This window comes from Homo sapiens, chromosome 12 (assembly GCF_000001405.40).
Source record: "Homo sapiens chromosome 12, GRCh38.p14 Primary Assembly".
Classification (NCBI taxonomy): Eukaryota; Metazoa; Chordata; class Mammalia; order Primates; family Hominidae; genus Homo; species Homo sapiens.
In genome coordinates this window covers 37,566,560-37,638,409 of record NC_000012.12, presented here as the reverse complement: position 1 = coordinate 37,638,409, position 71,850 = coordinate 37,566,560, and the positions used below count along the sequence as shown (strand labels likewise).

Genomic DNA, 71,850 nt, shown 5'->3' with positions numbered 1-71,850 from the left:
ATGTGTGCATTCAACTCACAGAGATGAACTGTTCTTTTGATAGAGCAGTTTTGAAACAGTGTTTTTGTAGGGTCTGCAAGTGCATATTTAGAGCGCTTTGAGGCCTACTGTGGAAAAGGAAATACCTTCAACAAAAAAACAGAAACATTCTCTGAAACTTCTTTGTGATGTGAGCATTCATCTCACAGTGTTGAAACTTTCTTTTGATTGAGCAATTTTGAAACACTCTTTTTGTAGAATCTGTAACTGGATATTTGGAGGGCTTTGAGATCTATGGTGGAAAAAGAAAGATCTTCAGATAAAAACCAGACAAAAGAATTCTCAGAAACTTCTTTGTGATGTGTGAATTCAACTCACAGAGTTGAACCTTTTTTTTGAAAGAGCAGTTTTGAAGCACACTTTTTGTGTAATCTGGAATCTTATCTTTGGAGCGCTTTGAGGCCTACTGTGGAAAAAGAAATATCTTCACATAAAAACTAGACAGAAGCATTCTCAGAAAGTTCTTTTTGATTTGCACATTCAACTCACACTGTGGAAGCTCTCTTTTGATTGAGCAGTTTTGAAAGACGCTTTTTGTAGAAACTACAAGTGGATAATCACACCTCTTTGAGGCCTATGGTGGAAAAGGAAATATCTTCACATAAAAACTAGACAGAAGCATTCTCAGAAACTACTTAGTGATGTGTCCATTCAACTGAGAGATTTGAACCTTTCTTTTGATAGAACAGTTTTAAAATACACTATTTGTAGAATCTGCAAGTGCATAGTTTTAACGGTTTGAGTCCAATGGTGGAAAAGGAAATACCTTCAAATAAAAACCTGCCAGAAGCATTCTCAGCAACTTTGTGATGTGTGAATTCAACTCACAGAGTTGAACCTATCTTTTGATGGAGCAGTTTAAAAACACTCTTTTTGTAGAATTTGCAAGTGGTTATTTGGAGCACTTTGAGTCCTATGGTGGAAAAGGATACATCTGCACATAAAAACTAGACAGAAACAATCTCAGAAACTTCTTTGTGATGTGTGCATTCAACTCACAGAGTTGAACCTTTCCTTTGATAGAGTGGTTTTGAAACAATCTTTTTATAGAATCCACAAGTGGATATTTGTAGCACTTTGGTGCCAATGGTGGAAAAGGAAATGTCTTCACCTAAAAACTAGAAAGAAGCATTCTCAGAAACGGCTTTGTGATGTGTGCATTCAACTCACAGAGTTGAACCTTTCTTTTGATAGAGCAGTTATGAATGACTCTTTTTGTGGAATCTGCAAGTGGATATTTGGAGAGCTTTCAGGCCTATGGTGGAAAAGGAAATATCTTCACATAAAAACTAGACAGAAGCATTGTCAGAAACTACTTTGTGATGTGTGCATTCAAATCACAGAGCTGGAACTTTCCTTTGATTTAGCAGTTTTGAAACACTCTTTTTGTAGGATCTGCAAGTGGATAATTGAAGCACTTTGAGGCCTATGGTGGAAAAGGAAATATCTTCACATAAAAACTAAACAGAAACATTCTCAGAAACTACTTTGTGATGGGTGCATTCAAGTGACAGAGTTGAACTTTCCTTTTGATAGAGCAGATTTAAAACACTCTATTTGTAGAATCTGCAAATGGATAGTTTTAGCGCTTAGAGTCCAATGGTGAAAAAGGAAATATCTTCACATAAAAACTAGACAGAATCATTCTCGGCAACTTCTTTGTGATGTGTGAATTCAACTCATAGATTTGAACCGTTCTTTTGATGGAGCAGTTTAGGAACTCTCTTTTTGTAGAATCTGCAAGTGGATATTTGGAGTGCTTTGAGTCCTACGGTGGAAAAGGAAATATCTTCACATAAAAACTAGACAGAAACAAACTAATAAACTTCTTTGTGATGTGTACATTCAACTCACAGAGTTGAACCTTTCTTTTGATAGAGCAGTTTTGAAACACCTTTTTTGTAGAATCTGCAATTGGATATTTTTTACACATTGGGGCCAATGGTGGAAAAGGAACTGTCTTCACATAAAAACTAGACAGAAGCATTCTCAGAAACTTCTTTGTGATGTGTGCATTCAACTCACGGATTTAAACCATTGTTTTCATTGAGGAGTTTGAAACACTCTTTTTGTAGAATATGCAAGTGGATATTTGGAGTGCTTTGAGGCCTATGGTATATAACGAAATATCTTCACATAAAAACCAGACAGAAACATTCTCAGAAACTTCTTTGTGATGTGTGCATTCAACACACAGAGTTGAAACGTTATTTTGATAGAGCAGTTTAGAAAACCTGTTTTGGTAGAATCTGCAAGTGGATATTTTGAGCACTTTGAAGCCTATGGTGGAAAAGGAAATATCTTCACATAAAAACTAGGCAGAAGCATTCTCAGAAACACCTTTGAGATTTGCTTATTTAACTCACAGAGCTAAACCTTTGTTTTGATAGAGCAGTTTTCACACACTCTCTTTGTAGAAACTGCCAGTGGATATTTTGAGTGCTTTGAGGCATATGGTAGAAAGGAATTATCTTCACATAAAAAGTAGACAGAGGTGTTCTCAGAAACTCTTTGGGATGTGTGCATTGAACTCGCAGAGCTGAAATTTTCTTTGGATAGAGCAGTTATGAAACATTCTTTTTGTAGAGTCTGAAATTGGATATTTGGAGTGCTCTGAGGCCTATGTTGTAAAATGAAATATCTTCAAATAAAAAGTGGACAGAAGCATTCTCAGATACTTCTTTGTGATGTGTGCTTTCAACTCACAGAGTCGAACCTTTCATTGGATAAAGCAGTTTTTAAGCACTCTTAGCAATATCTGCAAGTGGCTATTTGGAGTACGTTGAGGCCTATGGTGGAAGAGGGAATATCTTCACAAGAAAAGTAGACGAATCATTCTAAGAAACTTGTTTGTGACGTGTGCATTCAACACAAATAGTTGAACCTTTCTTTTAATGGAGCAGTTTAGAAACACTCTTTTTGTAGAATCTGCAAGTGGATATTTAGAGTGCTTTGAGTCCAATGGTGGAAAAGGAAATATCTTCACATAAAAACTAGACGGAAGCATTCTCAGAAACTTCCTCATGAGGTGTGTATTCAACTAACAGAGTTGAACCTTTCTTTTGATACAGCAGTTTTGAAACACTCTTTTTCTAGACTCTGCAAGTGGATATTTTGAGTGCTTTGAGGCCTACGGTAGAAAAGGAAATATCTTCCCAAAAAAACTAGACAGAAGCATTCTCAGAAACTTCATTGTGATGTGTGCATTCAACACACAGCGCTTAACCTTCCTTTTGACAGAGCAGTTTTGAAACAGTCTTTTTGTAGAATCTGCAGGTGGATATTTGGAGCACTTTGAGGCCTTCCATGGATAAGGAAATATCTTCACAAAAACTAGACAGAAGCAATTTATGAAACTTCTTTGTGATGTGTGCATTAAATCACAGTGTTGAATATTTCTTTTGTTAGAGCAGTTTCAAACAACGTTTTTGTAGAATCTGCTTGTGGATATTTGGAGCGCTATGAGGCTTACAGTGGAAAAGAAAATGTCTTCACATAAAGGCCAGACAGAAGTATTCTCAGAAACAGTTTTTGTGTGTGCATTCAACTCACAGAGCTGAACATTTCTTTTGATAGAGCAGTTTTGAAACACTCTTTTGTTAGTAATTGCAAGTGGATATTTGGAGCGCTTTGAGGCCAGTGGTGGAAAAAAAAATATCTTCACATAAAAACTACACAGAAGCATTCTGGGAAACTTCTTTGTGATGTGGGCATTTCAGTCACAGAGTTGAACCTTTCTTTTGATGGAGCAGTTTGAAACACTCTTTTTGTAGTATCTGCAAGTGTATATTTGGAGTACCTAGAGGCCTATGGTTGAAGAGGAAATATCTTCACATAAAAACTATGCAGACCCATTCTCAGTAAGTTCTTTGGGATGTGTGCATTAAACTCACAGAGTTGAACCTTTCTTTTGATAGAGCAGGTTTAAAACACTCTTTTTGTAGGATCTGCAAGTGGATATTTGGAGTGCTTTGAGGCCTATGCTGCAAAAGCAAATATCTTCACATAAAAATAAGACAGAAGCATTTTCAGAAGCTACTTTGTGATGTATGAATTCAACTCACAAAGTTGAACCTTTCCTTTGATAGAGCAGTTTTGAAACACTCTGTTTGTAGAATCTGCAAATGGATATTTGGAGGGCTTTAAGGCCAGTAGTGGAAAAGGAAATAGCTTTGCATAAAAACTAGACAGAAGCAGTCTCAGAAACTTCTTTGTGATGTGTGCATTCAGCTCACAGAGTTTTATTTTTCTTTTGATAGATCAGTTTTGGAACACACTTCTTGTAGAATCTGCAAGTGGATATTGGGAGCGCTTTGAGGACTATGGTGGAAAAGGAAATATCTTAAGCTAAAAACAAGAAAGAAGCATTCTCAGAAGTTACTTTGTGATATGGGCGTTCAACTCCCAGAGTTTAAACTTTCTTTTGATTGAGCAGATTTGAAACTTTCCTTTTGTGGAATCTGCAAGTGGATATTTGGAGTACTTTCAGGTCTATGGTGAAAAACGAAATATCTTCACATAAATACTAGATAGAAGCATTCTCAGAAAGTTCTTACTGATGTGTGCATTCAGCTCACAGAGTTGATCCTTTCCTTTGATTGAGCAGTTTTGAAAAACTCTTTATGTAGAATCTGCAAGTGGATATTTGGAGCAACTTGAGGCATAAGGTGGAAAAGGAAATATCTTCATATAAAAACTAGACAGAAGTATTCTCAGAAACTTCTTTGTGATGTGTGCATTCAACTCACTGAGTTGAACCTTTCTTTTGATTGAGCAGTTTGAAATACTCTTTTTGTAGAAACTGTAAGTGGATATTTGGAGTGCTTTGAGGTCTATAGTTGAAGTGGAAACATCTTCACACAAAAACTAGACAGAAGCAGTCTCATAAACTTCTTTGTGATGTCTACATTCAACTCACAGAGCTGAACCTTTCTTTTGATTGAGCAGTTTTGAAAAGCACTTTCTGTAGTGTCTGGAAGTGTATATTTGGAGCACTCTGAGGCCTAGGGTGGAAAAGGAAACATCTTCACATAAAAACTAGAAAGAACCATTCTCAGAATCTTCTTTGTAATGTGTGCATTCAACTCACAGAGTTTAACCTTTCTTTTGAAAGAGCAGTTTTCAAACGCTCTTTTTGTAGAGTCTGCAAGTGGATATTTTTAGCATTTTGTGGCCAATGGTGGAAAAAGAAATATCTTTGCATAAAAACTAGCCAGAAGCATTCTAAGAAACATTTTTGTGATGTTTGCATTGAACTCACAGAGTTAAGTGGCTCTTTTGATTGAGGAATTCTGAAACATTCTTTTTGTAGAATCTGCTAGTGGATATTTGGAGTGCTTTGAGGCCTATGGTGGAAAAAGAAATACCTTCTTATAAAAACTAGACAGAAGCATTCTCAGAAACTTCTTTGTGACGTGCGCATTCAACTCACAGAGTTTAATCCTTCTTTTGATTGAACAGTTTTGAAACACTTTTTGTAGAATCTGCAAGTGGATATTTGGAGCGCTTTGAGGCCTATGGTTTAAAAGAAAGAAGTATCTTCACATAAAAACGCCCAGAAGCATTTTCAGAAACTTCTTTGTGATTTGTGCATTCAACTCACAGTGTTGAACCTTTCTTTTGATAGAGCATTTTGAAACTCTCTTTTTATAGAATCTGCAAGTCGATATTTTTAGCGCTTTGAGGCCTATGTTGGAGAAGGAAATATCTTCACATTTAAACTGGACAGAAGAATTCTCAGAAACATCTTTGTGATGTGTGCATTCAACTCACAGATGTGAACTTTTCTTTAGATTGAGCAGTTTTGAAACGCACTTTCTGTAGAGTCTGCAAGTCGATATTTGGATCTTTTTGAGGCCTAGGGTGGAAAAGGAAATGTCTTCACATAAAACTAGACAGAAGCATTCCCAGAAAGTAGTTTGTAATGTGTGCATTCAACTCACAGAGTTGAACCTTTCTTTTGATTGAGCAGTTTTGAAGCACTCTTTTTATATTATCTGCAAGTGGATATGGGAAGGGCTTTGAGGCCTTTTGTGGAAAAGGATATATCTTAAAATTAAAACTACACATCAGCATTCTCAGAAACTTATTTGTGATGTATGCATTCATCTCACAGAGTTGAACCTTTCTTTGATTGAGCTGTTTGGAAACACTCTTTTTGTAGAATTTTCAATAGGATATTTGGAGTGCTATGAGGCCTACGTTGGAAAAGCAAATATCTTCTCATGAAAACTACACAGAAGAATTCTGATAAACTTATTTTTGATGTGTGCATTCAACTCACAGAATTGAACCTATCTTTTGATTGAGCAGTTTTGAATCTCTCTTTTGGTAGAATCTGCAAGTGGATATTTGAAGCCCTTTGTGTCATTTTTTGGAAAGGGAAATACCTTCACATAAAAACCACACAGAAGCATTCAGAGATCCTTCTTTGTGATGTGTGCATTCATCTCACAGAGTTGAACCTTCCTTTTGATTGAGCAGTTTTGAAACACTAGTTTTATAGAATCTGCAATTGGATATTTGAAGCGCTTTGAGGCCTATTGTGGAAAAGGAAACATCTTCACATGAAAGCAACAGAAGCATTCTCAGAAACTTACTTGTTATGTGTGCATTCATCTCAGAGAGTTGAACCTTTCTTTTGCTTGAGCAGTTTGGAAACACACTTTTTTTAGAATCTGCAAGTAGATATTTGGACCGCTTTGAGGCCTATCATGGAAAAGAAAATATCTTCACATAACAACTACACAAAAGCATTCTGAGAAACTTCTTTGTGATGTGTGCATTCATTTTACAGAGTTCAAACTTTCTTTTGACTGAGCAATTTATAAACCCTCTTTTTATAGAATCTGCAAGTGGATATTTGGAGCCCTTTGAGGTCAATTGTGGAAAAGGAAATGTCTTCACATAAAAACTACATAGAAGCATTCTGAGAAACATCTTTGTGATGTGTGCATTCAACTCACAGATCGTAACCTTTCTTTTGATTGAGCAGTTTTGATACACTCTTTTATAGAATCTGCAAGTGGATTTGTGAAGCACTTTGAGGCAATTTGTGGAAAAGGAAATATCTTCACATTAAAACTGCAGAGAAGCATTCTCAGAAGCTTCTTTGTGATGTGTGCATTCATCTCACAGAGTTAAAACCGTCTTTCGATTGGGCAGCTTGGAAACACTCTTTCTATAGAATCTGCAACAGGATATTTGAAGCCCTTTGAGGCCTATGGTGGAAAAGGAAATATCGTCACATAAAAACTTCACAGAAGCATTTTGAGAAACTTCTTTGTGATGTATGCATTCATCTAACAGAGTTAAAGCTTTCTTTTGATTGAGCAGTTTTGAAACACTCTTTTTATAAAATCTGTAAGTGGATATTGGGAGGGTTTTGAGGTCTATATTGGAAAAGGAAATATCTTCACATAGAAACTACACACAAGCATTCTCAGAAACTTCTTTGTGATGTGTCCATTCATCTCACAGAGTCTGATTTTTCTTTTGATTGAGCAGTTTTGAAACACTCTTTTTGTAGATCTGCAAGTCGATATTTGGAGCACTTTGAGGCCTTTCATGGAAAAGGAAATATCTTCACATAAAAACTACACGGAAGTGCTCTGAGGAACTTCTTCATGATGTTTGCATTCAACTCACAGAGTTGAACCTTTCTTTTGATTGAGCAGTTTTGAAACACTCTTTTTATAGACTCTGCAAGTGGATATTTGAAGCCTTTTGAGGCCTATTGTGGAAAGGGAAATATCTTCACCTAAAAACTACACAGATGCATTCTCAGAAACTTTTTAGTGATGTGTGCCTTCATCTCACAGAGTTGAATATTTCCTTTGATTGAGCAGTTTTGAAACACTCTTTTTTAGAATCTGCAAGTGGATATTTGTAGTGCTTTTAGGCCAATTGTTGAAAAGAAAATATCTTCCCATAAAAACTACACAGAAGCATTCTGAGAAACTACTTTCTGATGTGTGCATTCATCTCATGGAGTTGTACCTTCCTTTTGATTGAGCAGTTTGGAAACTCTCTTTTTGCAGAATCTGCAAGTGGATATTTCGAGTGCTTTGAGGCCTATTGTGGTAGAGGAAATATCTTCACATAAAAACTATGCAGAAGCATTCTGAGAAACTTCTTTGTGATGTGTACTTTAAACTCACAGAGTTGTACCTATCTTTTGATTGAGCTTTTTTGAATGTCTCTTTTTGTAGAATCTGCAAGTGGCTCTTTGGAACCCTTTGTGAACTATTTTGGAATGGGATTTATCTTCACATGAAAACTACACAGAATCATTCTGAGAAACTTGTTTGTGATGTGTGCATTCATGTCACAGAATTGAACCTTTCTTTTGATTGAGCAGTTTTGAAACGCTCTTTTTATAGAATCTGCAAGTGGATATTTGAAGAGCTTTGATGCCTATTGTGGAAAAGGAAATATCTTCCCATAAAAACTACACGAAAGCATTCTCAGAAACTTATTTGTGATGTGTGTATTCATCTCACAGAGTTAAAACTTCCTTTTGATTGAGCGGTTTGGAAACACTGTTTTTGAAGAATCTGCAAGTGGATATGTGGAGCGCTTTGTAGCCTATTGTGGAAAAGGAAATGTATTCACATGAAAACTACACAGAAGCATTCTGAGAAACTTCTCTCTGATGTGTGCATTCATCTCACAGAGTTGAACCTTCCTTTTGATTGGGCAGTTTGGAAACACTCTTATTCTAGAATCTGCAAGTGAATATTTCCAGCACTTTGTGGCCTAATGTGGAAAGGGAAATATCTTCACATAAAAACTACATAGAAGCATTCTGAGAAACTTCTTTGTGATATGTGCATTCAACTCACTGATTTGAACCTTTCCTTTGATTGAGCAGTTTATAAAAACTTTTTTTGTAGAATCCGCAAGTGGATATATGAAGCGCTTTGAGGCCAATGGTGGAAAAGGAAATATCTTGATGTAAAAACTACACAGAAGCATTCTGAGAAACTTCTTTGTGATGTGTGCATTCATCTCACAGAGTTGAACCTTTCTTTTGATTGAGCAGTTTGGAAACACACACATCACAAAGAAGTTTCTCAGATTGTTTCTGTCTAGATTTTATGTGAAGATATTTCCTTTTCTACCATAGACCGCAAACCGTTCTAAATGTCCACTTGCAGATTCTACAAAAAGAGTGTTTCCAAACTGTTCAATCATAAGAAAGGTTCAACTCTGTGAGATGAACGCCCACATCACAAAGAAGTTTCTCAGAATTCTTCTGTCTTTTTTTACGTGAAGATACTTCCTTTTCCACCATAGGCCACAAAGCGATCAAAATGTCCACTTGCAGATTCTGCAAAAACAGAGTGTCCAAAGTGCTCAATCAAAAGAAAGGTTTAACTCTGTGAGATGAATGCACACATCTCAAAGGAGTTTCTCAGATTGCTTCTGTCTAGATTTTATGTGAAGACAAATCCTTTTCAACCATAGGCCTCAAAGTGCTACAAATGTCCCTTGCAGATATTACAAAAAGAGATTTTAAAAACTGCTCATTCAAAGAAAGGTTTAACTCTGTGAGATGAATGCATACATCACAAAGAAGTTTGTCAGATTGCTTCTGTCTAGATTTTATGTGAAGATATTTCCTTTTCTACCATAGGCCACAAAGCTCCCCAAATGTCCACTTGCATATTCTACAAAAACAGTGTTCCCAAACTGCTCAATAAAAAGAAAAGTTCAACTCTGTAAAATGAATGCACACATCACAGAGAAGTTTCTGAGAATTCCTCTGTTTAGTTTTTATGTGAAGATATTTTCTTTTCCACCACAGTCTTCAAAGCTCCCCAAATATCCACTTGCAGATTCTACAAAAAGAGAGATTACAAACTGCCCAATCAAAGGAAATATTCAACTCTGTGAGATGAAGGCACACATCACTAAAAAGTTTCTGAGAATGCATCCGTGTAGTTTTTAGGTGAAGATATTTCCCTTTCTACTACAAGCCATAAAGCCTTCCAAATAGCCACTTGCAGAATCTAGAAAAAGAGTATTTCCAAACTGCTCAATGAAAAGAACGTACAACAATTTGAGATGAACGCACATATCACAAATAAGTTTCTCAGAATTCTTCTCTCTAGTTTTTATGTGAAAATATTTCCTTTTGCACCATAGGCCTCAAAGCGCTCCAAATGTACACTTGTGGAATCTACAAAAAGAGAGTTTCAAAACTGCTCAATCAAAAGAAAGGTTTAACTCTGTGAGATCAATGCACCCATCAAAAAGAAGTTTCTCCAAATTCTTCTGTGTAGATTTTATGTGAAGATATTTCCTTTTCCACCATAGGCCTCAAAGCGCACCAAATGTCCACTTGCAGATTCTACAAAAAGGGAGTTTCAAAACTGCTCAATCAAAGCAAAGCTTCAACTTTGGGAGATGAAGGCACACATGACAAAGAAGTTTTTCAGAATTCTTTGGTCTACTTTTTATGTGAAGTATTTCCTTTTCCACCATAGGCCTCAAAACATTCCAAAAGTCCACTTGCAGGTTCTACAAAAAGAGAGTTTCAAAACTGCTCAATCAAAAGAAACGTTCAACTCTTTGACATGAATGCACTCATCACAAAGATGTTTCTCAGAATTCTTCTGTCTAGTTTTTATGTGAAGATATTTTCTTTTCCAACATAAGCCTCAAAGCACTCCAAATGTTCAGTTGCAGATTCTACAAAAAGAGATATTCAAAACTGCTCAATCAAAAGAGAGGCTTAACTTTTTGACATGAAAGCACACATCACAATGAAGTTTCTCAGATTGCTTCTGTCTAAATTTTATGTGAAGATATTTCATTTTCTACTGTAGGCCGGAAAGTGCTCCAAATGTCCACTTGCAGATTCTACAAAGAGAGTGTTTCCAAACTGCTCAATCAAAAGAAAGTTTCAACCCTGTGAGATGAACGCACACATCAGAAAGAAGTTTCACAGAATTCTTATGTCCGGTTCTTATGTGAAGATATTTCCTTTTGCACCACAGGCCTCAAAGCGCTCAAAATGTCCACTTGCAGATTCTACAAAAACAAATTTTCAAAACTGCTCCATTAATAGAAAGATTTAGCTATGTGAGATGAATGCACACATTACAAACAAGTTTCTCAGATTGCTTCTGTCTAGATTTTATGTGAAGATATTTGCTTTTCTACCGCAGGCCACAAAACTCTCCAAATGTCCAATTGCAGATTCTCCAAACAGAGTGTTTAAAAACTGCTCAATCTAAAGAAAGTTTCAACTCTGTGAGATGAACGCACATATCACAAAGAAGTTTCTCAGATTGCCTCTGTCTAGTTTATGTGAAGATAATTCCTTTTCCACCATAGGCTGCAAAGCTCTCCAAATGTTCACTTGCAGATTCTACAAATGAGAGTTTGAAAACTGCTCAATCAAAGGAAAAGTTTAACTCTGTGAGATGAATGCACATATCACAAAGAAGTTTCTCAGATTGCTTCTGTCTAGATTTTATATGAAGATATTTTCTTTTCTACCATAGGATGCACTCCAAATGTCCACTTGCAAATTCTACAAAAAGAGGGTTTCCAAACTGCACAATCAAAAGAAAGGTTCTACTCTGTGAGATGAACACACAAATCAAAAAGTAGTTTCTCAGAATTCTTCTATCTGGTTTTTCTGTGAAGATATTTCCTTTTCCACCATAGGCCTCAAAGTGATCAAAATGTCCAATTGCAGATTCTGCAAAAAGAGAGTTTCCAAAGTGCTCAATCAAAAGAAAGGTTAAACTCCGTGAGATGAATGTACAGATCTCAAAGAATTTTCTGAGAATGCTTCTGTCTAGATTTTATGTGAAGATATTTCCTCTTTTACCACAGGCCACAAAGCGCTCCAAATGTCCAATTGAGGATTCTACAAAAAGAGAGTTTGAAAACTACTCAATCAAAAGAAAGGTTTAACTCTGTGAGATGAATGCACACATCACAAAGAAGTTTCTCAGATTGCTTCTGTCTACATTTTATGTGAAGATATTTCCTCTTCTACCATAGGCTTCAAAGCGCTCCAAATGTCCTCTTGCAGATTCCACAAAAAGAGATTTTCAAAACTGCTCAATCAAAGGAAAGGTTTAACTCTGTGAGTTGAATGCACACTGCACAAAGAGGTTTCTCAGATTGCTTCTGTCTAGATTTTATGTGAAGATATTTCCTTTTCTACCATAGGCCGCAAAGCGCTCCAAATGTCCAGTTGCAAATTCTCCCAAAAGGGTGTTTCCAAACTGCTCTATCAAAAGAAACGTTCAACTCTGTGAGATGAAAGCACACATCACAAAGAAGTTTCTCAGAATTCTTCTGTCTAGTTTTTATGTGAAGATATTTCCTTTTCCACCATAGTCTCAAAGCACCCCAAACGTCCACTTGCAGATTGTACAAAAAGAGTTTCAAAACTGCTCAATCAGAAGAAAGGTTTAACTCTGTGAGATGAACGCACACTTCACAAAAAAGTTCCTCAGTTTGCTTCTGTCTAGATTTTATGTGAAGATAGCTCCTTTTCCACTGTAGGCCGCAACGTGCTAAAAATGTCCACTTTCAGATTCTACAAAAAGAGAGTTTGAAAACTGCTGAATCAAAAGAAAATTTTAACTATGTGAGATGAATGCACACATCACGAAGAGATTTCTCAGATTGCTTCTGTCTAGATTTTATGTGAAGATATTTTCTTTTCTACCAGGCTGCAAAGTGCTCCAAATGTCCACATGAAGATTCTACAGAAAGAGAGTTTGAAAACTTCTCAATCAAAAGAAAGGTACAACTCTGTGAGATGAACCCACACATCAAAAAGGAGTTCTTCAGAATTCTTCTGTCTATTTTTTATGTGAAGATATTTCCTTCTCCATGGAAGGCCTCAAGGCGCTTGAAATGTCCACTTGCAGATTCTACAAAAAGAGTATTTCAAAACTGGTCATTCAAAAGAATGGTTCAACTCTGTGAGATGAATGCACACATCCAAAGAAGTTTCTCAGAATTCTTCTGTCTAGTTTTCATGTGAAGATATTTCCTTTTCCAACATAGTCCTCAAAGTGCTACAAATGTCCGCTTGCAGATTCTACAAAAAGAGTTTAAAAAGTGCCCAATCAAAAGAGAGATTTAACTCTGTGAGGTGAATGCATACTTCACAAAGAAGTTTCTCAGCTTGCTTCTGTCTGTCTACTTTTCTACCATAGGCTGCAAAGCGCTCCAAGTGTCCAAAGGCAGATTCTGCAAAAAGAGTGCTTGCAAACTACTCAATCAAAAAAGAGATTCAACTCAGTGAGATGAATGCACACATCACAAAGAAGTTTCTCAGAATTCTTCTGTCTAGTTTTTTGGTGACAATATTTCCTTTTCCAGGATAGGCCTCAAAGCACTCCAAACATCCAATTGCAGATTCTGGAAAAAGATTGTTTCAAAACTGCTCTATCAAAAGAATGGTTCAGCTCTGTGAGTTGAAATGACACATCGCAAAGAAGTTTCTAAGAAAGCTTCAGTCTAGTTTTTTTGTGAAGATATTTCGTTTTCAACCATATGCCTCAAAGACCTCCAAATATCCACTGGCAGATTCTACAAAAAGAGTGTTTCAAAACTGCTCTATCAAAGGAAAGGTTCAACTCTGTGAGTTGAATGCACACATCACAAAGATGTTTCTGAGAATGCTTATGTCTACTTTTTCTGTGAAGATATTTCCTTTTGAAGCATAAGACACAAAGCACTCCAAATATCTACTTGCAGATTCTACAAAAAGAGTGTTTTAAAACTGCTGTATCAAAAGAAAGGTTCAACTTTGTGAGTTGAATGCACACATCACAAAAAAGTTTCTGAGAGTGCTTCTGTTTAGTTTCTCTGTGAAGATATTTCCTTTTCCACCATAGGCCTCAAAGCGCTCCAAATATCCACCTGCAGATTCTACAGAAAGAGTGTTTCAAAACTGCCCTCTATCAAAAGAAAGTTTCCCCTCTGTGAGTTGAATGCACACATCACAAAGTGCTTTCTGAGAATGCATCTGTCTAGTTTTTATGAGAAAATATATCCTTTTCCACGAAAGGCCTCAAAGCATTCCAAATATCCACTTACAGATTCTACAAAATGAGTGTTTCAAAACAGCTCTATCAAAAGAAAGGTTCAACTCTGTGAGTTGAACGCACACATCATAAAGAAGTTTCTGAGAATGCTTCTGTCTAGTTTTTATGTGAAGATATTTCCTTTTCCACCGTAGTCCTCAAAGCCCTCAAAATATCCAATTGCAGATTCAACAAAAAGAGTGTTTCAAAACTGCTCTATCAAAAGAAAGGTTCAACTCTGTGGGTTGAATGCACACATCACAAAGTACTTTCTGAGATTGCATCTGTCTAGTATTTATGTGAAGATATTTCCTTTTCCACCATGTGCCTCAAACCTATCCAAATATCCAATTGCAGATTCTACAAAAAGAGTGTTTCAATACTGCTCTATCAAAAGAAAGATTCAGTTCTGTGAGCTGAATGCACACATCACAATGATGTCTCTGAGAATGCTTCCGTTTAGTTTTTGTGTGAAGTTATTTCCTTTTCCACCATAGGCTTCAAATCACTCCAAATGTCTAGGTGGAGATGCTACAAAAAGAGAGTTTCAAAACTGCTCTATCAAAAGAAAGGTTTAACTCTGTGAGGTGTATGCACAAATCACAAAGAAGTTTCTGAGAATGCTTCTCTCAAGCGTTTATGTAAAGATATTCCCGTTTCCAACAAAGGACACAAAGCACTCCAAATATCCAGTTGCAGTTTCTACCAAAAGAGTGTTTAAAAACTGCTCTATGAACAGGTATGTTCAACTCTGTGAGTTGAATGCTTACATCACATCGAAGTTTCTGAGAATGCTTCTGTCTAGTTTTTATGTGAAGATATGTCCTTTTCCACCATAGGCCTCAAATCGTTCGAAATATCCACTTCTGATTCTACAAAAAGACTGTTTCAAAACTGCTCTATCAATAGAAAGGTTCAACTCTCTGAGTTGAGGGCAAACATCACAAAGAAGTTTCTGAGAATGCTTCTGTCTAGTTTTTTTGTGAAGATACTTCCTTTTCCACTATAGGCCTCAAAGCACTCCAAATATACACTTGAGGATTCTACAAAAAGAGTGTTTCACAACTGCTCTATCAAAAGAAATGTTCAACTCTGTGAGTTAAATGCACACATCACAAAGATGGTTCTGAGCATGCTACTGTCTCATTTTCATGTGGAGATATTTTCTCTTCCACCAATGGCCTCAAAGCGCTCCAAAGATCTACCTGCAGATTCTACAAAAAGAATGTTTCAAAACTGCTCTATCAAAAGAAAGGTTCAATTCTATGAGTTGAAGGCACACATCACAAAGGTGTTTCTGAGAATGCTTCTGTCTACTTTTTCTTTGAAGATATTTCCTTTTAGATCATAAGCCCCAAAGCCCTCCAAATATCTACTTGCAGATTCTACAAAAAGAGTGTTTTAAAACTGCTGTATCAAAAGAAAGGTTCAACCTTGTGAGTTGAATGCACAAATCATGAAGAAGTTTCTGAGAATGCTTCTGTTTATTTTTTCTGTGGAGATATTTTCTTTTCCACCATAGGCCCCAAAGCGCTCCAAATATCCACTTGCAGATACTACAAAAACACTGTTTCAAAACTACTCTCTCAAAACTACTCTCTCAACTCACAGATTTGAATGCACACATCACAAAGCAGTTTCTGAGAATGCTTCTAGTTTGTATGTGAAGATATCCCATTTACAACGAATTCCTCAAAGAGCTCCAAATATCCACAAGCAGATTCTACAAAAGGTGTCTTTCAAAACTGCTCTATCAAAAGAAATGTTCAACTCTGTGGTTGAATGTACACATCACAAAGAAATTTCTGAGAATGCTTCTGTCTAGTTTTTATGTGAAGATGTTTCCTTTTCCACCGTAGGCCTCAAACCTTTCCAAACATCCACTTGCAGATTCTACAAAAATAGTGTTTCAAAGCTGCTCAATCAAAAGAAATTTTCAACCCTGTGAGTTGAATGCACACATCACAAAGTAGTTTTTGAGAATGCTTCTGTCTAGTTTTTGTGGGAATATATTTCCTTTTCCTCCATAGGCCTCAAAGCGCTCCAAATATCCACTTGCAGATTCTACTAAAACAGTGTTTCAAAACTCCTCTATCAAAAGAAAGGTTCTACTCTGTGAGTTGAATGCACACCTCACAGAGAAGTTTCTGAGAATTCTTCTGTCTAGTTTTTATGTGAAGGTATTCCCATTTCCACCATAGGCCTCATAGCACTCCAAATATCCACGGGCAAATTCTACAAAAAGAGTGTTTCAAACTGCTCTATCAAAAGGAAGCTTCAACCATGTGAGTTGAATGCAGACTTCACAAAGAAGTTTCTGAGAATGCTTCTGTCTTTTTTTTTTTATGTGATGATATTTCCTTTTCCATGGTAGGCCTCAAAGAGTTCCAAATATCCATTTATAGATTCTACAAAAAGAGTGTTTCAAAACTGCTCTATCAAAAGGAAGGTTCAACACTGTGAGTTGAATGCACACATTACAAAGAAGTTTCTGAGAATGCTTCTTTCTAGTTTTTATGTGAAGATATTACCTTTTCCAGCATAGGTATCAAAGTGCTCCAAACATCCACTTGCAGATTCTACAAAAAGACTGTTTTAAAACTGCTGTATGAATACGAATGTTCAACTCTCTGAGTTGAATGCACACATCACAAAGAAATTTCTGAGAATGCTTCTGTCTAGTTTTTATGTGAAGATATTTACTTTTCCACCATTGGACTCTAAGCGTTCACAATATCCACTTGCAGATTCTACAAAAAGAGTGTTTCACAACTGCTCCATCAAAAGGAAGGTTCAACTCTGTGAGTCGAATGCACACCTCACAATTCACTTTCTGAGAATGCTTCTGTGTAGTTTTTATATGAAGTTATTTCCTTTTCTACCATAGGCCTCAAAGCGCTCCAAATGTTCACTTGCAGATTCTACAAAAAGAATGTTTCAAAGCTGCTCTATCAAAAGGAAGTTTCATCACTCTGAGTTCAATGCACACATCACAAAGTAGTTTCTGAGAATTCTTCTGTCTAGTTTTTATATGAAGATATTTAGTTTTCCATTGTATGCCTCAAAGCGCTCCAAATATCCCCTTGCAGATTCTACAGAAAGAGTGTTTCAAAACTGCTCAATCAAAAGGAGAGTTCAACTCTCTGATTTGAATGCAAACGTCACGAAGAAGTTTCTGAGAATGCTTCTGTCTAGCTTTTATTTGAAGATATTTCCTTTTCCACCATAGGCTTGAGGGCACTCTAAATATCCACTTGCAGATTCTTCAAAATGAGTGTTTCCATACTGCTCTATCAAAAGGAAGGTTCAAATCTCTGAGTTGAATGCACACATCACAAAGAAGTTTCTGAGAATGCTTCTGTCTAGTTTTTATGTGAAGATGTTTCTTTTTCCACTGTAGGCCTCAAACCGTTCCAAACATCCACTTGCAGATTCTACAAAAATAGTGTTTCAAAGCTGCTCAATCAAAAGAAAGTTGCAACTCTGTGAGTTGAATGCACACATCACAAAGTAGTTTTTGAGAATGCTTCTGTCTAGTTTTTGTGGGAATATATTTCCTTTTCCTCCATAGGCCTCAAAGCGCTCCAAATATCCACTTGCAGATTCTACTAAAGGAGTGTTTCAAAACTGCTCTATCAAAACAAAGGTTCAACTCTGTGAGTTGAATCCACACATCACAAAGAAGTTTCTGAGGATTCTTTTGTCTAGTTTTTACATGAAGATATTTCCGTTTCCACTGAAGGCCTCAAAGTGCTCCAAATATTCACTTGCAGATACTACAAAAAGTGTGTTTCAAAACTGCTTTATCTATAGGAAGTTTCAACTCTGTGAGTTGAATGCACACCTCACAAATAAATTTCTGAGTATTCTTCTGTCTAGTTTTTATGTGAAGATATTCCCGTTTCCACCGTAGGCCTCATAGCACTCCAAATATCCACTGGCAGAGTCTACAAAAAAAGTGTTTCAAACTGCTCTATCAAAAGGAAGCTTCAACCATGTGAGTTGAATGCACACCTCACAAAGAAGATTCTGAGCATGCTTCTGTCTTTTTTTTTTTATGTGAAGATATTTCCTTTTCTATGGGAGGCCTCAAAGAACTCCAAATATCCATTTATAGATTCTACAAAAAGAGTGTTTCAAAACTCCTCTACCAAAAGGAAGGTTCAACTCTGTGAGTTGGATGCACACAGCACAAAGAAGTTTCTGAGAATGCTTCTGTCTAATTTTTATGTGAAGATATTTCCTTTTCCACCATAGGCCTGAAGTTGCTCCACATATCCACTTGTAGATACTACAAAAAGTGTGTTTCAAAACTGCTCTGTCAAATGAAATGTTCAACTCTGTGAGTTGAGTGCACACATCACAAAGAAGTTTCTGAGAATGCTTTTGTCTAGTTTTAAGTGAAGATATTTTCTTTTCCACCATAGGTCTCAAAGCGTTCCAAATATCCACTTGCAGATTCTATGAAAAGAGTGTTTGAAAACTGCTCAATGCAAAGAAAGGTTCAACCGTGTGAGATGAATGCCTACATCACAATGAAGTTCCCCAGAATGCCTCTGTGTAGTTTTTATGAGAAGATATTTACTTTTCCACCATAGGCCGCAAAGCGCTGCAAATTTACACTTGCAGATTCAAAACTGCTCGATCGAAAGAAAAGTTCAACTCTGTGAGATGAAAGCACACATCAGAAAGAAGTTTCTCAGAATGCTTCTGTTTTGTTTTTAGGTGAAGATATTTCCTTTTCCAACATGGGCCTCAAAGCTCTCCATATATCCACTTGCAGATTCTACGAAAGGAGTGTTTCAAAACTGCTCAATCAAAAGAAAGTTTCAACTCTGTGAGATGAATGCCCATTTCATAACGAAGTTTCTCAGAATGCTTCTGTGTAGTTTTTATGTGAAGATATTTCCTTTTCCACAATAGGCCCCAAAGCGTTCCAAATATCCGCATGCAGATTCTACAAAAAGATTGTTTACAAAGTGCTCAATCAAAAGAGAGGTTCAACTCTGTGAGATGAATGCGCACATCACAAAGAAGTTTCTCAGAATGTTTCAGTGTACTTTTTATGGAAAGTTCTTTCCTTTTCCACAACAGGCCACAAAGGGCTCCAAATATCCACTTGCAGATTCAACAAAAAGAGAGTTTCAAAAGTGCTCTATCAAAAAATAGGTTCAACACTGTGAGTTGAATATGCACATAACAAAGAACTTTCTTAGAATGCTCCTGTGTAGTTTTTATGTGAAGACATTTCCTTTACCACCATAGGCCACAAAGCGCTCCAGAAATCCACTTGCAGATTCTACAACAAGATTCCTTCAAAACTGCTCAATCAATAGATAGTTTAAACTCTGTGAGATGAATGCACATATCACAAAGAAGTTTCTCAAAATGCTTCTGTGTAGTTGTTATGTGAAGATATTTCCTTTTCCACAATAGGCCTCAAAGCGCTCCAAATATCCACTTGCAGATTCCAAAAAAAGACTGTAGAAGTTTCTCAGAATGCTTCTGTCTAGTTGTTATGTGAAGACATTTCCTTTTGCACTATACGCCGCAAAGCGCTCCTAATATCCACATGCAGGTTCTACAAAAAGAGTGTTTCAAATCTGCTCAATCAAAAGAAACGTTCAACTCTGTGAGTAGAAAGCACACATCACAAAGAAGTTTATCAGAATGCTTCTGTGTAGTATTTATGTGAAGTTATTCCCTTTTCCACCATAGGCTGCAAAGGGCTCCAAATATCCACTTGCAGATTCTACAAAAAGAATGTTTCTAAAACTGCTGAATCAAAAGAAAAGTTCAACTTTCTGAGTTGAATGCAAACATCACAAATAAGTTTCTCAGAATGTTTCTGTGTAGTTTTTATGTGAAGATATTTCCTTTTCCATCATAGGCCTCAAAGCCTGCCAAATATTCAATTCCAGATTCTATAAAAATAGTGTTTCCAAATTGCTCAATCAAAAGAAACGTTCAACTCTGTGAGATGAATGCACACATCACAAAGAAGTTTCTCAGAATGCTTTTGTCTATTATTTATGTGAAGATATTTCCTTTTCCACCATATGCCTCAAAGCACTATAAATATACACTTGCAGATTCTAAAAAAAGAGATTTTCAAAACTGCTCAATGAAACGAAAGGTTCAAAAGTGTGAGATGAATGTACACAGCTGAAAGAAGTTTCTCAGAATGCTTCTGTCTAGTTTTTATGTGAAACATTTCTTGTCAACAATAGGCCTAAAAGCGCTCCAAATATCCATTTGCAGATACTACAAAAAGAGGCTTTCCAAAATGCTCAATAAAAGAAAGGTTCAACTCTGTGAGTTGAATGTACACATCACAAACAAGTTTCTGAGAATGCTTCTTTCTAGTTTTTATGTGGAGACATTTTCTTTTCCATGATAGGCATCAAAGCGCTCCAAATATCCACTAACAGATTCTGCAAAATAGTGTTTCCAAACTGTTCAATCAAAAGAAACATTCAACCCTGTGAGATGAATGCACACATCACAAAAAAGTTTCTCAGAAGGCTTCTGCCTAGTTTTGATGTGAAGATATATCCTTTTCAACCATAGACCACAAAGCACACCAAATATACATTTGCAGATACTACAAAAAGAATGTTTTCAAACTCTTCAATCAAAGCGAAGGTTCAACTCCATGAGTTCAAAGCACATCATAAAAGAGAATTCTCTGAGAATGCTTCTGTCTAGTTTTTATGTGGAGATATTTCCTTTTCAACTATAGGCCACAAAGCACTCCAAATCTCCATTTGCAGATACAAGAAAAAGACTGTTTCCAAGCTGCTCAGTCAAAAGAAAGTTTCAACTCTGTGAGATGAATGCACACATCACAAAGAAGTTACTGAGAAAGCTTCTGTCAAGTTATTATGTGAAGATATTACCTTTTCCACCATAAGCCTCAAAGCACTCCACACATCCACTTGCAGATTCTACAAAAAGAGTGTTTCAAAACTGCTCTATCAAAAGAAAGGTTCAACTCTGTGAGTTGAACGCACACATCACAAAGTTTCTGAGAACGTTTGTGTCTAGTTTTTATGTGCAGATATTTCCTTTTAAACCACAGGCCTCAAAGCAGTCCAAATATCCACTTGCAGATTCTATGAAAAGAGTGTTTCAAAACTGCTCTATCAACAGAAAGGTACAAATCAGTGAGATGAATGCACACATCACAAAGAAGTTTCTCAGAATGCTTCTGTCACTGTTTTTATGTGGAGATGTTTCCTTTTCAAACATAGGCCTCAAAGCGCTCCAAATATCCATTTTCAGATACTTCAGAAATAGTTCTTCAAACTACTCCATCAAAACAAAGGTTCAACTCTGTGAGTTGAATGTACACATCACAAAGAAGTTTTTGAGAATGTTTCTGTCTAGTTTTTGAGTGAAGATATTTCCTTTTCCATCATATGCTTCAAAACGCTCCTAATATCCACTTGCAGATTCTACAAAAAAGTGCTTCAAAACTGCTCAATTAAAAGAAAGTTTCACCTCTGTGACATGAATGCACACATCACAAAGAAGTTTCTCAGAATGATTCTGCCTAATTTTTATGTGAAGATATTTCCTTTACAACTATAGGCAACAAAGCGATCAAAGTATCCATTTGTAGATACCACAAAAAGATTGTTTCAAAACTGGTCTATCAAATGAAAGGGTCAACTCTCTGACTTGAATGTAAACATCACAACGAAGATTCAGAGAATGCTACTGTCTAGTTTTTATGGGAAGATATTTCCTTTTCACCATCACCCACAAAGCACTCCAAATATCCACTTGCAGATTGTACACAAAGAGTGCCTCAAAGCTGCTCTATCAAAAGAAAGGGTCAATTCTGTGAGTTGAATGCACACATCACAAAGTTGTTTCTGAGAATGCTTCCGTCTAGTTTTTATTTGAAGATATTTCTTTTTACACGGTAGGCCTCAAAGCACTCCAAATATCCACTTGCAGATTCTATAAAAAGAGTGTTTCAAAACTGCTCTATCAAAAGAAAGGTTCAACAGCGAGAGTTGAATGCACACATCACAAAGAGGTTTCTGAGAATGATTCTGTATAGTTTTTATGTGAAGATATTTCCTTTTCCACCATAGGGGACAAAGCAATCCAAATGAGCACTTGCAGATTCTACAAAAAGAGAGTTTCAAAACTGCTCTATCAAAAGAAATGTTCAACTCTGTGAGTTGAGTGCAGACCTCAGAAAGAACTTTCTGAGAATGCTTCTGTCTAGTTTTTATGTGAAGATATTCCCATTTCAAACCAAGGCCTCACAAGTCTCCAAGTATCCACTAGCAGATCCTACAAAAGGAGTGTTTCAAAACTGCTCTATCAAAAAACAGGTTCAACCCTGTGAGTTGAATGCACACATCAGAAAGAAGTTTCTGAGAATGCTTCTGTCTAGTTTTTATGTGAAGATATTTCCTTTTCCACCATAGGCCTCAAATCCCTGCAAATATCCACTTGCAGATTTACAAAAGGACGGTTTCAAAAGTGCTCTACCAAAAGGAAGGTTCAACTCTGAGAGTTGAATGCACACATCACAAAGAAGTTTCTGGAGAATGCTTTTGTCTAGTTTTTATGTGAAGATATTTCCTTTCCCACCATTGGCCTCAAAGCGCTCCAAATGAACACCTGCAGATTCTACAAAAGGGGTGTTTCAAAACTGCTCTATCCAAAGAACGGTTCAGCCCTGTGAGTTGAATGCACACATCACAAAGCAGTTTCTGAGAATGCTTCTCTCTAGTTTCTATGTGAAGATATTCTGGATTACAACGAAGGCCTCAAAGAGCTCCAAATATCCACTAGCAGATTCTACAAAAAGAGTGTTTCAAAACTGCTCTATGAAAAGAAAAGTTCAACTCTGTTAGTTGAATGCACACGTCACAAAGCAGTTTCTGAGAATGCTTCTGTTTAGTTTTTATGTGAAGATATTCCGGTTTACAACGAAGGCCTCAAAGAGCTCCAAATATCCACTAGCAGATTCTACAAAAGGAGTGTTTCAAAACTGCTCTAAGAAAAGAAAGGTTCAACTCTGTTAGTTGAATGCACACATCACAAAGCAGTTTCTGAGAATGCTTCTGTCTAGTTTTTATGTGACGACATTTTCTTTTACACCATTAACCTCAAAGTGCTCCAAGTGAAGAATTGCAGATTCTACAAAAAGAGTGTTTCAAAACTGATCTATCCAAATAAAAGTTCAACTCTGTGAGCTGAATGCACACATCAAAAAGCAGTTTCTGAGAATCCTTCTGTCTAGTTTTTATGTGAAGATATTTCCTTTTCCACCATTGGCCTCAAAGCACTCCAAGTGAACACTTGCAGATTCTACAAAAAGAGTGTTTCAAAACTGCTCTATAAAAAGAAAAGTTCAACTCTGTGACTTGAATGCTTACATCACAAAGAAGTTTCTGAGAATGCTTCTGTCTAGTTTTTATGTGAAGATATTTCTTTTTCCACCATAGGCAACAAAGCGCCCCAAATGAACACTTGCAGATTCTACAAAAAGACTGTTTCAAAACTGCTCTATCAAAAGAAAGGTTCAAATCTGTGAGTTGAATGCCCAAATTACATAGTATTTTCTGGGAATGTTTCTGTCCAGTTTTTGTGGGAAGATATCCATGTTTCCAACAAAGGCCTCAAAACTCTCCAAATATCCACTAGCAGATTCTACAAAGCGAGTGTTTCAAAACTGCTCTATGAAAAGAAAGGTTCATCTCTGTTAGTTGAATGCGCACATCAAAAAGAAGTTTCTGAGAATGCTTCTATCTAGTTTTTATGTGAAGATATTCCTGTTTCCAACGAAGCCTCAAAAATCTCCAAATAGCCACTAGCAGATTCTACAAAAGGAGTGTTTCAAACCTGTGCTATCAGAAGAAAGGTTCAAATCTGTTAGTTGAATGCACATATCACAAAGAAGTTCCTGAGAATACTTCTGTCTTGTTATTATGTGAAGATATTTCCTTTTCCACCGTAGGCCTCAAATCGCTCCAAATATCCAATTGCAGATTCTACAAAAAGACTCTTTCAAAACTGATCTCTCAAAAGGAAGGTTCAACTCGATGAGTTAAATGTACACATAACAAGTTAGTTTCTGAGAATGCTTCTGTCTAGTTTTTATGTGAAGATATTTCCTTTTCCACCATAGGCCTCAAAGCACTCCAAATGAACACTTGCAGATTCCACAAAAAAAGTGTTTCAAAACTAATCTATCAAATGAAAGGTTCAACATTGTGAGTTGCATGCACACATCACAAAGCAGTTTCTGAGAATGCTTCTGTCTAGTTTTTATGTGAAGATATTCCCTTTTCCACCATAGGCCTCAAATCCCTGCAATTATCCACTTGCAGATTTTACAAAAAGACTTTTTTAAAAGTGCTCTATCAAAAGGAAGGTTCAACTCTGCGAGTTGAATGCACACATCATAAGGAAGTTTCTGAGAATGCTTCTGTCTAGTTTTTATGTGAAGATATTTCCTTTCCCACCATTGGCCTCAAAGCACTCCAAATGAACACTTGCAGATTCTACAAAAGGAGTGTTTCAAAACTGCTCTATCCAAAGAACAGTTCAACCCTGTGAGTTGAATGCACGCATCACAGAGAAGTTTTTGAGAATGCTTCTGTCTAGTTTTTATGTGAAGATATTCTGGTTTACAACGAAGACCTCAAAGAGCTCCAAATATCCACTAGCAGATTCTACAAAAGGAGTGTTTCAAAACTGCTCTATGAAAAGAAAGTTCAACTCTGTTAGTTCAATGCAGACATCACAAAGCAGTTTCTAAGAATGCTTCTGTCTAGTTTTTATGCGAAGACATTTTCTTTTACACCATTGGCCTCAAAGCACTCCAAATGAAGAATTGCAGATTCTACAAAAAGAGTTTTTCAAAACTGCTCTATCCAAAGAAAGGTTCAACTCTGTGAGTTGAATGCACACATCACAAAGCAGTTTCTGAGAATCCTTCTGTCTAGTTTCTATGTGTAGATATCCCGTTTACAACAAATTCTTCAAAGAGCTCCAAATACCCACAAGCAGATCCTATAAAAGGGATGTTTCAAAACTGCTCTATCAAAAGAAAGGTTCAACTCTGTGAATTGAATGCACACATCACAAAATAGTTTCTGAGAATGCTTCTGTCTAGTTTTCATGTGAAGTTATTTCCTTTTCCACCTTTGGCCTCAAAGCGCCCCAAATGAACACTTGCAGATTATACAGAAAGAATGTTTCAAATCTGCTCTATGAAAAAAAAATGTTCAACTCTGTGAGTTGAATGCACACATCACAAAGAACTTTCTGAGAATAGTTATTTCTAGTTTTTTCTGAATATAGCCCTTTTCCAATGAATTCCTCAAAAAGTTTCATATATCCACAAGCAGATTCTACAAAAGAAGTGTTTCAAAACAACTCTGTCAAAGGAAAGGTTCAACTCTGAGACTTGAATGCACACATCACAAAGTAGTTTCAGAGAGCTTCTGTCTAGTTTTTATGTGAGGATATAAACTCTTCCAAAATAGGCTTCAAAGTGCACCAGATATCCACTTCCAGATTCTACAAAGAGTGTTTCAAAACTGCTTTATCAAAAGAAAGGTTCAACTCTGTGAGTTGAATGCACACATCACAACTAAGTTTCTGAGAATGTTTCTGTCTAGTTTTTATGTGAAGATATTTCCTTTTCCAGCGTAGGCCTCAAGCGCTTGAAATATCCACTTGCATATTTTATCAAAGAGTGTTTTAATACTGCTTTATCAAAACAAAGTTCAACTCTGTCATTTGAATGTAAACATCACAAAGAGGTTTCTGAGAATGCTTCTGTCTTGTTTTCATGTGAAGATATTTTCGTTTCCACCGTAGGCCTCAAAGCACTCCAAAAATGCACTTGCATATTCTACAAAAAGAGTGTTTCAAAACTGCTCTATTAATAGAAAGGTTCAACTCTGTTAGTTGAATGCACACATCAGAAAGAAGTTTCTGAGAATGCTTCTGTCTAGTTTTTATGTGAAGACATTTCCTTTTCCACATAGGCCTCAAAGATCTCCAAATATCCACTTGCAGATTCTACAAAAAGAGCTTTTCAAAACTGCTCTATCAAAAGAAAGTTTCAACTCTGTGAGCTGAATGGACACATCACAAGGAAGTTTATGAGAATGCTTCTGTCTTGTTTTTAGGTGAGGATATATACTTTTCCACCGTAGGCCTCAAAGCGCACGAAATATCCACTACCAGATTCTACAAAAAGGGTGTTTCAAAAGTGCTCAATCAAAAGCAAGGTTCTACTCTGTTATTTCAATGCACACATCACAAAGAAGTTTCTGAGAGTGCTTCTGTCTACTCTTTATGTGAAGATATTCCCCTTTCCACCATAGGAATCACAGCGTTCCAAGTATCCACTTGCAGACTCTACAAAAAGAGTGTTTCAGAACTGCTCTATCAAAAAAAATGGTTCAACTCTGTTAGATGAATGCACACATCACAAAAAAACTTTTGATAATGCTTCTGTCCAGTTTTTATTTGAAGATATTCCCGTTTCCACAGAAGGCCTTAAAGCGCTCCAAATATCCATTTGCAGATCCTTCAAAAAGAGTGTTTCAAAACTGCTCCATCAAAAGGAAGGTGCAACTCTGTGAGTTGAATTCACACATCTCAAAGAAGTTTCTGAGAATGTTTCTGTCTAGTTTTTATGTGAAGATATTTCATTTTCCACCATAGGCTTCAAAGCACTCTAAATGTCCACTTTCAGATCCTACAAAAAGAGTTTTTCAAAACTGCTCAATCAAAAGTAAAGGTTCAGCTCTGTGAGTTGAATGCACACATCACAAAGAAGTTTCTGATAATGCTTCTGTCTAGTTGTTATGCGAATATATTTCCTTTTCCACCATAGGCCTCATAGAACTCCAAATATACACTTTCAGATTCTACAAAAAGAGTGTTTCAAAACTGCTCTATCAAAAGAAAGGTTCAACACTATTAGTTGAATGCACACATCACAAAGTTATTTCTGAGAATGCTTCTGTCTAGTTTTTATGTGAAGATATTTCTTTTTTCACCTTAGGCCTCAAAGCGCTCTAAATATCCACTTGCGGATTCTACAAAAAGAGTGTTTCAAAGCTGCTCTATCTAAAGAAAGTTCATCTCTGTTAGTTGAATGCACACATCACAAAGAAGTTTCTGAGAATGTTACTGTCTAGTTTTTTTGTGAAGATATTTCCTTTACCACCATAGGCCTCAAATCACTCCAATTATCCAGTAACAGTTCCTTCAAAAGGAGTGTTTCAAAACTGCTCTATGAAAAGAAATGTTCAACTCTGTGAGGGGAATGAACACATCACAAAGAAGTTTCTGAGAGTGCTTCTGTCAAGTTTTTATGTGAGGATATTTCCTTTGCCAAAATAGGCATCAAAGCACTCTAAATATCCAGTTGCAGATTCTACAAAAGGAGTGTTTCAAAACTAATATATCAAAAGAATGGTTCAACACTGTGAGCTAAATTCACACATCACAAAGAAGTTTCTGAGAATGTTTCTGTCTACTTTTCATGGGAATTTATTTCCTTTTCCACCATAGGCCTCAAAGCCCTCCTAATATCCACTTGCAGATTCTACAAAAAGAAATGTTCAACTCTGTGAGTTGAATGCACACATCATGAAGAAGTTTCGGACAATGCTTCTGTCTAGTTTTTATGTGAAGATATTTCCTTTTCCACCATAGGCCACAAAGCACTCCAAATATCCACTTGCAGATTCTTCAAAAAGAGTGTTTCAAAGCTGCTCTATCAAAAGAAAGGGTCAACTCTGTGAGTTGAATGAATACATCACAAAGTATTTTCTGAGAATGCTTCAGTCTAGTTTTTATTTGAATATATTTCCTTTTTCACCTTAGTCCTTAAACTGCTCCAAATATCCATTTGCAAATTCTACAAAAAGACTGTTTCAAAACTGTTCTCCCAAAAGGAAGGTTCAACTCTGTGAGTTGAATGCACACATGACAAAGAATTTTCTGAGAGGGCTTCTGTCTAGTTTTTATGTGAAGATATTTCCATTTCCAGCATAGGCCTCAAAGTGCTCCAAATGAACATTTGCCGATTCTACAAATAGAGTGTTTCAAAACTGCTCTTTATAAGGGAAGGTTCAACTCTGTGATTTGAATCCACACATCACAAAGCAGTTTCTGAGAATGCTTCTGTCAAGTATGTGAAGATATCTCGTTTCCAACGAATTCCTCAAAGAGCCCCAAATATCCACAAGCAGATTGTAAAAAAAGAGTGTTTCAAAACTGCTCTATCAAAAGAAAGGTTCAACTCTGTGAGATGAATGCACACAACACAAAGTAGTTAACGAGAATGCTTCTGTCTAGTTTTCATGTGAAGATATTCCCTTTTCCACCTTAGGACTCAAAACGCTAAAAATATCCACTTGCAGATTTTACAAAAACACTTTCTAAAAACTGCTCTGTCAAAAGGAAGTTTCAAAACTGTGAGTTGAATGCACACTGGCAAAGAAGTTTCTGAGAATGCTTCTGTCTAATTTTTATAAGAACATATTCCCTTTTCCAACATAGGCCTCAAATCACTCCATATGAACACTTACAGATTCTACAAAAAGACTTTATAAACTGCTCTATCAAAGGAAAGGTTCAATTCTGTGAGTTGAATGCACACATCACAAATAACTTTCTGAGAATGCTTCTGTCTAGTTTTTATGTGAATATATTTCCCTTTCCACCATAGGCCTCAAAGTACTCCAAATGAACACTTGCAGATTCTACAAAAAGACTGTTTCAAAACTGCTCTATCAAAAGAAAGATTCAACTCTCTTAGTTGAATGCACACATCTCAAAGAAGTTCTGGAGAATGCTTCAGTCTAGTTTTATGTGAAGATATTTCCTTTTCCACCACAGGCCTCAAAGCGCTCAAAATGAACATTTGCATATTATACAAAAAGAGTGTTTCAAATCTGCTCTATCAAAAGAAAGGTTCAACTCTTTGCGTTGAATGCACACATCACAAAGGAGTTTCTGAGAATGCTTCTGTCAAGTTTTTATGTGAAGTTATCCCGTTTCCAACGAATTTCTCAATGAGCTCCAAATATCCACAATTAGATTCTACAAAAGGAGTGTTTTAAAACTGCTCTATCAGAAGAAAAGTTCAACTCTGTGAGTTGAATACACGCATCACAAAGATGTTTCTGAGAATGCTTCTGTCTCGTTTTATGTGAAGATATCCCCGTTTCCAATGAAGGCCTCAAAAATCTCCAAATATCCACAAGCAGATTCTACAAAAGGAGTGTTTCAAAATTGCTTTATCAAAAGAAAGGTTCAACTCTGTTGGATGAATGCACGCATCTCAAAGAAATTCCTGATAATGCTTCTGTCTAGTTTTTATGGGAAGATATTTCCTTTTCCACCATAGGCCTCTAATCATTACAAATATCCAGTTGCAGATTCTACAAAAAGACTGTTTCAAAACTGCTCTCTCAAAAGGTAGGTTCACCTCTGTGAGTTGAATGCACACATCACAAAGAAGTTTCTGAGAAGGCTTCTGTCTAGTTTTTATGTCAAGTTATTTAAGATATTTCTTTTTCCACCATAGACCTCAAAGCGCTCCAAAGGAACACTTGCAGATTCTACAAAAAGAGTATTTCAAAACTGCTCTATCAAAAGAAAGGTTCAACTCTGTAAGTTGAATGCACTCATCACAAAGAAGTTTCTGAGGATGCTTCTGTCTACTATTTGTGTTAAGTTATGTCCTTTTCCACCATAGGCCTCAAAGCTCTCTGAATGAACACTTGCAGTTTCTACAAAAATACTGTTTCAAAACTGCTCTATCAAAAGAAATGTTCAACTCTGTGAGTTTAATTCACACATCACAAAGAACTTTCTGAGAATGTTTCTGTCAAGTTTTTATGTGAAGATATCCCGTTTCCAACGAATTACTCAAACAGCTCTATATATCCACTAGTGGATTCTACAAAAGGAGTGCTTCAAAACTGCTCTATCAAAAGAAATGTTCAACTCTGTGAGTTCAATGCACACATATCAAAAAAGTTCCTGAGAATGCTTCTGTCTAGTTTTTATGTGAAGATATTCCCGTTTCCAATGAAGGCCTCAAAAATCTCCAAATATCCACTAGCAGATTCTACAAAAAGAGTGTTTCAAGTCTGCTCTATCAAAAGATTAATCTCTATTACATGAATGCACACATCACAAAGAAGTTCTAGAGAATGCTTCTGTCTAGTTTTTATGTGAAGATATTTCTTTTTCTACCTTAGACCTCATATCACTCCAATTATCCACTTGCAGATTCTACAAAAACACTGCTTCAAAACTGCTCTGTCAAAAGTAAGATTCAACTCTGTGAGTTGAATGCACACATGGCAAAGAAGTTTCTGAGAATGCTTCTGTCTTGTTATTATTAGAAGATATTCCCTTTTCCACCATAGGACTCAAATCACTCCAAGTGAACACTTTCATATTCTACTAAAAGACTGTTTAAAAAGTGCTCTATCAAAATAAACGTTCAAGTCTGTGTGTTGGATGCACACATCACAAAGAACTTTCTGAGAATTCTTCTGTCAAGTTTTATGTGAAGATATACAGTTTCCAAGGAATTCCTCAAAGACCTCCAAATATTCAAAAGCAGATGCTACAAAAGGAGTGTTTCAAAACTGCTCTATCAAAAGAAATGTTCAACTCTGTGATTTGAATGCACACATCACAAAGAAGTTCCTGAGAATGCTTGCCTCTAGTTTTTATATGAAGATATACCCGTTTCCAACGAAGTCCTCAAATATTTCCAAATATCCAATAACAGATTCTACAAAAGGAATGTTTCAAACATGCTCTATCAAAAGAAAGGTTCAACTCTGTGAGTTGAATGCACACATTGCAAAGTATTCTCCGAGAATGGTTCTTTGTAGTTTTTGTGTGAAGATATTTCCTTTTCCACCATGGGCCTCACTGAGCTCAAAACGAACACTTGCTGATCCAATAAAGGAGTGTTTCAAAACTGTTCTATCAAAAGAAATGTTCAACACTGTGAGTTGAATGCATATAAGACAAAGCAGTTTCTGATACTGCCTCTGTCTAGTTTTTATGTGAAGATATTGAAGATATTTCTTTTTCCACCACAGACCTCAAAGCGCTCCAAATGAACACTTGCATATTTCACAAAAAGAGTGTTTCAAAACTGCTCTATCAAAAGAAAGGTTCAAATCCGTTAGTTGAATGTACACATCACCAAGCATTTTCTGAGAATGCTTCTGTCTAATTTTTATGAGAAGATATTCCCTTTTCCACCATAGGCCTCAAATCGCTCCAAATATCAACTTGCAGATTCTACATAAAGACTATTTCAAAACTGCTCTATCAAAAGAAAGGTTCATCTCTGTGAGTTGAATGCACACATCACAAAGAAGTTTCTGAGGATGCTTCTGTCTAGTATTTATGTGATAATATTTCCTTTTCCACCAAAGGCCTCAAAGTGCTCCGAATGAACACTTCAGATTCTGCAAAAAGACTGTTTCAAAACTGCTCTATCAAAAGAAATGTTCAACTCTGTGAGTTGAATGCACACACCACAAATAACTTTCTGAGAATGCTTCTGTCTAGTTTTATTTGAAGATATCCTGTTTCCAACGAATTACTCAAAGAGCTCTAAATATCCACAAGCAGATTCTACAAAAGGAGTGTTTCAAAACTGCTCTATAAAAACGAAGGTTCAAATCTGTGAGTTGAATGTATACATCTCAAAAAAGTTCCTGAGAATGCTTCTGTGTAGTTTCTATGTGAAGATATTCCCGTTTCCAACGAAGTCCTCAAAAATCTCCAAATATCCACTAGGAGATTCTACAAAAGGAGTGTTTCCAATATGCTCTATCAAAAGAAAGGTTCATCTCTGTTACATGAATTCACACATCATAAAGAAGTTCCAGAGAATGCTTCTGTCTAGTTTTTATGTGAAGATATTTCCTTTCCCAGAATAGGCCTCACATTGCTCCAAATATCTACTTGCAGATTCTACAATAACACCGTTTCAAAACTGCTCTGAAAAAAGGTTCACCTCTGTGAGTTGAATGCACACATGGCAAAGAAGTTTCTGAGAATACCTCTGTCTTGTTTTTATTAGAAGATATTCCCTTTCCCACCACAGGCCTCTAATCGATCCAAAAGAACACTTGCAGATTCTACAAAAGACTGTTTCAAAACTGGTCTATCAAAAGAAAGGCTCAAGCCTGTGAGTTGAATGCACACATCACAAAGAAGTTTCTGAGAATGCTTCTGTCTAGATTTTATGTGAAGATTCCCGTTCCCAAAGAATTCCTCAAAGAGTTCCAAATATCCACAAGAAGATTCTACAAAAGGAGTGTTTCAATACTGCTCTATCAAAAGACAGATTCAACTCTGTGAGTTGAATACACACATCTCAAAGAAGTTCCTGAGAATGCCTCTGTCTAGTTTTTATGAGAAGATATATCCATTTCCAACGAAGGCCTCAAACATCTCCAAATATCCACTAGCAGATTGTACAAAAGGAGTGTTTCAAATCTGCTGTATCAAAAGAAAGGTGCAACTCTGTGGGTTGAATGCACACATCACAAAGAAGTTTCTGAGAATGCTTCTCTCTAGTTTTCATGCCAAAATATTCCCTTTTCCACAATAGGCCTCAAATCGCTCCAAATATGCACTTGCAGATTCGATAAAAACACTGTATCAAAACTGCCCTGACAAAAGCAAAGTTCAACTCTGTGAGTAAAATGCACACATGGCAAAGTAGTTTCTGAGAATGCTTCTGTCTAGGTTTTATGTGAAGGCATTCCCTTGTCCACCATAGGCTTCAAATCGCTTCAAATATCCACTTGCAGATTATACAAAAACACTGTTTCAAAACAGCTCTGTCAAAAGGAAGGTTCAACTCTGTGAATTGAATGCACACATCACAATGAAGTTTCTGAGAATGCTTTTGTCTAGTTTTTTATGAGAAGTTATTCCCGTTTCCAACGAAGACCTCAAAGCGCTCCAAATGAACCTTGCAGATTCTACAAAAAGAGTGTTTCAAAAGTGCTCTATCAAAAGAAAGTTTCAACTCAGTAAGCTGAATGCACAGGACACAAAGAAGTTTCTGAGAATGCTTCTGTCTAGTTTTTATTTGAAGATATTCCGGTTTTCCAAAAAGGCCTCAAAAGTCTCTAAAAACCCACTTGCAGATACTACAAAAAGACTGTTTCAAAACTGCACTCTTAAAAGAAAGTTTCAACACTGTAAGTTGAATGCACACATCACAAAGCAGTTTCTGAGAATGCTTCTGTCTAATTTTTATGTGAAGATATCACGTTTGCATCGAATTCCTCAAACAGCTCAAATATCCACAAGCACATTGTACAGAAGGAGTGTTTCAAAACTACTTTATCAAAGAAAGTTTAAACTCTGTGAGTTGAATGCATACAGCAAAAATTTTCTGACAATGCTTCTGTCTAGTTTTCATGTGAAGATATTTTGTTTTCCACCTTAGGCCTCAAATGGCTCAAAATGTCCACTTGCAGAGTCTAGAAAAACACTGTTTCAAAACTACTCTGTCAAAGAGACGGTTCAAATCTGTGAGTTAAATGCACACATGGCAAAGAAGTTTCTGAGAATGCTTCTGTCTAGTTTTTATGAGAAGATATTCTTTTTTCCACCATAGGCCTCAAGTCTCTCCAAATGAACACTTGCAGATTCTACAAAAAGGCTGTTCAAAATCTGCTCTATCAAAAGAAAGGTTCAACTCTGTGAGTTGAATGCACACATCACAGAGAAGTTTCTGAGAATGCTTCTGTCTGGTTTTTAGGTGAAGATATTTCATTTTCCACCATAGGCCATACAGCACTCCAAATGAACGCTTGCAGATTCTACAAAAGGACTGTTTAAAAACTCCACGATCAAAAGAAAGGGTCAACTCTGCGAGTTGAATGCGCACATCACAAAGAACTTTCCGAGAATGCTTCTGTCTAGTTTTTAGGTGAAGATATTTCCATTTCCAACTAAGGCCCCAAAAATCTCCAAATATCCAATAGCAGATTCTAAAAAAGGAGTATTTCAAAACGACTCTATAATAATAAAGGTTCAATTCGGTTAGTTGAATGCACACATCTCAAAAAAGTTCCTGAGAATGCTTCTGTCAAGGTTTTATGTGATGGTATTTCCTTTTCCACTATAGGCCTCAAATCGCTCCAAATATCCACTTGCAGATTCTAAAAAAGACTGATTCAAAACTGCTCTCTAAAAAGAAAGGTTCAGCTCTGTGAGTTGAATGCACACATCAGAAAGAACTTTCTGAAAATGCTTCCATGTAATTTTTATGTGAAGATATCCCGTTTCCAATGACTTCCTGAAGGAGTTCCCAATATACACAAGTGGATTCTACAAAAGGAGTTTGTCAAATCTGCTCTATCGAAAGAAAGTTTCAACTCTGTTAGTTGAATGCACACATCTCAAAGAAGTTCCTGAGAATGCTTCTGTCAAGTTTTTACGTGAAGATATTTCCGTTTCCAACATAGGCCTCAAAGCGCTCCAATTGAACATTGCAGATTCTACAAAAAGACTGTTTCAAAACTGCCCTATCAAAAGAAAGGTTCAACTCTGCTGTGAATGCACACATCAGAAAGAAGTTTCTGAGAGTGGTTCTGTCTAGTCTTTATGTGAAGATAATTCCTTTTCCACCATAGGCCTCAAAGCGCTCCAAATATCCACTGGCAGATTCTGCAAAAAGAGATTATCAAAACTGCTCTTTGAAAAGAAAGTTTCAGCTCTGTGAGTTGAATGCTGACATCACAGAGAAGTTTCTGAGAATGCTTCTGTCTAGTTTTTATGTGACGATATGTCCTTTTCCACCACAGTCTTCAAAGCACTCCGAATGAACACTTGCAGATTCTACAAAAAGACTGTTTCAAAACTGCTCTATCCAAAGGAAGGTTCAGCTCTGTGAGTTGAATGCACACATCACAAAGAACTTTCTGAGAATGCTTCTGTCTAGTTTTTATGTGAAGATATTCCCGTTTCCAAAGAAGGCCTCAAACATCTCCAAATATCCAGTAGTAGATTCTACAAAAGGAGTGTTTAAAACTGCTCCATCAAAAGAAAGTTTCAACTCTGTGAGTTGAATGCACACATCTTGAAGAAGCTCCTGAGAATGCTTCTGTCTAGGTTCTATGTTAAGGCATTCCCTTTTCCACCATAGGCTTCAAATCGCTCCAAATATCCACTTGCAGATTATACAAATAGGGTGTGTCAAAACTGCTCTATCAAAAGTATGTTTCAACTGTTAGTTGAGTGCACACATCTCAAAGAAGTTCCTGAGAATGCTTCTGTCTAGTTTTCATGTGAAGATAATTCCTTTTCCACCATAGGCCTGAAAGCGCTCAAAATGAACACTTGCAGAATCTACAAAAAGAGTGTTTCAAAATGCTCTTCCAAAAGAAAGGTTCAACTCTGTGAGTTGAATGCACACATCTCAAAGAAGTTCCTGAGAATACCTCTGTCTAGGTTTTATGTGAAGGCATTCCGTTTTCCACCATAGGCTTCAAATGGCTCCAAATATCCACTTGCAGATTATACAAAAACACTGTTTCAAAACAGCTTTGTCAAAAGGAAGGTTCAACTCTGTGAATTGAATGCACACATCACAATGAAGTTTCTAAGAATGCTTTTATCTAGTTTTTATGAGAAGTTATTCCCATTTCCAATGAAGACCTCAAAGCGCTCCAAATGAACACTTGCAGATTCTACAAAAAGAGTGTTTCAAAACTACTCTAACAAAAGAAAGCTTCAACTCTGTTAGTTGAATGCACACGACACAAAGAAGTTTCTGAGAATGCTCTGTCTAGTTTTTATGTGAAGATATTTCCTTTTCCACCATAGGCCTCAAAGCGCTCAAAATGAAGACTTTCAGATCCTATAAAAGGGGTTTTTCAAAACTGCTCTATCAAAAGAAAGCTTCAACTCTGTTAGTTGAATGCACACGACACACAGAAGTTTCTGAGAATGCTTTTGTCTACTATTTATATGAAGATATTTCCTTTTGACCATAGGTCTCAAAGCCTTCCAAATGAACACTTACACATTCTACAAAAAGACTGTTTCAAAACTGCTCTATCAAAAGGAAGGTTCAACTCTGTGAGTTGAATGCCCACATCACAGAGAACTTTCTGAGAATGCTTCTGTCTAGGTTTATGTGAAGATATACCCGTTTCCAACGAAGGTCTCAAAGAGCTCCAAATATCCACTAGCAGATTCTACAAAAGGAGGGTTTGGAAACTGCTCTATTAAAAGAAATGTTTAACTCTTTGAGTTAAATGTACACATCAGAAAGCTGTTTCTGAGGATACTTCTGTCTAGTTTTCATGTGAAGATATACCCTATTGCACCATAGGCCTCAAATCGCTCCAATTATGCAGCTGCAGGTTCTACAAAAACACTGTTTCAAAACTGCTCTGTCAGAAGGAAGGTTCGATTCTGTGTGTTGAATGCACACATGGCAAAAAAAGTTTCTGAGAATGCTTCTGTCAAGTTTTTATGAGGAGTTATTCCCTTTTCCACCACAGGCCGCAAATCGCTCTAAATGAACACTGCAGATTCTACAAAAAGGATGTTTCAAAACTGCTCTATGAAAAGAAAGGTTTAACTCTGTGAGTTGAATGCACACAACACAAAGCCATTTCTGTGAATTCTTCTGTCTAGTTCTTATGAGATGATAATCCCTTTTTTAAGGACGGCCTCAAAATGTTACAAATGAACACTTGCAGATTCTACAAAAAGACTGTTTCAAAACTCCACCAGCAAAAGAAAGGTTCAACTCTGTCAGTTGAATGCACACATCACAGAGAAGTTTCTGGGAAAGCTTCTGTCTAGTTTTTATGTGAAGATATTTCTTTTCCAATGTAGGCCTCAAAGCCCTCCAAATGAACACTTGCGTATTCTACAAAAAGAGTGTTTCAAAACTGCTCTATCAAAAGAAAGGTTCAACTCTGTGACTTGAATGCTTACATCACAAAGAAGTTTCTGAGAATGCTTCTGTCTAGATTTTATGTGAAGATATCCCGATTCCAACAAATTCTTCAAAGAACTCCAAATATCCACAAGCAGATTCTACAAAAGGAGTGTTTCAAAACTGCTCTATCAAAAGAAAGGTTCAACTCTGTGAGTTGAATGGACACAAGACAAAGCAGTTTCTGAGAATGCTTCTGTCTGTTTTTTCGGTAAAGACATTTCATTTTCCACCATAGGCCATAAAGCGCTCCAAATGAACACTTGCAGATTCTACAGGAAGATGGTTTAAAAACTCCACTATCAAAAGAAAGTGTCAACTCTGTGAGTTGAATGCACACATCACAAAGAAATTTCCGGGAACGCTTCTGTCTAGTTTTTAGGTGAAGATATTTACATTTCCAATGAAGGCCTCAAAAATCTCCAAATATCCAATAGCAGATTCTAAAAAAGGAGTATTTCAAAACTGCTCTATCACAATAAAGGTTCAACTCTGTTAGCTGAATACACATCTCAAAGAAGTTCCTGAGAATGCTTCTGTCAAGTTTTTATGTGAAGGTATTTCCTTTTCCACCATAGGCCTCAAATCGCTCCAAATATCCACTTGAAGATTCTAAAAGAGACTGTTTCAAAACTGCTCTCTAAAAAGAAAGGTTCAGCTCTGTGAGTTGAATGCACACATCACAAAGATGTTTCTGAGAATGCTTCCGTGTAATTTTTATGTGAAGATAAACCTTTTCCAACGAGTTCCTCAAGGAGTTCCAAATATCCACAAGCAGATTCTACAATAGGAGTGTGTCAAAACTGCTCTATAAAAAGAAAGTTTCAACTCTGTTAGTTAAATGCACACATCTAAAAGAAGTTCCTGAGAATGCTTCTGTCTAGTTATTATGTGATGATATTTCCGTTTCCACCAAAGGCCTCAATGCACTCCAATTGAACATTGCAGATTCTACAAAAAGACTGTTTCAAAACTGCTCTATCAAAAGAAAGGTTCAACTCTGTGAGTTGAATGCCCACATCAGAAAAAACTTTCTGAGAATACTTCTGTCTAGTTTTTATGTGAAGATATACCCGTTTCCAACAAAGGTCTCAAAGAGCTCCAAATATCCACTAGCAGATTCTACAAAAGGAGTGTTTTAAGACTGCTCTATCAAAAGAAAGGTTCAACTCTTTGAGTTAAATGTACACATCACAAAGCAGTTTCTGAGAATACTTCTGTCTAGTTTTCATGTAAAGATATACGCTTTTCCACCACAGGCCTCAAATCGCTCCAATTATGCACTTGCAGGTACTACAAAAACACTGTTTCAAAACTGCTCTGTCAAAAGAAAAGTTCAACTCTGTGTGTTGAATGCACACACGGCAAAGAAGTTCCTGAGAATGCTTCTGTCTAGTTTATATGAGGAGATATTCCCTTTTCCACCACAGGCCTCAAATCGCTCCAAATGAACACTTGCAGATTCTACAAAAGGATGCTTCAAAACTGCTCTATCCAAAGAAAGGTTCAGCTCTGTGAGTTGAATGCACACATCACAAAGAACTTTCTGAGAATGCTTCTGTCTAGTTTTTATGTGAAGATAGTCCCGTTTCAAACGAAGGCCTCAAACATCTCCAAATACCCAGTAGCAGATCCTACAAAAGGAGTGTTTCAAAACTGCTCCATCAAAAGAAATGTGCAACTCTATTAGTTGAATGCACACATCACAGGGAAGTTTCTGAGAATGCTTCTGTCTAGTTTTTATGTGAAGATATTCCCTTTTCCACCATAGGCCTCAAAGCACTCAAAATGAAGAATTGCAGATCCTATAAAAGGGGTGTTTCAAAACTGCTCTATCACAAGAGAGGTTCAACTCTGTGAGTTGAATGCACACATGACAAAGAAGGTTCTGAGAATGATTCTGTCTAGTTTTCATGTTAAGGTATTCCCTTTCCACCATACGCTTCAAATTGCACCAAATATCCACTTGAAGAATCCACAATATCACTGTTTCAAAACAGCTCTTTCAAAAGGAAGGTTCAACTCTGTGAATTGAATGCACGCATCACAATGCAGTTTCTGAGAATGCTTCTGTCTAGTTTTTATGAGAAGTTATTCCCGTTTCCAATGAAGACCTCAAAGCGCTCCAAATGAACACTTACAGATACTACAAAGAGAGTGTTTCAAAACTGCTCTATCAAAAGAAAGCTTTGACTCTGTTAGTTGAATGCAAACAACACAAAGAAGTTTCTGAGAATGCCTCTGTCTACTATTTATGTGAAGATATTTCCTTTTCACCATAGGTCTCAAAGCGTTCCAAATGAACACTTGCAGATTCTATAAAAGACTGTTTCAAAACTGCTCTATCAAAAGAAAGGTTCAACTCTGTGAGTTGAATGCCCACATCAGAAAGAACTTTCTGAGAATGCTTCTGTCTAGTTTTTATGTGAAGATATACCCGTTTCCAACAAAGGTCTCAAGGAGTTCCAAATATCAACTAGCAGATTCTACAAAAGGAGCGTTTCAAAACTGCTCTATCCAAAGAAAGGTTCAACTCTTTGAGTTAAATATACACATCACAAAGCAGTTTCTGAGAATACTTCTGTCTAGTTTTCATGTGAAGATATACCCTTTTCCACCACAGGCCTCACATAGTTCCAATTATGCACTTGCAAATTCTACAAAAGCACTGTTTCAAAACTGCTCTGTCAAAAGGAAGGTTCAACTCTGTGTGTTGAATGCACACATGGTAAAGAAGTTTCTGAGAATGCTCCTGTCTAGTTTATATAAGGAGATATTCCCTTTTCCACCACAGGCCTCAAATTGCTCCAAATGAACACTTGCAGATTCTACAAAAAGGATGCTTCAAAACTGCTCTATCAAAAGAAAGGTTCAACTCTGCGAGTTGAATGCACACATCACAAAGCCATTTCTGTTAATGCTTCTATCTAGTTTTTATGAGAAGTTTATCCCGTTCTTAATGAAGGCCTCAAAGTGCTCCAAATGAACACTTGCAGATTCTACAAAAAGAGTGTTTCAAAACTGCTCTTCCAAAAGAAAGATTCTGCTCTGTGAGTTGAATGCACACATCACAAAGCTGTTTCTGAGAATGCTTCTGTCTAGTTTTTATCTGAAGATATCCCGTTTCCAATGAATTCCTCAAAGAGCTCCAAATATCCACAAGCAGATTCTACAAAAGGAGTGTTTCAAAACTGCTCTATCAAAGGAAATGTTCAACTCTGTTAGTTGAATGCACCCGTCACAAAGAAGTTTCTGAGAATTCTTCTGTCTAGTTTTCATGTGAAAATATTTCCTTTTCCACCTTAGGCCACTATGGGCTGCAAATATCCAGTTGCAGATTTTGCAAAAAGAGTGTTTCAAAACTGCTCTATCAAAAGAAATGTTCTACTCTGTCAGTTGAATGCACACATCTCAAAGAAATTTCTGAGAATGCTTCTGTCTACTTTTTATTTGAAGATATTTCCTTTTCCAGCATAGGCCTCAAATCACTCCAAATATCCACTTGTGGATTCTTCAGAAAGACTATTTCAAAACTGGTCTATAAAAAGAAAGGTTCAACTCTGGGACCTGAATGCACGCATCATGAAGTAGTTTCTGAGATTGCTTCTGTGTAGTTTTATGTGAAGATATTTCCATTTCCTTATATGCCTCATTGGGCACCAAATATCAACTTGCAGATGCTACAAAAAGTGTGTTTCAAAACTGCTCTTTCAAAAAAAAGGTTCAACTCTGTGAGTTGAATGCACACATCACAAAGAGGTTTCTGAGAATGCTTCTGTCTAGTTTTTATGTGAAGATATTTCCTTTTCCACCGTTGGCCTCAAGGAGCTCCAAGTATCCACTTGCAGATTCTGCAAAAAAAGTGTTTCAAAACTGCTCTGTCAAAAGAAATGTTCAACTCTTTGAGTTGAATGCACAAATCACAAAGAAGTTTCTGAGAATTCTTGTCTCTGCTTTTTATGTGAAGATATTTCCTTTTCCACCATAGGCCTCAAAGGGCTCCAAATATCCATATGCAGAATGTACAACAAGAGTGTTTCAAAACTGCTCTATCAAAAGAAAATTTGAACTCTGTGAGTTGAATGCACACATCACAAAGGCGTTTCTGAGAATGCTGGTGTCTAGTTTTTATGTGAAGATATTTCCTTTCCCAGCATCAGCCTCATAGCGCTCCAAATATCCACTTGCAAATTCTACTAAAAGAGTGTTTCTAAACTGCTCTATAAAAAGAAAGGATCAACTCTGGGAGTTGAATGCACACATCAGAAAGAAGTTTATGAGAATGCTTCTGTCTATTTTTTATGTGAAGATATTTCCATTTCTTTATATATTCTCAATTTGCACTAAATATCACCTTGCAGATTCTACAAAATTAGTGTTTCAAAACTGCACTATTAAAGGAAAGGTTCAACTCTGTGAGTTGAATGCACACATCACAAAGTAGTTTCTTAGAATCCTTCTGTCTAATTTCTATGTTATGATATTTCCTTTTCCACCGTAAGCTTCAATGCACTCCAAATATCCACTTACAGATTCTACAAAAAGAGTGTTTCAAAACTGCTCTATCAAAAGAAAGGTTCAACTCTGTGAGTTGAATGCACTCATCACAAAGATGTTTCTGAGAATCCTTATCTCTTGTTTTTTTGTGAAGTTATTGCCTTTTCCATCATTGTCCTCAAAGGGCTCCAAATATCCAAATGCAGAATCTACAACAAGAATGTTTTAACACTGCTCTATCAGAAGAGAGGTTCTTCTCTGTGAATTGAACGCACACATCACAAAGATGTTTCTGAGAATGTTTCTGTCTTGTTTTTATGTGACGATATTTCCTTTTCCACCATAGGCCTCAAAGCTCTCCAAATATCCACTTGCAGTTTCTACAACAAGAGTGTTTCAAAACTGCTCTATCAAAAGAAAGGTTCAACTCTGTGAATTGAATGCACACATCACAAAGATGTTTCTGAGAATGCTTCTGTCTAGTTTTTATGTGAAGATATTTCCATTTCCTTATATGCCTCAATTTGCACCAAATGTCAACTTGCAGATTCTACAAAAAGAGTGTTTCAAAACTGCACTATCAAAAGAAAGTTTCAACTCTGTGTGTTGAATGCACACATCATGAAGAAGTTTATTGGAATGCTTCTGTCTAGTTTTTATGTTATGATATTTCCTTTTCCATCGTAGGCATCAATGCGCTCCAAATATTGCACAGATGAGGATATTGAAACTCTAAGAGAATATGCAATCTACCCAGAGTCATGCAGCTCGTGTATGTAAGGGTTGGAATGAAAATCCAATCTATGTGATTCCCAAGTCCCCTTCCACCATATGGTTTCCATTTCATTTTGAAATCAGCTTGGCTGGGATATGTTTGCCCTAAAAGATAGTAAGTAGGAATATTTGTCTCTATACATTAATCTGACATCCATGGGCTTGCTTCTTGTATTTGGAGGTGTCATAACATTATAATAGTAATTTGATTTTATTTGAACAGTGAATATTATACTACTCAGTCTAGAGATATATGACATCGCATTCTAAACTGTATGATAGCAATGAAGCTTCTTCAAGGAGACAAGTATGAGTAATAAGGTAGTAATAAGTTGAATTTCTATGGAGTTGCTACTTCTGAATTAAAACTAGTTGAGGTTAAGTAGATATTCAAAAATATTGCTACAATCTTCACTTGAATAATACAAATATTTATTGTTTTACATATTTATTTATTTATGGAACATAGATGTAATTTTAAAACAAAATTTTTGCAAATTGTATTAAAATATATTAAAAACATAATGCATTATGACCCAATAGAGTTTTTCAAAGTCACTCAGTGTTAGTTTAAAGTGTGAAATTCAATCAGTATAATTCACCATAGAATACAGTGTGTATGTCAGTATAATATGTATATCAAAATCGGAAAGAAGTAAATTTATCTTTGTTTTGTAATAAGATGAAATTAAAATTTTAATGAATTTCAACTTTCATTTTAGATTCCGGAGGGTACCTGTGCAGGTTTATTACATGGGAGTATTGTGTGATGCTGAGATTTGGGGTACGAATGAAGGTGTGAGTGCCTGTCTTGAACTTGCACCAAGAGCAATCTCCCCTGATCAGCAGAGGGTAAACTAACTTGAATTACACTTGAATTTCTTAGTAGAGCAGGTCACAAAGGGCAAATTGTGGTCCAGAGACAAAAGTGCTCGATGGTCTGAAATGAGCCTGCCATATCACTGACGGTACAGGTCTTCACAGAAATATATTTTAGAAAGGGGTCAATCCCTTGTTTAAAGATAAATGTAAGCTGAGTGTGGAGGCACACATCTATAATTCCAGCTACTCAGGAGGCTGAGGCAGGAGGATCACTTGAGTTCAGGAGTTTAAGACCAGCCTGGACAACATAGGAAGATCCCATGTCAATTTTTAAAAATGAGAAAAAAATAGATAAACGTAAGCATATTAAAATTTTAAAGAGTTTATTTAAGCAAACAGAGATTCATGGATCAGGCAGTTCCAAACTGAAAGTGGCTGGAGGATCTACTGGAGGTGTTTGTAAGGAAGGCTTTTATAGGGTGAATATAGAAGTAGAGTAGAGAAATTATCTGATTGGCAAAAATGTGGGCAGTTGCATTATTTGAACTATCCTGGTGGTAGGTCTCTCATTACACAGCTAATACTCAGCGGGCCACTTGTTGGTGGGCTAAGCTTGTTTCATTTTGTCTATGTAGGAACCCAGACCATGGGAGCTATCTCAGCCTAATGCTCTCCCATTACGATATTTTACACCTTCTTTCTGTATCAGGGTAAGTGGGGGTCTTCCCCAGGAGGGTTCTTACCACCCTGTTTCCCTCAGCAAAATGAGACTGTCCCTTTTGCCTCTGTAGGCAATCTTCTGAACAAGGCATTCCTGATATTCTTATCTCATCTTATTTTATCTTATCCTCTTCTCTGTACCTTGTTTACATGCTTCTGGAACACTTGTGTGTCTTGCACCCATCTCCTGCCTTATTTAGGCAATCCTAAAAGAAGAACTCTAGGATGGATTGGCAGAGAACTGCTGGCATATTGAGCCCTCTCTCTTTGTATCTGGAACTTTCATAATTACCTTCATTCTCCAGGCCAATTTTGCACTTATCTTTGTTCTCCACTTCAAAATACATTTACCTCTGACAGAAGCTGAGTTCATAAAAGGGACCTTGTCCAGTGGTACTTATGAGGCAGGAGACATGATATAGTTAAAATTATAAACTGCAATCAATATATAGTTATATACTATATGTAATCACTATATCACTCCCGGGTTCAAGTGATACTCCTGCCTCAGCCTCCCGAGTAGCTGGGATTACACTCATGTGCCACCACACTCGAAAAATCGTATATGTTTTAAAATAGGAATAGATTTTCTAAGCTAAACTGAAGGAAATGCTAAGGAAAGAGTGAGATTTGACTTGATAATTATGTGTCTGAATGAATCAGCCAATTAATAAAATGAAAACAGGCTGGGGACAGTGGTGCATGCCAGTCATCCCAGCAATTTGGAAGGCCAATGTGGGCAGATCACTTGAGTCTAAGAGTTTGAGACCAGCCTGAGCAACATATCAAAACCCCGTCTCTACAAAGAATACAAAAATTAGCCAGGTGTGGTAGCTCATGCCTGTAGTTCCTGCTACTTGGGAGGCTGAGGTAGCAGGATCACCTGAGCCTGGAGATGTAGAGGCTGCAGTGAGCTCTGATCATGCCACTGCACTTCCAGCCTGGGTGACAGAGTGAGACCTTGTCCCAAAGAAGCTAAACTAAAATGAAATGAAAACAAACACAAGACAAAAATTGATGAACTTCTTATTTTAACACATAGCATGATGAACACACATAGATAACAATACTAAGCCAATGGGTTTTTGTCAGTCAAACTCATGGTCACTAGTCTAAAGGAAATAAGAATGACTGTGAATTAACAACCATTTACAACATTAGAAATACAAAATACAAATTATCATCAGATATCTCAGACTCACAATTATTTGACCTTTTAAGAATTCATCCTGCTCTCCGTAATAAATAAGAAAATATTGATAACACTTTTTTCCCTTAACTTAACCCTTCATGCTCCTGAATCTCTGATTTGTGTTTACATCTTAACACTCTTTTTTTTGTAATTATTTTCTGCAGCTTTTTTCTCTTCACTTGAGGCATCTCTTATAGTCTCTTTACACTTTTCCACAAACGACTCAATTTTTTTCATAAGCTTCATTGATGAGTTCCATGTATGTGATGACAGTGTAATGATAAATTATCCATGTGGTTTCCCTCCAGTCTTGTTCATTATTCAAGTGACTCTCCTTGGTTTAGCAACAGGCTAAGAGGTCTCTATGATATTTTGTTCAGGTTAAGCAGAAAGAAGAAAACAAAATCTACATTCTCTTTTTTATATTTTAAACACAAGCCAACAAATAATTTTGAAGGAACCATGATTAGAGAGGGAGGATTTTATGCTCCTTCAAGAGTAATTGAGATTGTTTAATTGTATGGAGGAATGAGCATATCTCAAGGGGAACCGAGAAGATATAATATTTGGATGACAGAATCATTAAGAACTGGCTTTGCACCCTGGCTACACCATTACACACAGGAGATATTAGGGTGCAGTGGTGCATGCCTGTAATCCCAGCACTTTAGGAGGCTGAGACAGGTGGATCACCTGAGGTCAGGAGTTCAAGACCAGCCTGACAAACATGGTGAAACCCCATCTCTACTAAATACAAAAAATTAGCTGGGTGTGGTGGCACATGCTTCTAATCCCAGCTACTTGGGTGGCTGAGGTAGGAAAATCACTTGAACTTGGGAGGCGGAGGTTGCAGTGAGCTGAGAGAGTACCATTGCACTCCAGCCTGGGCAACAAGAGTGAATCTCTGTCTCAAAAAAAACCCCAAAAAAACAAAAATCACTGCCCCACCAACTTTTTCACATAGGATGATTAAGGATTCCAGAGCCCATGCTACCTCTAAGGGCTCCTACCCCTGCCACACCACACATATCTTGACAGGGCCTGTTATGGAGAAGAAAATGCCCAGTAAATTAATATCACAATCATTGCCACATACCCACCAAAAGACTCAAATTAAAATTTTGACAAAATTAAGTGCCAAGAAGAATGCGAAGAGTTGGGAGTTATCAGACATTGTAAGACTGTCAGTTGGTGTGTTAACATTGAGATGAAACCAATAATACCTGGTAAAACTGAAGATATGTTTGCCCTGTAACCTATGGTTTCACCTCTTGGTTTATACTGTACATAAATACACACTAATTGTAACCAAATAGAAATACAAACATATTCACAATAACATCATTTGTAACTGACAAAAATGAACACAACCCACATGACCACCAACAATGAAGGGTTACACACTGGTGTACTGTATTTTTATTTATTTATATTTTTTATATTTATTTTATGTATATAAATATAAATTTATATATTTTTTGAGACAGAGTCTTGCTTAGTCGCCCAGGTTGGAGTGCAGTGGTGCGATCTCGGCTCACTGCAACCTCCGCCTCTCGTGTTCAAGCAATTCTCCTGTCTCAGCCTCCCCAGTAGCTGGGATTACAGGCGCTTGCTGCCAACTCCCAGTAAATTTTTGTATTTCTAGTAGAGATGGGGTTGCACCTTGTTGGTAAGGCCGGTCTCAAACTCCTGTCCTGAGGTGATCCACCTATCTTGGACTCCCAAAGTGCTGGGATTACAGGTGGCAGGCACTGTTCCTGGGCTTTTTTTTTTTTTTTTTTTTTTTTGTGAGACTGTCACTCTATTGCATAGGTTGGTGTACAGGGCGCGATTTTGGCTCACTGCAACCTCCACCACCTCCCAAGTTCAACTGATTCTCCTGCCTTAGCCTCTCAAATAATTGGGATTACAGGCGCACACCACCACACCTGGCTAATTTTTTTTTTTTAGCAGAGTCTAGTTCTGTCACCCAGGCTGGAGTGCAGTGGTGCAAACTCAGCTCACTGCAACCTCTGCCTCCCAGATTCAAGTGAGCTCCAGCCTCAGCCTCCTGAGTAGCTGAGACTACAGGTATGTGTTACCACACCTGGCTAATTTTTTGTATCTTTAGTAGAGATGTGGTTTCACCGTGTTTGCTAGGATTGTCTCCATCTCCTGACTTCGTGATCCACCTGCCTTGGCCTCCCAAAGTGCTAGATTACAGTCATTAGCCACCACGTGGCCTAATTTTTGTGGTTTTCATTGAGATGGAGTTTCACCATGTTGGCTAGGGTGGTCTGGAACTTCTGACCTCAAGTGACCTGCCTGCCTCGGCCTCCCAAAGTGCTGGGATTATAGGCATGAGCCATCATGCCTGGCTGGTGTACTGTTTTAATAAAAAGCAGAAACAATGCTAAGTGTGAATCTTAAATACTTAATATTGAGTAAAAGGGACCAGATGCACCAGGATACAGATTTTTACTCCAATTATGTAAGAGAAAAACCAGGCAAAATCAGACTTTACTTTAGGCATATAAAAAATGCATAATAAGGCCAAGCACTGAGGTCACAAGTTCTAAACAAGCCTGACCAACATGCAAAACCCCATCTCTACTACAAATACAAAAATTATCCAGGCATGGTGGCACATGGTCCATGCCTGTAATCCCAGCTACTTGGGAGGTTGAGGCATGAGAATCACTTGAATCTGGGAGCCAGAGGTTGCAGTGAGTCAAGATCATGCCACTAAACTCCAACCTGGGTGACAGAGTGAGATTGCATCTCCAAAAAAAAAAAAAAAAAAAAGATATAAAATACATAATAAAATTATACAGAGAACCAAGGAGAGGATGGCTGATATCCACAGGTAATGTGGATATCATATCTGTTACTAATAAGGGGAAGGAAGACTTTAGCATCAGTTAGGGGCATACAGAGGACTTCTCGGTGGTGATAGTGCTCTATTTCTTCACCTGGATAGTTATCACACAGATGTTTATTTAATAACTGATGTAACCATATCTTTGTTTGTATATTTTAAAATAAGAATGAAACAGAGAAAAGGAAGGTGAATGGAAAGAGATTTCTCCATTCATCAAAATTTTAAAGTCATATTTTTCCTCAGGTTCTTCTCCAAGCTCAGTCTGAAATGGTGAAAGCAGCCAAGCGTGGTGGCTCATGCCTGTAATCTCAGCATTTTGGGAGGCTGAGGTGGACGGATCACCTGCGGTCAGGAGCTAAGACCAGCCTGGCCAACATGGTAAACCCCCATCTCTACTAAAAATACAAAAATTAGCTGGGTGTGGTGGCAAGCACCTATAATCCCAGCTACTCGGGAGGCTACAGTGAGCTGAGATCACACCACTTGACTCAAATGAGTGAAACTCTGTCTCAAAACAAAACAACAACAACAATGACAAAGAAAACAAGAAAACATCCTCAATAATAGAGGACTTATTAAACTAGGGTGCAGCCACTAGTCTGTGTCTTGTGTCTTGATTTATAGATTAAGAAAATGATGACCCTCCCTAGGTACTGATTTAGAGTGACATTTCTGTGAAAATAGATAAATACTTACATATCCATAGAACACATATATGTATTTAAAACTGTATATGTGTATGACATATACATACATATTTGTGTGTATGGCATCTGCATCCTTGTATGTTTAAATATGATCTGGCAATTGGAATCTTTTGTATATACCCAAATATTTGAAAACTTACATCCACTCAAATGCCGCACATGAATGTTTATAGCAGCTTATACACAACTGACAAAGATTGGAAGTAACCAAGATATCTTATAATAGAGAAATGGATAAACTAACTCTGAAACATTCATACAATGGAATATTCTTCAGGAATAAAAGGAAATGAACTACCAAGGCATGAAAAGACATGGAGGAATCTTAAACATGTATTTCTAAGTGAAAGAAGCCAATACAAAAAGACCACATACTATACAGTTCCAGTTATATGGAATACAAGAAAAGGCAAAACTAGGCAGATGCTATTATAAAAAGTTCAGTGGTTGCCAGAGGCTTGAGCAGAAGGAAGGATGAATAGGTGGAGCACAGAAGATTTTTAGGGCAGTGAAACTTTTCTGTGTGACCCTATAATGGTAGATATATGTTCTTAAGCATTTGTCAAAGCCCATAAATGGTAGAAGACAGAGAGTGAGTCTTAATATTAGCCATGAACTTAATAATATCACTACTGGCTCATCAAGCATAACAAATTACCACACTAACAAGATGATAATAGAGGAAGTGTGTGTACTATGATGTGGGGTGGATATTAGAGCTCAATATGCCTTCTGCTCTATTTTTCTGTACACCTACAACTGTTCTAAAAATTAAGTCAGTTATTTATTTATTTATTTATTTATTTTTATTGAGATGGAGTCTCACTCTGTCACCCAGGCTGGAGTGCAATGGCCTGAACTTGGCTTATGGCAACCTCTGCCTCGCGGGTTCAAGCGATTCTCCTGCCTCAGCCTCCTGAATAGTTGGGATTACAGGCACCATCCACCATGCCTGGCTAATTTTTTGTATTTTTAGTTGAGACGGGGATTCACTGTGTCAGCCAGGATGGTCTTGATCTGCTGACCTCATGATCCACCCGCCTTGGCCTTCCAAATTGCTTGGATTACAGGCATGAGCCACCGCACCTGGCCTTATTTATCTTTTTGAGACAGGGTTTAGCTCTGTCACTCAGGCTGGAGTACAGTGGTGCAATCATGGCTCAATGCAGCCCCAAACTCCAGGGCTCAAGTAACCCTCCCACCCCAGCCTCCTGAGTAGCTGGGACCACAGGCATGTGTCACCATGCCCAGCACATTTCTTAGACCTCTGAAAAGATGCTCAACACCATATGTCACTAAGGGATTCAAATTAAAACAACGATGTGATACCATTACACATCTCTTAGACTGGCTTGAATGCAAACACCAACACCAAATGCTGATGAAGATATGGAGCGACAGGAACTCATCTCTCTTTCTGCTGAGAACGCAAAGTGGGACAGCCACTGTGGAAGGCAGTTTTGTAAGTTCCTGCCAGACTAAACATACGCTTACCATACGATCTGGCGAAAAAATGAAATTTTAAAAATATATTTTATATACTTAAAACATATACATTTAAAATATATATTTTATATATATTTTAAAAGTATATATATTTCTATTTTTTGTAGAGACAGTCTCTACAGACTATAGCCTTCAGAATCTATTAATTTTAAAAGCATTTTAAACTATTGAACAAGATATTATTTGAAGAGTGAAAAAATGATAGAGTATTGATTGTTAAATTCTAAATGTTATATATTACATAATTTGGATTAATTTTAAATTCCAAAAAGTGAAACTTTAAAACATATTTTAAAAATTTCCTAATCTGAAATCAATCCTAGTTCAACACATTCAAGAGCTGATTTCAGAGGAGAGATAAGTGTTCAACAAGTTCTTAGGTTTTGACTTTGTTTTCCGACTATTTGTGTTTGTGAATGGTGAATTTTTAGATATTGTTTCTTTCTTCTTAGGGTATTGACTAATATTTTATTAAGCCAGAGAGACAGTACATTAGAATTATCTGTTTGTCCTTTTTATCTGTTATAAATATTTCCTCCAAATTCACTTATCTAAAGTTTTTGGTTTATTTAGTCGGGCGTGGTGTCTTACGCCTGTAATATCAGCACTTTTGGAGGCTAAGGTGGGAGATCACTTGAGGTCAGGAGTTCAAGACCAGCCTGGAAAACATGACAAAACCCTGTGCCTACTACCATACAAAAATTAGTTGGGTGGCTGGGTGTTTTGGCTCACTCCTATAATCCTAGCACTTTGGGAGGCCAAGGTGGGCAGATCACCTGATGTTGGGAGTAAAGAAACAGAGAGTAAAGAATTTCTGAGACCAAAAAGTCTGAGAACAGTTGCTCAATATATTCATTCAACAAATATTTGTCTCTTTACCCCGTGCATGGTACAGTTCTAGGCTCTGGGGATAAATAGCAGTGAACAAAATTGACAATATCTCCTGCTCTCATCAAGTTTACATTCTAGTGGACATAATATAAGAACAGAGATGATTTGTCCAAAAGCAGTCCGGGCACAGTGGCTCATGCCTCTAATCCCAACACTTTGGGAGGCCGAGGCAGGGAGATCACTTGAGGTCAGGAGTTCGAGATCAGCCTGGCCAATATGGTGAAACCCTGTCTCCACTAAAAATACAAAAATTAGCCAGGGCTGGGTGTGGTGGCTCACCCCTGTAATCCCAACACTTTAGGAGTCCGAGGTGGTTTGCATCACCTGAGGTAAGGAGTTCAAGACCAGCCTGGCCAACATGGTGAAACCCCATCTCTACTAAAATACAAAAAAAAAAAAAAATATTAGCCAGGCTTGGTGGCAGATGCCTGTAATCCCAGCTACTTGGGAGGCTGAGGCAGGAGAATCGCTTGAACCTGGGAGGCGGAGGTTGCAGTGAGCTGAGATCACACTAATGCAATCCAGCCTGGGTGACAGAGCGAGACTCCATCTCAAAAAAAAAAAAAAAAATGTTTTAAGTGCTATGGAAAAAAAAAGGAAGCAGTAAATAGTTTCAATTTCAGAGAGGATGATCTCTGACAAGGCAAGAATCATGTTAAGACATGAAGAAAATTAAGACAATGATCCTTACAGGTATATGGAGGAAGAGCTTCTTTTCTTTCCTTTTCTGTTTTATTTATTTATTTATTTATTTATTTTTTTAGACAGAGTTTCACTCTTGTTGCCCAGGCTGCAGTGCAATGGCACCATCTCAGCTCATTGCAACCTCCACCTCCCGGGTTCAAGTGATTCTACTGCCTCAGCTACTCCCCCGAGTGAAAGGTGACCAAGAGAGCCATTGAAAATAGTGAGAGTGGCCGAGTGCCGTCCCAGCACTTTGGGAGGCTGAGATGGGTGGATCATGAGGTCAGGCGTTCGAGGCCAGCCTGGCTGAGAGGGTGAAACCCCATCTCTACTAAAAATTCAAAAATTAGCCAGTCGTGGTGGCATGCCCCTGTAATCCCAGCTACTGCAGAGGCTGAGGCAGAAGAAACACTTGAATTTGGGAGGTGGAGGTTGCAGTGAGCCCAGATCATGCCACTGCACTCTAGCCTGGGTGACAGAGCAATATTCCGTCTCAAAAAAAAAAAAAGAAAAGCAAAGAAAAAGAAAATGGTGAGAGCACCATGTTTGAAAAGTGGTCCAGGCACCGGGCTAAGGGGTGAGTGTCAGCCAAGTCATCAGCTATCAGAACAGGAAGCCATCAGGTAATATATCAAGTTGATATATTGAGAAGGAGCAGGATCTACCTATTATATAATATAGAAATAAGCACTCAGATATATAGATTAAAAATAGTTTAGAAAATTTAAACATTTGATTATTCAGGAAGTAGACCTGGGAGCATTGGAGAAACAGGGTGGGGGAGTAGACTGCATGAAAAACTCTTAGTTTGTGATTTTTCAATTATGCACATAGGTTTCTTACATAACATGGAAAATTCAATTAAAAAGAGACAACATTGTGTTCTGATGTCCCAAATGTTTAGTGATTAATTAGAAAGACTCACAAAACCGAGTGAAGCTGTTATACTCTTAGTTTATTACAACAAAAAGATACAGATAAAATCAGCAGCAGAAAAAGGTGCACAGGACAGAGTCCAGGAGAGACAAAGCACAAGCTTCCAGTTGTCCTCTCCCAGTGACATCGTGTGGACAGTGCTTAATTCACCCAGCGATATGTGGCAAAAAGTATGGAATATACTCCCCAACAAAAAGCTTACCTGAGCCTTGGTGTTGAGCATTTTACCGGAGGTTGGTCACATGGACAAGAACACCCATTTGGATGACCTTAGTTTCTCTGTCTCCACCCTTCCCAAGGTCAAGCTGACACTTCATGGTCCAAGGTCCCCATAATAAATCACGTTGTTAACTCCCAGATAGGCAGGAGATTCCAAGGACTTAGAGGTTATTTCCTGGGAGCTAAGATAGAGTCAAACCTTTCTTTGGAGTATGCCAGGTTTGAGCAATTCAGGCCTATGAAGTTTCCTTGACTGCACACAAGTGATAGTATATAGGAAATAAGTAGTAGCATATTGCTGGTGAAAGTAGAGTGTTATATACCCCTTTGGAAAGAAATCAAGTGTGTATCACATAAACATTATATTTGGTTTGTTTTTGTTTTTGTCTGAGACAGGGTCTCACTCTATCACCCACACTGGGGTGCAGTGGCATGATCACAACTCACTGCAGCCTCGACCTCCCAGGCTCCAGCTATCCTCCCACCTCAGTCTCCTGAGTAGCTGGGACCACAGGCACCTGCAAGTACACCCAGCTAATTTTTGTGTTTTTTGTGCAGATAGGGTTTCACCATGTTGCCCAGGCTGATTTCAAACTCCCGGGTTCAAACAATCCCCTACCTCAGCTCCCCAAAGTGCTAGGATTACAGGAGTGAGCCACTGCACCCAACCTATATTTGTATATACATTAAATTGTATATGTTAGGCCGGGCATGGTGGCTCATGCCTGTAATTCCAGCATTTTGGGAGGCCAAGGTGGGCAGATCACTTGAGGTCAGGAGTTTCAGAGCAGCCTGGCCAACATGGTGAAAACCTGTCTCCACTAAAAAAACATAGTTAGCTGGACATGGTGGCAGGTGCCTGTATTCCCAGGTACTCAGGTGGCTGAGGCAGGAGAATCACTTGAACAAAGCAGTGGAAGTTGCAGTGAGCCAAGATCATGCCACTGCACTCCAGCCTGGATGAGAGAGCAAAACTCCATCTCAAAAAACAAAACAAAAAAATTGTATATGTTATTGTATGTATGTGTATATATTAAGTTGTATATACACATATTAAATATATATACATATATTACACTTTATACACGTACACTTGTTTCCTCATGCAATATGTTTCAGCAGAAGTAAAAATTAATAAAGATATAAGTAAAAGAATATTTACAGAAGCACTATTTTTGGTGGCAAAAGTACTTTAATATCTTAAATGTTCGTATAATGAAAGATACTTTAACTCTTACAAAGAATGAGTTAGCTTTTTATCTACTATAAAGGTATCCTAATATCTTTATAGCTAAAGTGGTATATGTGGCAAATTGTTATATTAAAAAAGGAGAATGCTTCATAATTAAAGAAAAAAGAAAGAAACGTTATATAGTAGCCCTTCCTTATCTGCAGGAGACGTGCTCTAAGACCTGCAGTGGATGCCTGAAACTTGGGTAGCATTGACCCAATTGCTGTCAATCAGAACACATTTCTGTTTATGATTTCCACACGCAAATTTAATGCCTTTTTCATCTTAACTAAGCACTTATCACACACGTGACTGTACTTTTTAGAGCTTGGGGTGCAACACACAAGACTAACAGAAATTTCTTTTTCCTTCTTACATTTTCACCGCTAGAGGATTTGTTCTTACCATCTATTGTAGCACCCTGAGCACACGACTTCTCTCTTTTTCTTTCTTTCTTCCTTTCTTTCTCTTCCTTTCTTTTCTTTTCTTTCTTCTTTCTTTTTCTTTCTTTCATCTTTCTTTTTTTCTCTTTATTTTATGTATTTACTTATTTATTGAGATGGAATCTCAGTCTGTCACCCAGGTTGGAGTGCAGTAATGCGATATTGGCTCACTGCAACCTTCACCTCCTGGGTTCAAGAGATTCTCGTGCCTCTGCCTCCCAAGTAGCTGGGATTAAGGTGCTCACCACCACGCCCAAATAATTTTTGTATTTTTTGTAGCAATGGGGTTTCACCATGTTGGCCAGGTTAGTCTTGAACTCCTAACCTCAAAAGATCCACCCGCTTCAGTCTCCCAAAGTGCTGGGATTACAGGCATGAGCCATCATGCCTGGCCTGTATATTCTGCTGTTTTCTGGCCAATACTTATATGAATCTTGGAGAACATCATGGAAAGATGCTCATCATCTTGTTAACTGGTTATTTCAAGAGTGGAACTGGAGGGGGAATACTGCCTTTCCTGTGTATTTATTTGTAATGTTTCATTTTCATTATGAACATGTATTATTTTAGTATGTTTAAATATTAATAAAGACAGGTAAATATATGTAATTTTAATTCAAGTTGAAATCCTCAAGCAATCACACATAATTAAATAGATGGAGGAAAGAAAACATTTAAAATCCCTGAAGGAAAAGGAGGGAAGTCCGGGCAAGGAGGCTCATGCCTATGTCAGCAATTTGGGAGGCCAAGGAAGGTGGATCTCTTGGGGTCAGAAGTTTGAGACCAGGTTAGCCAACATGGTGAAACCCTGTCTCTACTGAAAATACAAAAATTAGCCAGGCGTGATGGCATGTGCCTGTAATCCCAGCTACTTGGAAGGTTGAGGAGGGACAATCGCTTGAATCCGGGAGGCAGAGGTTGCAATGAACTGAGATTGTGCCACTGCAGTTCAGCCTGGGTGACAGAGTGAGACTCTGTGTCAATCAATCAATAAAAGGAGGGGGAAAAACACAAGTAAAAAATAAGTGATTCAAAAGTAGCAATGTACCATAATGCTTAAATTTGTGGGATTGGCGGGGTGTGATGGTTCCCGCCTGTAATCCCAGCACTTTGAGAGGCCAAGTTGGTTCGATCACCTGGTCAGGAGTTCGAGACCAGCCTGACCAACACTGTGAAACCCTGTCTCTACTAAAAATAAAAAATTTAGCAAGGTGTGGTGGCAGAAACCTGTAGTCCCAGCTACTAGGGAGGTTGAAGCAGGAAAATCACTTGAACCTGGGAATCAGAGGTTGCAGTGAGCTGAGATTGCCCCACTGCACTCCAGCCTGGGTGACAGAGTGAGACTTCCTCCAAATAAATAAATAAATAACACTTTGTGGAACCAATTCCAATCGAGTCCAGGGGAGCACACACTGGCGATCAACATCCCCCTTCAGGTCCCTTCAGGGTCAAGAGAGTGCATCTGGAACAGACTGGGAAACTCCAGCAGGCAAAGTAAGGTGTCAGGAATAGACACCACCTGACACATTCTCCATGTTCCCTCCACCCACCCCTCTACCCACCAGGCTTCCATCGGGCTCCAATTCTGCACTGTCCCAAAAAACCTCAGATTGAAACATTGCAAGGAAGACACTAATACTCAAAGTCACAGGCTTAGGAATCTGAGCTACAAAGAAAAATGAGCCCCTGCTCCCCCAACTGCCCGGTACTCCGCTCAGCACTGCCGCCCTGCACCTGCCCCCTCCTCCATAATTTGAACTGTCCTCACAGAAGCTGAAGAGACGGCCTGCCTGTCAGGAAAGAGAGGACCAGCATGTGGCAAATGCCTGGGGTATGTAGGAGCAGATGGTGAGTTTAGCACAGGGATGTAAGAAACAATTGGCTCTCAGCCCAAAGAAGACTCTGCGGGAGATGGCACATTAAGCCTTCATAGGGGCGTGTGCTGGACAAGAGCTCCCCATTTACCGAAATAATTATCTGAGAAAGGCTCTGATATGACACGAAACGCCCTTGGATCCCATGGCAACGCCTCAGCGTCTGGCAGTAACAGGCTTCTGTGCCCAGAATCTCTAGGTCTGGAGGTCCTGCCTTCACCAGCCTCTCACAAACCAGAGGTACCTCCCATTGGCGCCTGATGGATTAGGGAGGCTGTTCTTCCAGCTGTGACAGATCCAGCCTAGGAGCGCTCCTGGGTCATCTTAGTTGTTTCTTCCCGCACACCTGCCACTCAAAGCCACAACCCACTTGCACGCCACCTTGAGGACACCTTAAAATGACCGTCTAGATCTGAACCGCGCTGAGGGAATGGTCAGCTTTATTCCCACTAGATGGCTTGGCCCGAAGGACCTAGTGACCATCCAGACAAAAATTTCTTCCTAAAAGCTGCATGTGTCTGTGGTCTCTAAGAGGCAAAACTAAACCCTAAAGAAAAAGCCAACCCACCCCCACCTCCACCACAAAACAAAAACAAAAACAAAACCCACCGCCAACCCACCTTTCATGTGAGGAGTCCTTGAGAAGGGCCTCTCCAGCCAGGACCAGGCAAGGGAATCTGTGCACTTGGCCAGACCCAGAACACACAGTGTCAGGGACCTGACTGTCACACTCTGACCCCATAGAATTTCCACCACTGACACACAGATCAGGATGTGTCAGCCTGAGAAATGACACCACAAATCTGGCTTTCAAAGATTGATTCCACACACATCCCATCACTGACACCAGATTCCCTCATCACTGACCCTACATACCCACAAGAATTGATTCCATGGACCTCATCACTATCCCAAAGACCACCCATCACTAATCTACAGATCGTCATCTCTCACCCCAGGAACCCCACAGATTCCCCATCCCTGATTCCAGGATCTACAGAACCTCATCTCTTACCCCCACAGACCTATTAATAAAAGGATACATTCAAAGGAGACTTTGATGACCATTTTACACAGCCGTTGTGTGTGTGTGTGTGTGCTGATTAATGGACTTAGGTAAACTTTAGTGTTTTGGTAGGCAATGCAATTTTTCAATGCCTTTTCTTGCTTTTTCTTGTACATCTTTAAAGGCCTTACACCAGTAAGTGTGTATGGCAGTTTATTAATGCCTATCCCTTATTAAGTCCTTGTCATGCATATTTGTTATTAATCATAATTCACAATTCTTATAATTCAGAGATACCAGAGATTCACATAAGAAGAATGGCTTTGGGTTTTTATTTATTAATTTATTTATTTGTTTTGGTTTCTGTAGATTAAAAAATTCATTCATTTGTATTAAGTCACTAAGTGTATACTTCGTTTTCTAAAAAAAATTCCAATTAATTTTTTTTTTTTTAAGACAGGGTATCGCTCTGTCACCCAGGCTGGAGTGCAGTGGTATAATCAAGGCCACTGTAGCGTCAACCTCCTGGGCTCAAGTGATCCTCCCTCCTCAGCCTACATAGTAGCTGAGACCACAGGCATGCACCAATATGCCCACCTAATTAAACTTTTTTTTGTAGATATGTGTGTCTCACTATGTTACAGAGACTGCTCTTGAACTCCTGGGCTCAACTGATCCTCATACCTTGGCCTCCCAAAGTGTTGAGATTACAGGTTTGAGCCACTGTACTCATCTGATAAAATCTTAAAAAGACTAAAATACTTTGGGACCTAATGTAAAATTTCCACTGAGATGATGCGTCAGAAATTAAGGTAGAATAAGATGACCCTAGGGCATCAGAACAACAGAAACTAAATCTTGGGCTGGGTGCGGTGGCTCATGCCTGTAATGTCAGCAATTTTGGAGACCAAGGTGGGGGACTCACTTGAGGTCAGAAGTTTGAGACTAGTCTAGCCACCATGGTGAAACACTGTCTCTACTAAAAATACAAAAATTAGCCTGGAGGTTGCACTGAGCCAAGATTGTGCCAATGCACCCCAGTCTGGGCAACAGAGGGAGATTCTGTCTCAAAAAAAAATAAAAAAAAGAAAAGAAACAAAATCTTAATTTATTTATCAAATGTAAAAAATATGGACTGGACTCTGGAGGAATAATACATAAAAAGACACATAGGCACTATTTTTTTGACGTTTTATTGAGAAATATTGATAACATACCACAGAAGCCACTGATTTAAAGTGTAAAATTCAATGGTTTTCAGTATATTTACACTGTCATGCAAACATCACCACAATAAATTTTAGATCATTTTCATTACCCTGAAGTAAACCCCATATCCCTCCATTTTCCCCCAACTCCCCTAACCCTGGGCCACCACGAATCTACTTTCTGATTCTATGTATTAGGCTATTTTGGACACTTTATTTAAATGGAATTACATAACATGTGGTCCTTTGTGACTGGCTTCTTTCACTTAGCACAATATTTTCAAGGTTTATTCAATCTTGCATGTGCAGAGGGCACACTTTACATAAGGATAAACCGGCGGTGGGGGGTGCTTACTGATTGATTTTGAAACTTCCCTCCAAAATTGTAAAGGGAAATGATTGGTTTCAAATAGAGGAAAAACCTATTCAGGCTAAAATCCTGTTTTCAGCAGATTTTAATGTGGGGTCTTATTGCAAAGAATGACAAGATTTTTAGGCTTATTTTCTGCAAATTTTCCCTGTGTTTGGGTAACAGTCACAGAATGTGGAGGAATGGGCTTCTAGGCTCTGTGGCTGGGGATTCGCATCCAGGAGAACTCAGGTCCCAGGGCAGGCAGAGAAAAACAGTGTAAGAGTGCCAACAGAATGCTTTGAAATGGAAAATTTCAAATATTCCCTCCAAGGGCGTCCCAGATAACCACACAAAAGAGGACTTTGCTGGGCAGGTCAATTGCAATTGTTCAATAATGAGATACAGACAGACTGGGAAGGAAAGAAGTTTATTTCTGCAGCCACTTACAGGGAGAAGCGCCAGGTAACTCACCAGATCAACTCAAAGTTACAAGTTTTCTTTTTTTTCTAGTGCTTATATACATCTTAAGCTCCATGTGGGATTTCACCTACAAGCAGGAGTGTTTCATTCCATCAACATCTAATCTTTAACTCGGGTCTAGCGTCTGGAAAGATTTCTCTAGAGTCTTGGAAAGTTTCTGAATCTTAAGACAGGCCGAGGTGAATGTGTACGAATGCTATCATTATTCGATCAGACTTTAGGGTCTGAGAAAACCCAGGCGGGGTCTCAATGGGTTTCTTTTCACATTCCATCCCTGATACTCAGGTACCAGTTTCTCCATTTCATTAACGTTAACTTATGCATTCATCAAAATTATAGTAAAGGGTTAGTAGAAACTGTTCTGGTTGCTATTGGAAACCTGGCCTGCCACAGGCACTGAAACCTACTACAGAACATTGAAAATGCCTGCAAACACTGACTTTACTGACCAGTCAATGAAATTGCAGAAAAGCAAGCTCAGGCTGTCTCCCTGATCTGTCCTCCAGAATTGCTAGTTAGAAACGTGCACTTTGTCCTAGGTTCAGTTTTACAAAGATGGAGCCTGGCAGTGAAAGCCTTTGTTTGAGTTCATGCATTAAGGTTTGCTGTGTCTATTTCTTTTATATTCATTTATTTATTTATTTACTTTTTTTTTTTTGAGATGGAGTTTCAATCCTCTTGCCCAAGCTGGAGTGCAATGTGGCAGTCTCGGCTCACTGCAACTTCCGCCTCCTGGGTTGAAACGGTTCTCCTCTCTCAGCCTCCCAAGTAGCTAGAATTACAGGCATGCTCCACCATGCCCGGCTAATTTTTGCATTTTTAGTAGAGATGGGGTTTCACCATGTAGGCCAGGATGGTCTTGAACTCCTGAGCTCAGGCAATCCACCCGCCTCGGCGTCCAAAGTGCTGTGATTACAGGCATGAGCACCCTCGGCTGTCCTATTTTATTTTAAGATGGAGTCTCGCTCTGTCGCCCAGGCTGGAGCGCAGTGGCACGAGCTCGGCTCACTGCAACCTCTGTCTCTGGGATTCAAGCGATTCTTGTGCCTGCTCCTCACAAATAGCTGGGATTACAGGCGCCAGCCACCATGCCTGGTTAATTGTTTATTTTTAGTAGAGACGGGGTTTCACCACGTTGGCCAGACTGGTCTCGAACTTCTGACCTCCAGTGATCCTCCGCCTCGGCCACCAAAAGTGCTGGAATTACAGGCGTGAGCCAACATGCCCGGTCCCATTTCATTTATTTTATTTATTATTTCAAGAAGGAGTTTAGCTCTTGCCCTCCAGGCTGGAGTGCAGTGGCACGATCTCGGCTCACTGCAACCTTCACCTCCTGGGTTCAAGTGATTCTCCTGCATCAGCCTCCGGAGTAGCTGGGATTACAGGCGCATGCCACCACGCCCAGCTACATTTCCTTTATTTTACTTTTTATAATTTACTAGCCTGTTTGTTGATAACAAGACTGGCGGTGCACAAGGTTGGGTCTCGGGGCTCACCGGGTATGGACCAGGTGGGAGGGTCTCCAGCACCTGGTACAAATCTGCAAGAAAGTGCAGGAAACGGCACTAAGGGTAGGCGTTCCAGCGCAGAAATGCGCAGGAAAGGTTTTGCTGTGCTTGTAGGGAGGTCATCCCCAATCGCTTCTTATTGGCTTGCAGTGAGACGAGATCGCGCCACTGCACTCCAGCCCGGGCTACAGAGTGAGACTCTAACCAAAAAAAAAAAAAAAACAAACAAAAAAAAATTGTAAATGAATATCCATTGATGCATGAAATGGCTGCATTAAAGGAAAACTAGCCAAGAAAAGACAAGGCAAAAAAGTCAAGGATCAGTACGAAAAATAAATATATTTTAAAAGATTTGTTTTTAAAGCAACAACACGGGTTTAAATTTTAAAGGGAAAGAAGTAGCTCCAAGATAGAGGATACATGATGGCTTCTGAAGAAGGGAACATTATTCTTTGAAATGGAAAGAAATTATGACAAGAGGGTAGCACAGACTGAAGAGGTGGAGGTAAAAGGGGGTTCTTGGCCAGACACAGTGGCTCACACCTGTAATACGAGCACTTTCAGAGGCCAAGGCAGGTGGATCACCTGAGGTCAGGAGTTCGATGCCAGCCTAGCCAACATGGTGAAACATCTTCTCTACTAAAAATACAAAAATTAGCTGGGCATGGTGGCAGGTGCCTATAATGCCAGTTCCTTTAGAGGCTGAGGCAGGAGAATCACTTCAACCCGTGGGCGGAGGTTGCAGTGAGCCGAGATTGCATCACTGTTCTCCAGCCTGGGTGACTGAGCAAGATTCTCTCTCAAATTAAAAAAATTAAAAAAAAAATGTGTGTGGTGGGGTTATCTTGACTTTTCTCCATGTGTCTTAGGCCACAACTCTTACATGGGACCTTGCGGAAGAGATTCCTCAAACAATACCTTTACGGTGCTGCCTCCCTGATGGGGTGGGTTCTAAACAGCAGTGCCTTCCCCATCTGCTCAGTCCTTACTCACCTGGGCACCACCCTCCCGGTACGTCCCTTGAAACCATCCAGGGCTCTTTCCCTTGCTCCAGTAAGGAAATCACATCAGGCTTTGTGATAGAGAGACCTGTTTATAAGAAAAGAAGTAAGATGGCCAGGCATAGTGGCTCACTCCTGTAATCCCAGTACTTTGGGAGGCCAAAACAGGTGGATTGCTTGAAGTCAGGAGTTCAAGACCAGACTGACCAACATAGTGAAACCCTGTCTCTACTAAAAACACAAAAATTGGCCAGGTGTGGTGGCCGGTGCCTGTAATCCCAGTTGCTCAGGAGGCTGAGACATGAGAATTGCTTGAACCCAAGAAGAAGGTTGGAGTGAACCGAGATCACGCCATTGCACTCCAGCCTGGGCGATAGACTGAGACTTCATGTCGAAAAAAAAAGAAAAAGAAAGAAAGAAAGAAAAGAAGTAAGACATACTCGTGCTGTTCCTGAATTCAAAGTTAGTCCCTTAGTACTCACGAAGGACTAGAGGAAGGTGTAAAGGTCTGAAGCATGGAGAAGATACAGGGACCCCAAAGAGCTGCCCATCTATTAATCTACAAAACACAAAACAATTCCCTAGGCAGCAGGTGAAAAGTCACCCAGACAAGTGAAAGCTACACCCAAGATTCATGAGTTATTTGGGGATAGACATCCTTACCTAGTGAGACCAGGCTGCTATAGTTCTCCATCATTACATTTCTGTATAAGTCCTTCTGAGCAGTGTCCAGGCACTCCCATTCCTCCTGAGAGAAGTCTATAAACAGATCCTGGAACATGCCCAACCCCTGAAATGACAAACCCAGGCAGCACTGTTGAAATTAAAGGAAAGGTTTTTAAGATGAAGGAAGAGACGGAAGGGTGCTGAAGGATGGAGAGAATATAGTGAGCAGACTGGCTAGGCTGAGAGTGGGGAAGAGTAAAAAAATTAGTGTAACTTCAACAGAGTACCTCCACGTTCATGAATATTCCTGTTGTAGCCGGCAAACTTCCTTCATAGAATGGGACATTCCCAGTATTCCATGGTTACAGCTGGGAATGAATAAAGTATATTGATATATTATTTCCTAAATAAGTGAAATAGAGTAGAAAAGCACACAGAAAGCTGTAGGCCTGGCAAAGCTTCAAGAATATTACAGTAAACATCTGATATGCAAGTTACTATTTACAACAAAAGCTTAATAAATAGGCACTTCCCCCTTACCATTTTCTTTCTTGTTTTTTTTTCTTCTCTTGTTTCATTTTTTTGTTTTTGTTTTCACTTTGAGACAGGGTCTCGTTCTGTTGCCCAGGCTGGAGTGCAGTGGCACAATCACAGCTCACTGCAGCCTCAACCTTCCAGGCTCAGGTGATCCTCCCACCTCAGCCTCTGTATTAGCTTTGACTATAGGCATGGACCACCATGCCCAGTCAATTTTTTTTTTTTTTTGTATTTTTAGTAGAAACGAGGTTTTGTCATTTGGCCAGGCTACTCTCAAACTCCTAAGCTCAAGCAATCCATCTGACTTGGCCTCCCAAAGTGCTGGGATTACAGGCATGAGCCACCACACCCAGCCTTGTCTCTTTTCTTAAAGGAAGACAGGATTTTTCAAAAATATCTACAAAAAGTTTAAAAACCTCTATTGGCCGGGCACAGCGGCTCACACCTGTAAACCCAGCACTTTGGGAGGCCAAGGCGGATGGATCGCCTGGGATCAGGAGTTCGAGACCAGCCTGACCAACATGGAGAGACCATTTTAGTCTCTACTAAAAATATAAAATTAGCTGGGTGTGGTGGCACATGTCTGTAATCCCAGCTACTTGGGAGACTGAGGCAGGAGAATCGCTTGAACCTGGGAGGTGGAGGTTGCAGTGAGCCGAGATCGCACCACTGCACTCCAGCCTGGGCAATAAGAGTGAAACTGTCTCAAAAGAAAAACAACAACAACAAAAACAACAAAACCTCTATTGCACTTTGATAATTAGTACTTCCATAAAGTGGTATAGATAGTACTTTGATAATTAAATGTACATTGGCTGTGTGTGGTAACCCACACCTGTAATCACAGCACTTTAGGAGGCCAAGGCAGGTGAATTGCTTGAGTTCAAGAGTCCAAGATCTACCTGGGCAACATGGCAAAACTCTATCTCTACAAAAATAGATATCATATACAAATTAGCCAGATGTAGTGGGACATGCCTCTAGTCCCAGCTACTTGGGAGGCTGAGGTGGGAGGATTGCTTGAGCCTAGGAGGTCAAGGCTGCAATGAGCTGTGATCCTGCCACTTGCACTCCAGCCTAGGCACCAGAGCAAGATCCTGTCTCAAAAAAATAAATAAATATATAAAAGGCCAGGCGCGGTGGCTCACGCCTGTAATACCAGAACTTTGGGAGGCCGAGTAGGGCAGATCATGAGGCCAAGGGATCAAAACCATCCTGGCCAACATGGTGAAACTTTGACTCTACTAAAAATACAAAAATTAGCTGAGCATGGTGGCACGTGCCACTACTCGGGAGGCTGAGGCAGGAGAATTGCTTGAACCCAGATGGTGGAGGTTGCAGTGAGCCAATGTCGTGCCACTGCACTCCAGCCTGGTAACAGATTGAGACTGCATCTCAAAAAAAAAAAAAAAAAAAAAGAGTGGGTATCATGGTAGGAATAAACTGCACACAGGTCAAACAAAAGTTACAAGGGCATCTGCCAGTATAAACAAGTTTCCTGTGAGACACCTGGTTATGGGTCTGATACTTGAGCATTAGGCTGTGGTCCAGGAAAAAGAAATTTCTGGTGAAAAGCTACTCTAAAGACCCATAGACCCCTCCCCTAGAGCCCCATTAGAGTGAGGTAGAGTTTATAGCCATTCTGAGAGACCTCAAGACCCAATTAGAAGAAAACTATAACATTTGTTATATAGAAGGCATTTTTCCAAAGAGTAGTTCAAAGATAAAAGATATAGTCTTCCTTTGGATATAAAACAAAATCTCAAGATACACCAAAACTGTTTTGCTTTTACTGAATAATTTTTGTGCATATGTGTTTAGCTGCAAGTGGCTAACAAGCTGTGATTTTCTTTCCTTTCCTTTCCCTTTTTTTTTTCTTGAGACAGTCTTGCTCTGTCACCCAGGCTGAAGTGCAGTGGCCTGATCTTGGCTCACTGCAACCTCAGCCTCCCATAGCTGGGATTACAGGTGCCTGCCACCACACCCAGCTAATTTTTGTATTTTTGGTAGAGACGGGGTTTCACTGTGTTGCTGAGGCTGGTCTCAAACTCGTGGCCTCAAGTGATCCACCCACGTTGGCTCCCAAAGTACCAGGATTACAGGCGTGAGCCACCATGCCTGGCCAACTCTGATTTTCTAATTTGCCTCATGTATTAGGTTCATACTGGGAAAAAAAAAACAGGTCAGAGCCATTAGAGCCACGTGTACAGATGTGCAGTAGCTCTGCTGGCAACACTGCTGCTTGCTTCAGCTCTTAAGACAGATGAGTTCAGCACGTGTCTGCCCTTGCTCTAGCTGTCTCTGATTCCCCCCAACAGATGCATAATCATGTAACTCCTTTAGGTTCACTTTGGATATCCCATCATTAGATTAAAACCAGCAGGCCAAAAAGATAACTTGAGGAAATGCTTTCACATCCAGTGTTCTCATAGGGCCAGTATCATTTAGACATGTCAGGACCATGGTTGCAGGAGACAGAATGAAGTGTCATCCTTAACTGGCCATCCAATGTCATCAGCATGAACAGGAGGACTTTATAGGATGTTATCTGATGTTTTCTGAATATTACCTTACAAATGCTGCTTTATTTTTAACTTAAGAATAGGGACCCTGTCTTTTAAAGCTTTATACATCCTCAAGTAAAGGTTTTTCTTATTAAATCCATTAAAAAAATCTAAAGGCTGACCTGGAAATTCCATTTCTAAGTATTTATCCAAAGTAAACATTTTTTTTTTCTTTTTTTGAGATGGAGTTTCGCTCTTGTTGCCCAGGCTGGAGTGCAGTGATGTGATCTCAGCTCACTGCAACCTCTGCCTTCTGTGTTCAAGCGATTCTTCTGCCTCACCCTCCTGAGTAGCTGGGATTACAGGCACGCACCACAACACCCAGCTAATTTTGTATTTTTAGGAGAGATGGAGTTTCTCCATGTTAGTCAGGCTGGTCTCAAACTCCTGACCTCAGGTGATCCACCCACCTTGGCCTCCCAAAGTGCTGGGATTACAGGTGTGAGCCACCACGTCCTGCCAAGAATTATTATTATTTTTTTTTTTGAGACAAGTCTCAATCTGTTACCCAGGCTACAGTGCAGTGAGGTGATCACAGCTCACTGCAACCTCTGCCTCCTGGGTTCACGTGATTTTTGTGACTCAGCCATCAAAGTAGCTTGGAATACAGGCACACACCACCATACCTGGCTATTTTTTTTTTTTTAATTATTTTTGGTAGAGAGCAGGTTTCACCATGTTGGCCAGGCTGGTCTCAAACTCCTGGCCTCAAGCAAGGCCACTTTGGGAGGCCAAGGTGGGCAGATCACCTGAGGTCAGGAGTTCAAGACCAGCCTGGCCAACATGGTGAAACCTTGTCTCTAATTAAAATACAAAAGGTAGCCAGGCGTGGTGGCAGCTACTCAGGAGGCAGAGGCAGGAGAATCGCTTCAGCCTGGGAGGCGGAGGTTGCAGTGAGCCCAGACTGTGCCACTGCACTCCAGCCTGGGCAACAGAGTGAGACTGTCTATCAAAATATAAATAAATATAAAAATAGAAAAAAGCCGGGCACAGTGGTTCATGCCTGTAATCCCAGCACTTTGAGAGGCCGAGGCAGGTGGATGACTTGACATCAGGAGTTCCAGACCAACCTGGCCAACATGGCAAAACCCTGTCTCTACTAAAAATACAAAAATAAGTCAGGTGTGGTGGCTCACCCTCTAATCCCAGCTACTTGGGAGGCTGAGGCAGGAGAATCACTTGAACCTGGGAGGCAGAAGTTGCAGTGAGCAGAGTTCGTGCCATTGCACTCCAGCCTGGGCAACAAGAGCGAAACTCCACCTCAAAAAAAAAGAAAAGAAAAGAAAAAAGAATACAAAAAATTAGCGGGGTGTAGTGGCACATGTCTGTAATCTAGGCTACTCAGGAGGTTGGGGCAGGAGAATCCCCTGAACCTGGAAGGTGAAGATTACAGTGAGCTGAGACTGCACCACTGCACTCCAGCCTGGGTCACAAGAGCCAAGAGCAAGAATCCATCTAAAAAAAAAAAAAAGAATTTCTATTTGGGGTACAAAATAAAAGAAATGGAGTGAGATGGATGTAAGGAAATTGAAAGTCAACTGGCTAATAATGCCAATAAATAATGATGGAGCAAAGAAATCAGTATTGGCCAAATAAAACCAACACATTTTTAAATATTTTTTCAAAATGTAGACAAAGTTTTCCAGTACACTGAGACACTTCTACTATCAAGATTATTATATTGGCTGAGCACAGTGTCTTATGCCTATGATCCCAGCACTTTGGGATGCCAAGGTAGGAGGATCGCTTGAGCCCAGAAGTTCAAGTCAAGCCTGGGAAATATAGGGAGACACCATCTCTGCAAAAATAACAAAAAATAAAATAAAATAAATAAAATAACATAAAATAACATAAAATAACATCAAAATAAAATAAAATAAAATAAAATAAAATAAAATAATAAGCCAGGCATGGTGGTATATATCAGTGAGCTGTGACCACCCCACTGCACTCTAGGCTAGGTAACAGAGCAAGACCCTGTCTCAACAAAAAAACTAGAATATAGAATAAATGACATTCGGGTAAGTGGAATATTAGGTGTTCAATAAACATAGGTTATTCCCTCCCTATCTCCATAAAATCATCAATTATTTTAAAAGAGAAGTTTTGATTAGAATCTAAAAATATCAATACTCTTTCCAAAAAAGGAGGGAGGATTTAAATATAACAATTTGTTGGTTATTTCTATTTATTTTCATTGTTACTTAATATTAGTAATGAAAATGCAATTGCCCTCTTTCAAACATAGTTTTAATTAGTTGCACAAAATGCCACCTTATAGTCTGATGTACTTCAAATTTCCATATCTATGAAAGCTAAATTTGAATATTATCATCTCAAGGATATTATAATTTCTGTCTTTTAATCTATCTAGGGTTCTACCTTTTCTGTAAGCCTTAGTGAATCTCACTATAGTCCTCCTTCCCTTTAAAAATGCAGTGACAGGCCGGGTGCAGTGGCTCTTCCCTGTAATCCCAGGACTTTGGGAGGCTCAGGTGGGAAGATTGCTGGAGCTCAGGAGTTCAAGATCAGACTGGGCAACATGGCAAAACCCCATCTGTGCAAAAATTACAAATATTAGCCTGGCATGGTGCCATATGCCTATAATCCAGCTACTTGGGAGGCTGAGGAGGGAGGATCCCTTCAGTCTCGGAGGTCAAGGCTGCAGTATGCCCTGATCCTGCCACTGCACTTTTGGAGGCTGAGGCAGGTGGATCACCTGAGATCAGGAGTTCGTGACCAGCCTGGCCAATATGGTGAAACCCTGTCTCTACTAAAAATACAAAAATTGGTCGGGTGTGGTGGTGGGTACCTATAATCCCAACTATTCAGGAGGCTGAGACAGGAGAATCACTTGAACCCGGGAGGCGGAGGCTGCAGTGAGCCGAGATTGCACCACTGCAGTTCAGCCTGGGCAAGGCCGAGTGAGACTCTGTCAAAACAAAACAAAACAAAACAAAACAAAACAAAGAAAGAAAGAAAGAAAAAGAAAAAGAAAATCAGTGATAGGTGAGGCAGCTCATGCCTGTAATCATAGCACTTTGGAGGCAGAGGGGGAGGATCACTTGAACTCAGGAGTTCAAGACCAGCCCAGACAACATAGTGAGTCTTCTTCTCTACTGAAAATTATTTTTAATTATGCCACAGTGCTAGTGTGTGCCTCTGGTTTCAGCTTATTTGGCAGGCTGAGGTAGAAGGATCGCTTGAGCACAGGAGATCAAGGCTGCAATGAGCTGAGATCGTGCCACTGTACTCCAGCCTGGGAGACAGAGTGAGACTCTACCTCAAAAATAAAAATAAATACATAAATAAAAATTCAGCGATGGAGTTGATGGATTTGAGGTTGAGGACCACCAATGTGAACCCGTTTGGAAAAAGCTCAACCTGTGTTCTTCCTCTGCTTCACACCAAAACCACAACAATCCAACCAGAAGACTTCTGTGGCCTCAAAATATGAGGAGATTTCTCCCTATCAGCAAGCAAGGAATCAGTTCTGCAGCAGACACCAGCTGGGTGTCCACCAATTCGATTCTGACACTATCTACCATAAGATAGTGTCACCCCACAGATCGAGTGCTCAGCCCCCAAAACTGCCCCCCTTTCAGACACCAATCACAAGTCCCAGCCTCTGGAACTTCTGACTGATGGGTTTAATTTGGGGTTCCTACGACCCCCTCTTTGGGTTTGATTAATTTGCTAGAATAAAATGGCTCACAAACCTCAGGGAAACACATTTACTGTTTGATTATAAGGATATTCCAAAGGATATAGATGAAGAGAGGCCTAGCACGAGGTATGGGGGAAGGGGCACAGAGCTTCCATCCCCTCCCTGGGCACGACTCTCCAGGAACCTCCATGTGTTCAGCTCTCTGGAAGCTCTCCAAATCCACTCCTTTTGGGTTTCTAAGGAGGCTTCATTACATAGGCATGATTGATTAAACCATTGGCCACTTGCCATCAATTTAATCCTCAGTCCCCTCCACTCCCCAGGGGTGGGAGGGTAGGGGCTGAAAGTCCCAACCCTCTAATCCTGCCTTGGTCTTTCTGATGACCAGCCCACATCCTGAGGCTATCGGTCAATCACTAACATATAAAAAACCAAAGCCTGGGTGCGGTGGCTCATGCCTATAATCCCAACACTTTGGGAGCCTGAGGCAGACAGATCACTTGAGGTCAGGAGTTCGAGACAAGACTGGCCAATATGGTGAAACCCCGTCTCTACTAAAAAAGAAAACAAAGACAAAAATTAGCCAGGCATGGTGGCACATGCCTGTAGTCTACTCGGGAGGCTGAGGCAGAAGAATTGCTTGAACCCGGGAGGCAGAGGTTGCAGTGAGTGGAGATTGTGCCACTGCACTCCAGCCTGGGTTACAGAGCAAGACTCCGTTTCAAAAAAAAAAAAAAAAAAAAAAAAAAGCAAGCTCTTAGGACATTCCAAGGATTTTAGGAGTTGTATGCCAGGAAATAGGTACAAAGACCAAATCTGTATTTGACAAAATCACAGAACCGTATGAGTATTTAATTCAATACAGACATGGAAACTGGCGCAAGCAGCAAGCATTTACTCACAGATGACTGGGCAAATCCCTGGTCCTATGGGTACAAACTATTGATCAAACCCCCAATCTCATTCCTACCCCTAAAATATCGCAAAGTGAAAGATCTTATTACCTATTTGGACTGAGATTAACACCATCCCTTAAACTGCATGGCTTTCAATCCCAGGGCTATGGCATGTGATGCCACATAGAACATGCACGAAACTTCTCTCCAGCAATTGAGTTGTTAGGATAAAGGCTCTTGTCTTCGCCTTCTTTCTCTCACAGCCAAGAATATTAAGGAACGTGGACACAAAGGATGAGGTTGGAACAGAAGTTTAATAAGCAAAAGAATAAAGCTCTCCCCAGCGGAGAGGGGACCCGAAAGAGGGTTGCAAACTAGGAGGCTGAATCTGGGGGTTTTGTGAACTGGGAAGGGGAAGAATGTGCTCACTGGTCTGTGAGCTGTCTTGGCGAAAGCACTACTTCGCTTGGCCTGGGACCTTAGCCTGGGACCAATCAGAGGCTGAAGTGAAATTTTGGCCCAAGACCAATCAGGGGCTGAAGTGAAAGTTTGGCCCAGGACCAATCAGGGGCTGAAGTGATGATTCATAGAGCCTCGGCTCACAGTCCAAAGCATGTCCAGAAAAGGAAAGTGGCCGCCGGAGCCTGTTGGTCCAAGCTGCACCGATTTGTAAGCCCCCACCATTTCACAGAGCCTGGTCAGAGGGAAATATTCCACTGGGGTTTGGGCTGCGAGAAACATCCTCCCCAACTGCCTGACTTCCTTATGACATCCTGCTGGGGAAAGGCCCAAGAAACATCCTTATCAACATTCTCCCAGGCAACAAGCCATACTGCCCAGACCCCTCCTGACCAGGCCTATAATTACTCCAGCCTGTAAGCGGCAGTGGGCTCTGGCATTTAGTTGGTCCCCTCCATAGAGCCGCCAACTCTCTCTCTTTCTTTAACCTTCACCTTCCCTTCAAAATCTAACAGAGCCCACAAAAAAGCGACTATTTCCTGGAAGCCCGCTGGTCACACAAAGGACAAAGGCATTTCTATGTTGGGCCTCGGTCCCTTATCAATGCAGCTGAGGAATTGTCTTTAGGACAACCCGCTTTGCTAGTTTTCCTTCTCTGTGCCTGCAGCCTGATTTTTCAGGCTGTTTCTCTGTTTAAAGGAGTTTTACCAAGGACCTGCCCTAACTCCCTAAAGGGTTTTTTTCTCTCAAGGGGACACACAAAGTTCCAATCGCACACAGGCCTCCCTATATCCGCTTACCCTCTGCCTCACAGCCAATCACACTCTCCTCTGTCACAGAGACCACGGGGCCACACAAGTTGCACCTGCGGGGCCACACAAGTTGCACCTGCACAGCCACAGACCTGCAACTCACGCACACACAGTACTGCACACACACGCAAAGTCACACACCCACCCTGGGACACGCAGTCCGAACCACACAGTCACTGGTTGTCCACATCCGTACACACAACGCGGCTCGTCCAG

The 71,850-nt window shown here is 39.0% G+C and overlaps 1 pseudogene, besides 7 other annotated features; it reads right to left on the bottom strand.

The window, feature by feature from the left end:
- Window positions 13,378–13,912: an enhancer, noted in NCBI's record as "OCT4-NANOG hESC enhancer chr12:38018300-38018834 (GRCh37/hg19 assembly coordinates)". NCBI's record gives its function as "activates a minimal SCP1, AML or CMV promoter by ChIP-STARR-seq in naive H9 embryonic stem cells {active_cell/tissue: H9 hESC(naive)}" and the evidence as "EXISTENCE:reporter gene assay evidence [ECO:0000049][PMID:30033119]".
- Window positions 13,995–14,498: an enhancer, noted in NCBI's record as "OCT4-NANOG hESC enhancer chr12:38017714-38018217 (GRCh37/hg19 assembly coordinates)". NCBI's record gives its function as "activates a minimal SCP1, AML or CMV promoter by ChIP-STARR-seq in naive H9 embryonic stem cells {active_cell/tissue: H9 hESC(naive)}" and the evidence as "EXISTENCE:reporter gene assay evidence [ECO:0000049][PMID:30033119]".
- Window positions 32,179–32,693: an enhancer, noted in NCBI's record as "OCT4-NANOG hESC enhancer chr12:37999519-38000033 (GRCh37/hg19 assembly coordinates)". NCBI's record gives its function as "activates a minimal SCP1, AML or CMV promoter by ChIP-STARR-seq in primed H9 embryonic stem cells {active_cell/tissue: H9 hESC(primed)}" and the evidence as "EXISTENCE:reporter gene assay evidence [ECO:0000049][PMID:30033119]".
- Window positions 33,622–34,198: an enhancer, noted in NCBI's record as "OCT4-NANOG hESC enhancer chr12:37998014-37998590 (GRCh37/hg19 assembly coordinates)". NCBI's record gives its function as "activates a minimal SCP1, AML or CMV promoter by ChIP-STARR-seq in primed H9 embryonic stem cells {active_cell/tissue: H9 hESC(primed)}" and the evidence as "EXISTENCE:reporter gene assay evidence [ECO:0000049][PMID:30033119]".
- Window positions 34,312–34,813: an enhancer, noted in NCBI's record as "OCT4 hESC enhancer chr12:37997399-37997900 (GRCh37/hg19 assembly coordinates)". NCBI's record gives its function as "activates a minimal SCP1, AML or CMV promoter by ChIP-STARR-seq in primed H9 embryonic stem cells {active_cell/tissue: H9 hESC(primed)}" and the evidence as "EXISTENCE:reporter gene assay evidence [ECO:0000049][PMID:30033119]".
- Window positions 34,847–35,402: an enhancer, noted in NCBI's record as "OCT4-NANOG hESC enhancer chr12:37996810-37997365 (GRCh37/hg19 assembly coordinates)". NCBI's record gives its function as "activates a minimal SCP1, AML or CMV promoter by ChIP-STARR-seq in primed H9 embryonic stem cells {active_cell/tissue: H9 hESC(primed)}" and the evidence as "EXISTENCE:reporter gene assay evidence [ECO:0000049][PMID:30033119]".
- ZNF970P (zinc finger protein 970, pseudogene) lies at window positions 60,893–63,067 on the bottom strand (annotated as a pseudogene).
- Window positions 71,830–71,850: part of an enhancer, noted in NCBI's record as "H3K4me1 hESC enhancer chr12:37959881-37960382 (GRCh37/hg19 assembly coordinates)", that runs on past the window's edge. NCBI's record gives its function as "activates a minimal SCP1, AML or CMV promoter by ChIP-STARR-seq in naive H9 embryonic stem cells {active_cell/tissue: H9 hESC(naive)}" and the evidence as "EXISTENCE:reporter gene assay evidence [ECO:0000049][PMID:30033119]".